General features: G+C 48.0%; 1 protein-coding gene across 1 annotated transcript; it reads right to left on the bottom strand.

Moving 5' to 3' along the window:
• Positions 1-15,069: 15,069 nt before the first annotated feature.
• LOC142012573 (scavenger receptor cysteine-rich type 1 protein M130-like) lies at positions 15,070-69,582 on the bottom strand. Its single transcript, XM_074993093.1, has 19 exons — positions 69,470-69,582; positions 69,171-69,386; positions 68,616-68,688; positions 51,542-51,581; positions 47,258-47,572; positions 46,683-46,997; positions 43,782-44,099; positions 35,467-35,595; positions 31,750-32,068; positions 28,319-28,332; positions 26,966-27,007; positions 26,565-26,879; positions 26,171-26,206; positions 25,662-25,799; positions 24,419-24,490; positions 19,823-19,906; positions 18,931-19,020; positions 17,406-17,558; positions 15,070-15,194 (listed from the first exon to the last, which is right to left on the bottom strand). Exons 1-19 carry the CDS (start codon positions 69,580-69,582, stop codon positions 15,070-15,072), a joined length of 2,907 nt encoding a protein of 968 aa, XP_074849194.1.
• Between the last annotated feature and the right edge of the window lie 2,141 nt (positions 69,583-71,723).

Raw genomic sequence — 71,723 nt, 5'->3', positions numbered from 1 at the left:
AATTAGGTAAGGTGATGCAGTCAAAGGTAGATGATTACTGGAACTGACGGCATCACCTCAAGGAAGGAAGTCTTACCAGGATAGGACTATTTAGGCTTAGTCTACACTTCAAAAATTAGATCAGTGCAGCTACATCTCTCAGGGATATGAAAAATTCACACTCCTGTTCATCACAGCTTTGCTGACCTGTAGATGCAGCTAGGATGACATAAGAATGCTTCTATGAGCAGAAGTACCACTGCTTGGGAAATTAGATTGCCTAAATTGATGGAAAACCCCCTTCCATCACTGTAGGAAACATCTATACCATTATTACCTTCCCCAGAGTGGGTGAAAAAATTGTACCTTCCACTAACAGAAGTTCCTCCAATAACGGATGTTACCTCACCTACTTTTGTCTCAGAAGATTTGTTGCGTGTTCAGAGTTGAATTAATTTGTATGAAGTAACCTGGGCAAAGCTCTCTGGTCTCCAGACTCTCTATCCTGGCCCTTGGTGACCTTGCAGTGTAGGCGGAGGAAAGGTAATATATAGCTGCTGCAACTATAAGTGCTCCAGAAAAGCCCATGCTGGGCTAGAACAGACAGGTAGAATTAGGCAGGGGATAAGATTCACAAATCTAACCCTTACTTAATAACTAATAACCTTCTTCTGGACCACACACTCCACTCCCACCCCCAACCTTGCCCCATGATCCTGGGGTTTAATCTCTTACTGCCTCAGTCAGTCTTGTAAGTTGCAGCATTTGTGCTCCCTTCTTCTTTTTGCATTTGTTGTCTGTCCCATGTACTCAATTGTTTTATGGGCACTGTGGTACCTCCCTCAAGTAAGGGGTCCAACATTTAGTTATGGATGGGCCTATGGTCACCCTTTCCAGAAGCCAAATAAACCTGTCTCTTCAAGAAAGAAATTATACTGGGCTGGCTGTATCCAAGGACCAGGATGGCTGGTTACTTACCTGTACAGGTCACTCCACCATAGAAAGGATGAGAGCATGTTGACTCTGTATTCATGCTTTCAAATCTGCAATCCGAGATCGCTGATTTCTTGCCCTGACATTCATCTCCTGCCATCAAGTATGGTCTGGCATCATCTCCAAAATAAGTAGCATTATGCTTAGCAATTGCTAATCCACATCTCAAATGTAGGCAAATTTCTGTAGCACGAGAGGCATTAAAACACAGCTTCATCCACTGCCCATTATGTTCAATCTCCACTCTCCCAACACATGGGTTGTTACGACCGAACAGCCTCAGAGTTGATTCTCCACCTTCAAATAGAATCAGGATACAGTTATATCAAGAGCACAGAGTAACATCTCCAACATTATTATGAATGAACCTGGCCAAATAGTATTCAAAGAATATTAGACATATATCAGGGGCTTATTGATTTGTGAATCTTTTTTAAGCAAGTCCAATTATTTTTCTAAAATATTCTGTTTGCTGTTCTAAAGTTCCTCCAATAACAGATGTGACCTCACCTACTTGTGTCTCAGAAAGACCTCAGAAGATTTGTTACATGAGATGGAGGTGATAAAATTGTTAACGATGCACAAAAGGCAGAAATGTTCAATACATAGCTTTGTTTAATATTGGAAAGAAGAGATGTCCTAGTCATGTCACATAGTGAGATCCTTGCTCATGAAACACCTTCCAATCCATTAATAACTAAAAAGATGTTAAACTATCTGCTGGTGACAAACATAAAATCAGCAGGGCCAGGTAACTTGCCAAATCTCCTAAAAGAGCTGGCTGTGAAGATTGCTTATCTGTTGAAGTAGGGGTTAATTGTGGAAGAACTTTGTACTTGAGAGTTTAGGGGTCTTAGAGCAACACACTCCTCCATATCTGATGAGCCAAGGACATGCCTTAGGAAAAACCAGCACTCCAGGTAAGTGGTGATGATACTGTAGCAGAACATATGTAGATAAGGATAAAGGGAAGGGAACAAACATATGATTCAGTGCACCCTTATGTAACAAACACACGTTAGCAAAATAAGGAAAAGAACAAGAACGAATAGCTCAATAACTAACAAATAAGGAAACACCTTAAATGGTAATGAGCGACCTGACAGAACTGCGTAGCAAGGCAGGAAAAAACCTGTATATAAGGCAAAACAGAAAATATGGCAACTTGGACTTCACCAATGGGCCATGGTGCCAGTGCCCCAGAAGACTAGAGAACTCCCACTTGGCCACCCTTGACCAGGCTCTCCAGCTGCTGAAGAGATGGAAGAGCCCTTTTCCTGTCATGTTTTGCTTTTTAGTTAACAGGTTTTGTTAAAACATGTCAGGGAATAAACTGCTTGTGTTTGACAGACATCTGTGCAGCATGTTTCGTGCTCAGAGAACCCAGTGTCAAACCTGAATTACTCTTGCCTGCAACAGTTGATGTTCAATTTTAATAAAATTTGGGATACTGGGAAATTCCAGATGGCTGGAAGATTGTTAACATAGTCCTAATATTCAGTTAGGGTACTGGGGATGACCTGATTAACAATAGGATAGTTATCTAGCATCCCCCCATTGTACGTTAACTGAAAAGCAAACGTGGTAGTCAATAAAGAAAGAATGAAAAGAAAGAAGGGTAACTATAGATTGAAACACTCTCATATGGCACACTCTTATCCGGCAACAACCCTCGTCCAGCAGGACCACAGATGTTGCTGGACCAGCGAGTGCCTGGACAAGAGAGCTCCAGCTGCTTGGCTGCAGAAGACCTCTGCTAGTGACACAGAGCTCAGCTTGCAGCCTGTTCTGGGGAGCCCTGGGGGCAGTCCCGGGCAGGGAAGCAGGTTTGGGAGCCCAGACCAGCTCAAGGAGACCTGCCAGGAGCCTGCAGTGCAGAGTGCCTGGGGCACAGACCCCACTGGAAGACCCATGGCAATGGGGAGCCCAGATGGGGAGCTCTGAAGCCCCACAGCCAGGAAGCTGGCTGGGACATGGCAGCAAGGAACTTGGCCAGGGCAGGGGAGCTGAGCAGACCCACAGCAGGGAGTTGTGGTGGGGCTGTGGCAGGTGGAACTGGATGGGGTAGTGTGCAGAGTTCTGTGCTTCTGGCAGGGTTATGGGGTCTCTGGCCATAGGGAATTGGGGGGATATTGAGCTGGGGGGATATCGGACATGGTTTAGCTCTGCCCTTGAGGGCTTCAGCCCCGCAGTGGTGGGAGTGGTGGCCTGTTGGTGATCAGGGCTTCAACCTTGGCATGGGGGGCACTGGCAATCAGGGTTGCACTGGCTGCAACAGGGGAAATTCAGGGCAATTTGTCCATTTTTAAAAGGAGTCGGGACACCTACAAGAGGCCTGGCATAAGGGACTGTCCCTTAAAAGGGGCAGAGGTCACCCCAGCTAAGATAGATTTATGTGGGGTTTTGGTCCCTTTTGGGGGGTTGGTTTCCTGGGTTCTGAGCCCTCCCAGAGATGACCTGATTCTATGGCTTTATTGCTCGGCAGGGGGGCGGTTACCCCAATTCTATTCCTGGGCTGTGGGGCGACCAGAGGATCTGGCCCATCAGGACATGCTAGTGGGGAGGTCCAGAGCCCAGGAAGGTGCTCTCAGTGGCTCGATGTGCCCACTGGGACACAATCTCAAGTTGATTTCTGTGATTCTACCTGTCACACGAGGTGGGGAGAACATGGAAACTGCTGCTGAAGGCCAGTCCCCACAACAGGCTGCAGTATTGGTGGGCTCATGCTCCTGAAATGAGCCCCCAGTTGTCAGGGAGCTGGGGTACATGGGAAGGGATGGGAAACATGTTCTTCCCGTTCACTGGGGGAGTGGTGCCTAAGCCAGGCTGTGGCTGCAAGGCAGGAACCCGGAGGTCTGAAGAGCAGAGCTGGCATGGGGAACAAGTAGGGAGATACCATAAATCCCTTCCCTCTTCACATGGTCCCTGCAGTGCAGGACATGATCCCAACATGGCACACAGACACTGGATGACTATGACTACCCTGGGATGCATAGCAGATCCCAGGGATAAGTCTTAGCTCTGGGTTCATTCTTTCCAGGCCAAAGGGCTGGAAACTTGCCTGTTAAAATGAATGCTGAGGTTGCCTTTTTCATTTCTGGGTCTTCCCAAGTTAAGTATGGTGGGTTGGAGGTCCCCATAGCTGGGGGCTTCACAAAAGTCAAAGGACGGCCCTGCTAGCCAGTTGTTTTTACTTGATTTCATGGGCATTAGATGTCTAAGTACTTTGGTGACTCCCACCGTTCACGGTTCCTTTCTTTAGTGCCTACTTCTCCCACTCTCCTCATGTGGGATTCCGACCACAGCACTGCGTGCAGGCATTGGAGGATTTGTTAGAGAGGAGTTTGAATTAACTCTTGGACTGATGAGCGTTTATTTCTTGATGGCCGTGTTGTGTCCTTCCCCTCATTGAACCCCTCATTTATTTAAGACCAGATTGTGCAACACAAGCAAGCCCTTGCTCACGGCAACATCGCACTGACCGCTGCTCTGCTAAGGCTGCTCCTGTACAAAGGGCTCACCAATGTCAGGAAAACACAGGTAACAATTTTCAGATAAGCATTTATTAAGTCAAGACAGAGCTAATCCCCACTCTGACACTCCAAGCGCGGAAGGTGGAGGCCTGAAAGATACCTTAAAAACACCTTGCCTCTCTTGCTGCCTTTCCCAACCTTTTCCAGACAGGGACCCATTCTGACAATTCAGGAAGACTTAGTGACCCGAGGCAATTCAAAACCTGTGTGGGGAAGGGGAGAGAGGAAGGGACGGAAGGCAGAGCCAAAACTAGCTGATTTTGTGCCTGGGGCAAGAATATAAGATTGTGCCCCTCATGTTTATATATTCATAGCAGTTATTTCATAGAAAAGGGGAAATATATTCATAAAATAACACTACATTTACTACAGTTAATCAGAGTTGTGGTGGGGGAAAGGAACTCATCTCCTAACTGCTCCCTCCGGTTTGGGCTGCAGGGGACGAGGGAATTTGGGGATTATATCAGACAGCCTAAAAAGTCCCATAAAAAAACTAAAATAAAAGAAAAACAAAACCTGATTGAGTCTAACTACACATTTCCCTTTTACTTACATATCTGCACGCCCAGGCTGTGTTGTGGCCTGAATATTTACTGGAGCAATTTAGCCTGCTCAGGATTAAACGTGGTCTGTCTACTCTGGCCACACAAAGAAAAATTCCATCAGCAGGCAACTGCTTCAATTCAAAAGATCTCCCATTGGCTCACCGGGCTGCTTGCCAATGAGAACCCACTCTCTCTGGGTTTAACCCTTTATAGGCATTTTTTCATGACAAGTCCTAATGAAAATGGCCGTGAAATCCTGTCCTGTTTTCTAGAATTTTTTTCATAAAATTATTTTCATAAATTTTTGAAGTTTTTGTGGATGAAAATTTAAGCCTATTGCTTGAGCGACAGAAAATTACCACTTCCACTTTCCATTTTTCTGTTTTCAGTTTTCCCAGCCATCTTAAAGGCTGGCGGTTTTTTCAAACTTTTAAACATGCTCGTGGCTTGTTAGATTATGAACTTTTAACTAGACCAGCAGTGGACATTAAAAAAGTGGTGGCCTGCCAGGGTTAGTGCCTGGTGGGCCTCCACTGCTTTATTTACCTGTGCCGCCGCAGAAGTTGGGTGATCACAGCTCTCGTTGACAGCAGATCACCGTTTGCGGCCAACAGGAATAGAAGAGACCTGTGTGGACTGCCGCTCCAGCTAATTTTGTCTGAATTTCTCTGGCAGTTAAGTCTCACATTAGCTGAGCTAGAAAATTTCTTGCTACAGAGTCCCTACCTTCTAGTCCCCCAGGCACAGAGAGGTTGCAGAGCTATCTGTGATCTGTACATACCAGGTGTGACACCACGGTTTGTCTCTAGCAAAATGTTTGAGGTTTCTAAAAATTGATTCACATCTTCAGCTTCACTGGTTTATACTTCAGCTCCCAAACTGCAGCCTCTGAGGCTGCAGGAACTTACAGACATATATTGCTACTACACTGTTCAATATCCTAACACACGGGTCATACAAATGACACTGAACTTGGCCCAACACATTTGACACACACAGCACAGTAACACTATTTCATATTGTATGGACTGTGCTCATGGAATTATTTACAAGTTCCATGCGTAGGCACAGAGCTGGACTGGGGAATAAAGCTTGAGTTCACGCAACAGAATAACCTCCCCCTCTTAAAATGTCTCTGGCTTTGGTTGGTTGGTTTGCTTTGCTCATTGTGAACTTTTAAGCACTGAAGTTATTTGTGTTACTAAAATCAACTCTGGCCTCACAGTGCTACAAGAACGGGATAACTTTATAAACTAGTCACAGTCTATGACTAAGTCAGATCTTCGATTATTGCCCATACATAACTTCTCTCTCTCTAAGGGTCATGTACAGGAAATCATTGAGGACACAAATTTACTTTAACTCTTGCCCTTTGTATCTTTGACGCCTGGAATAAATGGAACTTCGAGTGGAACTGAAACTGATTTCCTAGTTCTAATCTTCTCAGCTAAGTAAGGGAAATAAAAATAACGCAGGCACTTACCCATAGGGACTTGAAGAGAGAACAGAAGCAGCCAAAACAGCTGAGTGGAGAGTTGATCCTTCACGGCCATCCCCACACGACTCCTCCTGATACAGCACTGACTGCACCTGAACACCCTGCCTGGGCTTCTCTGCATCTGACAAGTGACAACAAAGCAGTGGCAGGAAAATATATAGATTCAGACGCTGGCATCAGCTGCCAGAAAGACCCAATAGAAACAACACGCACCTTTTTAGCCATTATCAGAGAGTTTATCTCAGACTTTAGGCAGCTAAAACATCCAATACAATTCTAAAACTCCAGTTGTGACCATATATGAGTGACGAGTCCGCATCTGATGTCACGTTCGCTTCAGTCTCAGATCATCATGTAACCAACCTCCTTGCCATAGAACAGAACCGTATGAAAAATGATTTTGCCATATTAGGAGAATAAATGCAGAGCCTCAGATGCTGCTCATTTTATAAACTAGTTAAGAAACTTTAATGGGAAAAAGCCCTCTGAAATTTTAAACCCCAAAGAGATGTGCAGGTCCCATTTCAGCCATTCCACTAATGCCACAGACCAGGAACATTACCAACACTATCAGAAACACAGAGAACAAGACCTGCTCCTTCATTATTGCTGTCTGAGGGAGTTTTCCCCTCAGCTGGTCATGCTCCCAAGGCATGCAGGTCTCTAGGACTTCAAACAATGTGAGTGGTGTGGGAAGTCTATGCCCAAGTGTGACCCACATGCAGTTTACTCTAAGTGCCTAGCGGGGAGTCATCTGCAGGATAAGTACTCAGTTGGAAGAGGAGTGAAGCCGTGTGACAGGGTGTCTATCAGGCTCCTAGGTGTTTCTGCACTTCTCGGCGGTTTCATGGATACCTCAGAGGCTCATGGTGGCCCCTTAGCTTCCTGAAACCTTCTAAAGGCAAGGGTCTCTGATTACCAAGCCCTTCTCATCACAGGCAAGTCCTCAGTGAAGGTGGAGCAGAGCCCCATTACAGGGTTGCAGCTGCCCCTGTTTACCCAGCGGGTCAACCCTGCAGGGGAAGGGTTGGGGGGAAGTGCAGTTTCACCCACTACCCTGGACTCTGGCCCAGGGTCCCTGCGAGAGAGGTGGTTAGTGGGGTTCTTACCCCTGCCCTAACATAGCAGCCTCTCCCTGTGCCACTTCTTTCTGCTTTGCTCTTCTCTGCTCTGCTCTTCCTTATGCCCCTCCCAACTCCTCACCCCTACTGCCTGGGTGGGGGAAGCCTTTTATAGAGAGTCCAGAGGCTCACCCCAGCAGCAGGTGCCTGATTAGCCTAATACTGCAGGATGATCCTTAACGAGCCCCAGCTGCAAGCCGAGTTAGGGACTAGCAAGGCATTGACCCATTTCGCCCGTGTGCCTGCCTTCTATTAGGTTCTTGCAGCCTGCAGGCTGTGGTCTGCCACACATCCTCCCCACAACCCTGCTCAACACCAGGGGGCTGGGGAACCCGGGATGCTCAGCAATGCATGTGGGATAACCCATCCGCATTCCCATGTCAGCTTCCAGCCCAGTGCTGGACACTGAACTGAAACAGTTACAGGGATATGAACCATGAGGTTACCCTGGCGTTCTTCTCCTTATTCCACTGCAGCCACTGAAGCAGAGCATGAGCTGTCACCAAGATGAACCCGCACGCGAGCAGGTAACAGTGTGGTGTCACCATGGCTCACTTTACGGCAAGGCCCTCCCTCTCTACTAGTGCATATTCACGCTCGCTGGAGAGCAGTGTCCTGCTAAGGTATAGCACTGGGTGCTCGTCTTCCCCAGCCATTTGTGACAGAATTGCACCTCGCCCTACGTACAATGCGTCGGTTTGCAAGATAAACTCTCTAGTGAAATCCAGGCCTGCTAACGCTTGGTTGCTGCAGAGATCAGTCTGTTAGTCCTCAAACGCTCTCTCTGCTGCCTTGGATCATTTCACTGGGTCAGGCTCCTGAGCTTTCACCAAGTCTGTTAGGGGGCTGGGGCGTGTTGCACCTAATATGCAAGGTGGGGAATGAACCTTCCAAACTACAGCACAACTCCTAGGAAGCCTTGAACTTGCTTCTTCCAACTTGGCCGAGGATATTGTTGAATGGCCTCTAATTTATTTCACTGGGGCTTCACCACCCCTTTTTCCATCACGTACCCTTGGTACTTGGCCTCTGTGAACCCCATAGCACATTTGGCTGGATTTTCCATGAGGCCCACCTGCCTAAAGCTATCCAGCACAGCCTCTGTCCTCTCCAGATGGGTGTCTCAGTCTGGGGTGTGTATAACTGTGTCATCCAGGCACACAGCAGTATACTTGCTGTGGGGCTGCAGCAGCTTCTCCGTGAGGCACTAAAAGGTTCCTGGAGGCCAAATGGGAGAAGAATGTATTGGAACAGCCCTTCCGGAGTACAGAACGCTGTTTTCTCCTAGGCTTCTTTGGCCAGAAGGATTTGCCTATAACCTTTGGTCAAGTATTGAGCGCTGCCCAGGTGGTCCACCAACTCGCTGATGCCTGGAATGGGGTATGCATCAAACTGGGAGATCTCGTGCAGGCTGAGAGATCTACCATTGACATGATCTTCTCCCTGAGGCAGCTGCAGCAGAAATGCGGGCAGCAGAGGAAACCACTCTATGTTGCTTTCATCAACCTGACCAAGGCTTTCGACTCGGTCAGTAGGGATGGACTGTTTAAATTGCTCCACAGGATAGGCTGTCCACCACGGTTACTCAAGATGATCCAGTCTTGCCATGAAGACACAAGAGGAACCATCCAATATAATGGCACATCATCAGATGCCTTCAGCATCAGGAGTGGTGTCAAACAAGGATGTGTCCTTGCTCCGCCATTGTTCAGAATCTTCTTCGCACTCCTCCTGAAGCATGCCTTTGGATCCTCAACAGAGGGCATCTTTTTTCACACAAGATCTGACGGGAAACTGTTTAATCTTGCAAGGCTGAAGGCTAAGTCTAAGGTGAGGGAAGTGCTCATTAGAGACATGCTGTTGGCAGACGACGCTGCTGTAGTGACACACATAGAAGGCCAGCTTCAAAAACTACTGGATCAGTTCTCCAAAGCATGTAAGGACTTACCATCAGCCTAGAAAAAACAAACATACTTGGTCAGGACGTTGCTGAACCTCCATTGATCAGCATTGACAATTACACGCTAGAGGTCATCCACGAGTTTTCTTACCTCAGGTTCACCATCACCAACACCTTGTCGCTGGATTCTGAGCTAAACAGGAGGATTGGAAAAGCAGCCACAACTCTGTTCAGACTTACCAAGAGAGTATGGAACAACAACAAGCTGTACACTCACATCAAAATGCAAGTCTGCAGAGCCTGCATCCTCAGCACCCTCCTCTATGGCAGCGAGTCTTGGATCTTGTACGCCCGCCAGGAAAAGAGACTGAATGTCTTCCACTTGCTCTGCCTCAGGCTCATTCTTGGGATATCAACAACGCAATCCTTGAGCAAGCTGGAATTTCAACCATGCACACCCTCCTCAGGCAACAGCAGCTCCAATGGCTTGGCCACGTCCACAGGATGAATGATGGAAGGATCCCAAAAGACATCCTGGAAGGTGAGCTAGCCTCTGGCAAAAGACCTCCTGGACACCCCCAATTGCGCTACAAAGACGTCCGTAAGAGGGATCTCAAGGAGGCAGACATCGACCCAGATAGTTGGAAGGAGCTGGCAGACAAGCGCAGCAGCTGGAAGCAAGAACTACACAAGGGCCTTCAGAAGGGCGAGATGAAGATCAGACAGCTGTCAGAGGAGAAGCGAGCCTGTAGAAAGGACAGCAAGGACCTGCCAGACACACACTACATATGCAGCAGATGCAGCAAGGACTGTCACTCGCGTATGGGCCTCCACAGTCACAGTCAACACTGCAAATGAGGATCTTAAATAGAGTTACGAAGGGGGCGATCCATAGTCTACGCAGACTGAAGGAGGCCTTGATACCCCTTTACCCCCTTTGCTTTCGGGTGCCTCTCCTCTTGGTGAGGTGCGGTCTGAGTGCCCCTACTTGCCATTGTGGAGTAGAGTCTCCCTTTTCCCCGTCTTCCCTCCCTAGTCTCAGTTACGCGGGGTTGGCTCCCCTTTGCCTGTCTCACTCTCCAGGCCACAGTGGCATCCCACACTGGAACTGCCTCAGCACTACTCTGACTACCTGCTGCCCGTGGCCCCCACCTGGGCATCCTACAGGCCCCTTTTCACCCTCTCCTGCCCCTGGTGCCCATTACACAGTGTTGCTGGCCTCTCCGCCCTTCACTCTCTGCTTCTCCTCAGCCCCTGTGTGCACTGGGGCTGCTGCTTTCAGCCTGTCTGGCCCCAACTTCCCACTGGACAGGTTGGCCACTTCTTTCCCCTCTGAACGCTCTGCTTCCCCTCTTGCCCATGATGCAGCGCAGCCGCCCCTTAGTCCCCACTGATCTTCTGCTTCCCGTAGGGGGTTTCACACAGGACAGCTGCCCTGTCCTCTCCTCAGAGTGCCGCCGGCCGGGAGAGGGACAAAGGGCGGTTGTACTGCAGGAGGATGACTGTGGGGTAATGAACGCGAAGGTGGGGGTAAAGGACAGCTATGCTGCATAATGGGGAGTGGAAGCAGCCGAGGGGAAGAGGCAGGATTGGCCGAACTGCCCAACGGGCACTAGAGGAAGAAATGTTGTTGGGGAGCCACTTCCTGCCGTTTCCCGCTCCGATTCCCTGTTTGGGATTCTCCAGGCCTCTGCCACCCAGCTTCAGGGTTGGAAGCCCCCCGTGCCCGTTATGCAGCACACGCGCCCTGTCGCCCCGTCCTGGCTCTTCTCCAACTTGTGTTCCTAAGGCAGCACAGCCCCCGCCACCCCGACCCTTTCCTGCTGTGCATGGGTGTTACAGACCAAAGCTGCTCTTTCCTCTCCTGACCATCTGCTCCCCCTAATGTTCTTACAGAACGGAGCTGCCCCTCCAGAGTGGTGCCCGTTAGGCCTCATAGCAAGCCCTTTCCCCCCATCGCCCTCTTGAGCCCGGGGAACTCTTCAGTCACCTCCTTGACCTCCTAGATTCCCAGGGGGCGTTATGCAGCGTGGCCAGTCCTTTCCCTCCCCTTTCACACCACCGTAGCCGCTGTGTCCCTTGAGAAGTAAAAGGGTCTTTGTCTCCTCACATCCAGCCCTCTGTGCACCACTATAGCCACCCCAGCCCCCACTTCCAGCCTCCGTTTCGTCTCACATCCCTCCTGCAGTGGAATCGCACATTTCCCCTCCTCAAAGTCGGCCACTCCCATTTCCAATGAGGCAGAGTAGCCGCCCCGTTCCTCCTCTTGACCCTATCCTGCCACTAGTGCCAGTTATGCGCTGTAAGCGTCTTCCTCCCCCTTCACTCTCTACTTCCCCTCAGGCCATTTCTGCAAAATAGCAGCCCCTTTCCGTGGGTCGTTTTCTCTGGCCCCTCGTAGCCCTTATCACGCAGGGCTGCTTCTTTCTCCTCTTTCTCCTCTTCTTCCTCTCTAGCCCCTTATGCAGCATGGCCGCAGCTTTCCACATTATCCCCCTCTCTTACCCCTCGTGCCCAATAGGGTCTTTAATACCCCTTTCCCTCCTTTGCTTTCAGCTCTCTCTCCCCTTGGAAAGGAGCAGTCTAAGCGCCCCTAGTCGCCGTTGTGCAGTACAGCCTCCCTTTTCCCTGTCTTCCCTCCCGAGTGTCAGTTATGCAGGGTGGGGTCTCAGGACTGGACACACTACTCCATTTGAGGCCTCATCAGCTCAGCCTACAACAGAAGAATTATGTCTCATGTGTTGCTGATGATGCTCTTTTATTGCATCCCAAAATGATGTTTGCTTTTTTTGCAACAGTGTCACACTGTTGACTCATGTTTAGCTTGTGGTCCGCTATGACCCCCACATCCCTTTCTGCAGTGCTCCTTCCTAGACAGCTGCTTCCCATTTTGTATGCATGAAACCGATTGCTCTTTCCTAAACGGAGTACTTTGTGTTTTACCTTATTGAACCTCATCCTATGTATCTCATACTATTTCTCCAGTTTGTGCAGATCATTTTGAATTATAATCCTATCATACAAAGCACTTGCAACCCCTCCTGGTTTGGTATCCTCTGCAGCCTTGAGGATTGTAATCTCAGGCTATGTCTACACTGCAGGGTGTTTTTTAACTTTACTTATTTCAACTTTCTAATGTCTAAGTACGAAATGCTGGAAAATTGTGTTCATGCAAAAGGAGCCTTCACGTGAGCACTAACAAAGCACAGCTATTCACACGCATTCCTCTTCGACCTTGAAAGGGAGGGGGAACCAGCAGAAGTCATTCGTGGAACTGGAATAATTATTTCATGGGGAAAAGCTCTCATCTCAAATTATCCTGCTGGGCTGTGTGAGTGCTTTGGGGGTTGTTTCAGAAAAAAAGACTCTTTAAAAAAATAAAAAAGCACTGGAGACAAGCCTTCTCTGCCATGATCAATATAGTTGATGAAGATATTGAACAGAACTGGTCCCAAAACTGATCTATGTGGAACTTCACTTGTTATGCCCTTCCAGCATGATTATGAACCATTGATAACTATTCTCGGAGACCATTTATTCAACTTTATTCACCTTATAGTCGTCCCATATACATTGTGTTTCCCTAGCTTATTGATGAGAAGTTAATGTACTACTGTATCTCATACTTTATTAAAGTCTAGGTATGCACATTTACTGTTTCTCCCTTCTCCACAAGGCTTGTTATCCTATCAATGAAAGCTATCACGTTAGTTTGACAAGATTTGCTCTTGACAAGGACAATTTCCCCACCTTTGGTATTCACAGGAGTGGCACCCATCTCACTGAATTTACTTCTTCCACTGGTCCGATGAAAGGCAAGTGACTAAATATACATACACGCACCCTGGATTCTTATTTTTGCTCCAGATCTGATAATGTGGGTTTTACCCACGGAAGCTCATTACTCAATAAACACAATTGTTAGTCTTAACGTTGCTACAGGTCTGCTTGTTTTACTTGCCACCTTCTTTCTTATCTTCCGGATGTGTGCAGATGGGTTCTTTAATTATTTGCTTCATTATTTTTCCTGGCACAGGAAAGTTGACTAGTCTGTAGTTTCCTGGGTTCTCCCTATTTCACTTTTTATAGATTGGAATTATATTTGCTCATACTGGAAAAAAATTTAGACAAATGTGTGTAAACTCCAAGAGATTATTGTTCTTATGGAGTTTATAGCTGGGATTTTGAATCCTAGATTAACTCAGCTTTGTTCTTGGAGGCACTCAAGGAATATGTATGGGGACCAGACAGGTGGAGGCGCCACTTAGAGTAATTTCCTTCTAAATTAAAGGACTGCAGTAGAGGAGTGGATAGAACTCTCCACCTGTCCAATATTACCAGTGAGATACTTGGTATCTTTAGCTTAATAACATCACTGGAGCACACAGGGGGGTTTCATCGACTCCTGAGTAACCTGGGAAGTAAAGGGGGTCAAGTTACCTCTCTAGAAAACTATACCCATAGCAGTTGGCCAGTGAGATTATAAAAGATGAACAAATTAGTCCTTGCAGCTGTGAAAATCTGATTTCTAAAGGTTATAGAAAGCAGATTTGTTTCCATCAGACTTTGGTTCACCAAGCTGGGCTTCCTGGTCCAATTCACTGCTGTTCACTTTCCCACAACAGGAAGCGAAGAGCACAGGTACCGCTCTGGTGGGACTCCAGAACAGGGTTTCTCAGAACTGCTCCTGCCCCAGAATGGCCAGTAGAAGCTCTTACTGCATTCCATGGCACCCTGCACCCAATGCTGAGACCTGAGGCTTGGAAATAAACCACTTATTCCTATTCATTGTTTCCTATCTTTTACCTGGAGTACCTGGTGCTCAAGATCATCTAATAACTTTTAATTTAATGTAATGCCAAGCCTTTTGCTATCACCCTGACTTCCTTTACAAACTCCTTGCCCCAACGTTAAACGTTTTTAGCAACACAGAACTCATCACATTTCACACTGAAGCTCTGGCTCCTGGGTGCTGGGCACTCATTATTTTATTTCTGTGGGTGTTTGAGCCCTGGGGCATCCAAGGAATTGGTTCCTATTGACCACACAGCTGACAATATTTGTTCTCTGTTCAGCAGCCCTTAGCCCAACCCGCAATACTGAGAAATGGCACTTTGCAGTTATTATATTTTGGGAGTTCAGTCTCCATCTCCCCAGGGAGCCTCCTTATGTACCTTGTAAGAAAGCATCCTTCCTTGAATAGACTTTACAAAGGAATTAATATCAAAAAAACAAAACTTCACGATGAAGAAACATTCAAAATAAGAAAGCAGAATAAGCTTCAGGCAGTCTGGTCAATGAGAAATTACAGGGAAAATCACAGGCCCTGTCTCAGTCTCTCTCATGTTTCTTGCAATTACATGAAAGCCCACTAGAAAAGCTGAGAGAACCAGATCCATGGCAGGGACTGTCCTGGTGCCCTCTTGCCCAGGGAGCATTTTGAAGAAAAAAAGTTTAATCATGCAGCATTTACATCCTCACGGGGTATGTGATGATATTCTTACACTGATGTCTCAGGGACACCAGCTTCAACGTCATCATAACCCGGGTCTTCAGGAGGTAGGGGTGTGGCGTCTCTCTCTGTCCTGGAGGCCCCTTCAATTCTTAAGGAGTGCAGACTCCAATCTGAAAATATCAAAGGAAGCACAATACAGCCAAAGTATCTGTTTTAAACCCATGTGCACTTACTTAACTTGGGAGCAGTCTATAATATGGGCTGTGAATTTTCCCTGTTCCTCTCATTGGAACCCTGATATTTTAGTCGATGATGCCAGTCTGTTCCACAAAGAAAACATCTGGGATCAGACTTTCTCCAAGCTGTGACCTGTCTGGTGCAGGGGCATCATGAAGATGTTGATCACCTGTATTGACTCCGTGGGTGTTCCAGGGCTAGAAAACTTAGCAGGTGCTCAGCACCCTCTGGCAATCGTTTCCTCCTCACCCCAGCGCCTCTCAACCACCCGTGACCCTGCTGATCAGCTCATCCCTACTTGCCGCAATCAGCTGCTTTGTGGCATTTGGATGCTCTGGGGGTGGGGGGAAGGAGCACAAATGGGGCACGCTCAGGAGGATGGGTGAAGAGGCAGGGTGGGGTGGAATGGGGGTGGGTGGAGGCAAGGCAGGGGCAAGGGCTTGGGAGAAGGAGTGGGATGGGGCACAACTGGGGGAATCAGGCACCCCCCGGCGAAAGGGGAAGTTGGTGGCTTTGATACCACTGACTTTGTGATGCCTCCCTAAAGCTTCAGCATGGGCAGCTGTAAGTCCTGATGGCTGCCACAGTCCCGAAAGGGGCACGTGCCAAGTGAGGTCTGCCAGGGAGGAGCAGTGCAGGTCTCCTACCCCAGGGGACGTGCAAGGGAAGGGCAAGGCACCCAAAAGTGGATGATGTCACAGAGCTTGTCCTGACGCAATACACATGTGCACATTATTCTCAGCAGGTGTCAGACGATGTCCATTTCGTCCCCACCCACTTTCCTCTGAGGTGCAAAGTGGGAGCTCAGTCCTCAGCCCCAGACTGGAAGATGCTCTGGTACAACTCGAATGGAGACATTCCGTACTGAAGAGAACGATTTCAAACCTGCTACCAGGCCCCTAACTAATCCCACCACAGGGACCTTCTCTTCCCATTACCACCCAAGGAACCGACACCTTGTTTGGGGGAAGACACACAAGCCCTGATCCTGCAAACACTGAAGTCAGCATGAGGGTGCAGTGTGTGGGGTCTATAGCGATACCCAAAATTGGCTTAGTTCTCCCCAAAGCCATGCAGTAGCAGCTGCTGCTCTCCAGCTGACTAGCTCTGAAGGCAGAATGAGCAGAGTGGCAGCTTCTGTCTGGGTAGGCCATTGAGGCATCTGAGGGCAGCCTCCTGACCATGTCCCTCCCTCTGGGATGTGCTACCCAGAGCAAGTGGATGGTCCGAGTCTCCCTTCACTAGGCTCCTGGGCCCAGCCTGCCATGGTTGCTGCTCCCTGCAGGGTCGGCCAGCTCTGGAGCTGGGTGCCCCTGCCGGAGTAGCTCTTACTCTTTGTGATTAGCCAGAACTGGTTCATGTGGGTCAGTAGGAAACAGACTTCTCAGCACCACCAACTCACAGTGTTCAGAAATCAGGAGACAGCGCTCAAATATCATGAGATTAGCTTCAAAGTCTTGAGATTTAAAATAAATCATTTTGGTTTCTGTTTGTCTTCTGGTTCCTGAGCCTTGACATTAAAGTTGGTTCATGATTTGAAGCTTCTTTCTGCAGCTTCCTTTTGTAAACAGAGAGCTGAGCTTCCATGTCAGTATCTGTATCTTGGAGCTGCATCTTTTCCCAGATATCAGCTATGTCTACACTAGAAATCTGAGCTGATCTATGTTAGATCCCTTTCTGAGCCAGCAGTAATTATTGTGATTGATCATGTCTGCACTGTCCTCCTTTTGCCTGTGGTGCACACTCTCACCAGGAGCTCTTCCGCTCACTTAAGCAAGGTGGTGTTGGAGCCTGAGAGCCTGGGCCCTCGGTTCCCCTCCCCAGCTCCCTGCTTCCATCCACTGAGCGCATGGCTGCCCATTGCCCAAAACCAGCCCAGCTGGGAGAGGGAAGGCAGCCAAGTGAAGCCTGTCTGGAAATCAGCCTGGGCAAGACCAGGCTTTAGCTGGAAACCCCCTCCCCTCCACTCCCACCCACACCATTTTCTTGTCAATTTCACAGCTCTAGCAGGGAGCCATGAATTTGAGCAGGACACCCAAGAGCTGATGAAAGTAAGACACTATTTGTACAGAAACGCGGTGCCTAACTCGGTAGTGAAACAAGCGATCATGACGCAAGAATTGTAGCAGCTTTTCCCCACTCACCTCTCTGTGAATCCCTCTTCTTCTCATTCACCCCAGCGACCCCAGTAACTTCCTGGGTATTCTGACCTGAACTCCAGTTATCCTCAGGGTCAGAAATGTCTCTAACATCGTCATAACCATCGGCTGGGACATCTCCATCCTGAGCAGGAGCCTCTGGAACAGAAACAGGAATCAATGGTGATAAGAAGAGACTGTCCACTGACTAGAGACATCATTTACCCATTACACACCTTGTAGGAAGAGCCCTGAAGTACTGACACTTCCAGGGTGATAAGAAATCAAAAGTCCCCCCTTTTCTTCCTGCCATCTCAGTGCCAGAGGAATTTTACACAGATCACATTTATCTAACATATTAAGGACCTGATGTATCTAAATTGCTGGAAGGAGCCTAAGAAACTCATGGATATGTGGGAGATCTGTAAGGAGGCAGTAAGGATGGGGATTTACTGTCTAGGCTAAAGGAAGATTTCCCCACTCCATTTTGTTATTGTACTAATTACATAGTTAGTAACAGATAAATGGAGAACTGGGCAAATTTTTTCTTTCATCCACTTCCTAAATTTTTTACTATTGTTAAAATCTAGTTTGATCCATTTCCCTGAACTAGTCTGGCCCATGTAGTACCCTTGAGCTGCACCATCAGCCTGGGGCAACAGATGGGTCTGTGAGTGAAATCTGTACATTTCTTCACCTGTCACAGTATGTGGGAAGCTCACGGCTACATCAGTAGACTCGACACAGGCAAGGATGGTTGAGAGGGACCATTACTGACAAGCAGAAGGCTGTGCTGAGAGAGATTACCCCCTAACGTTGCGAGTCATGTCAGTGCATGTGAAAGTGAGTGCCAGGAACAGAGACTGGAGTTGTTCAGCACTGGCTGGAGCTGAGCAAGCTTCTTCTAGAGTCACACTGTTTAGCTAATATGACTATTCCGATCTGCAGTACCACAAGCTTTACAGCTTCTTGCTTCCCTGAGTGTATCTCTGCACTGACTGTCTGCATGCATAGCCATGCTGTATAGGAAAACAGTTTGTCAAACAGCTGCTTGCAGAAGGCTTGATCCTGTAATAAGCCTGGCACCCTGAGCTCCTGCTGACTGCAGCAGGACCAAGGATGCTTAGTAATTTGCAAGAGCAAACCCACAGTGCACAATTTTTCCATCTACAAAGACAATTACAGGTTGAACCCCTCTAGTCCAGTAACATCCTTAATCCTTTTAGTTGGGCAAACAATGGGTGTGGCCAAACTTCCTATGAGCCTATAAAGTACGTTTACAGCCACCAGTCCTGGCTCTCAGTGTTCTGTGCTGTTATTTAGCTGTAATTTACCTCCACATGTCTTCTAACAGCCCAGGAAGCAGTGGAAGTGTTAGTAATGCAGCTAAACAATATTAACCTCCTGTGGTCCAGCAACTTCTCTCATTTGGCACTAGTCAGGTCCCAAGGCCGCCAGACTACAGAGGTTCAACCTGTCTTATTTTTTTCCTGGGCTAATGCTCCTCCCAGGAGGCAGATTCTTTCCTAACCTTTGTCATCTGAAGTCAGGGGGGCATCACTCAACACAGGCTCCTCCACATCTTCATAACCCAACTGAGAACCAGCTGGGGAAGCTCCCTCTGGAACAGCAAAAAACACACTCAGCTTTCCTGGAATACACCCAGTTTCCCAGCAGGTTTCGAGCTCCCCATTAACTGCCTGTTGCATTGGAGCTCAGGCTGTTTTTCTGGGCTTTTGTAGAAGCCATCACAGGTTAATCAAGGAGAAGAGGGAAAATCCTGGAAATACTGTGATCTAGGGATTGTGCCACCTTTACTTTCACATGAATATCTAGGGGCTCAGCCCTTCCCCGCTGAATCCAACAGCAAGGATTTTTTGTGCCTTTCGGTGGGATAAGGTTCTGTGCTGGTCCTGATCTGCAGCTGGACACTCCAGAAGACAGAAGCAGTCACACCAGAACTAACCTTTGTGAATACCGTTGAACTCTATAAACTTTGTTTCAACTCTTAGTTTACAGGGGTTAGATTGTGATTATGGCTTGTGTTCACACCAAGGAAACAGCTGGGTAAATCACAGGCACAGATTAGGGGTGTATTTAATGGAAAGCACCAAATGTGAAATTCAGATTTTTCCATGCCAAATGAATATTCCTGGGCTCCGTTATTTGCACCTTCTCCCCTGGGGGAGGACAATATGAACTCACACAGGAAGGAACAGGTACTGCTCACAAGTTTCCATCACAGGGTTTACTGGAAATCTTTGAAAGCAGTTAAATCTGATCCTATCAGAATGAATCTACTCAGTGCTGGCCCAAGAAACAGAGTGCAGGAAAGGGATGGAGGGGAAATCCTTTACACGACATGCCTAGGAATTAATTTCTCCATCCAGCTTTGGTTCCTTGTCTTTTTATGACCCCTTTACCTTGTTCCGATCTGGGATTGGTTTCCCCGTCGCTGTCCCCATTATAATACTGCTGTTTTGTCACTGAATCCACCGCAGTAGAGTCTGGAGAGACAACAAACAAGTGAGAGCTGTTAACCTGACCACTTGCTGATGATCCTAGAGTAGGATTTCCAGTGTCAGTATATTCCAGGCATGGTCAAAGAGGGGCTTTTTTACAGTTGAAGTGCAGCTAGCAGAGAAACTATAGTCCAGTGCACTTTGTGACTAGAATTCCTATTAACAGAAAGTCTTTTAAAAAACCATGCAAATCACTGGAAGAATTTCAAAACCAATTTTTGCTCCGTCTGACTGGTGCTGGTCATACAAGAGTCAGAGCCATAGAAAATTTCTCACACGTGTATTTTATCAGAAAGCTGCATCATTTAACAGTCAAACTTTTTGCTGTGTGGACATTGGGTGCTAACAGACTATTCCTCATTTCAATAGGTTTTGATATAAGTGTTTCCTGGATGACAAGGATGTTTTCAGATTGTGGGTAACACTGGTACAAGAAAAAAAATCCAAGTGTTAAGTCATTATGGGAGGAAGATTTTGCATTCACTGTTAACATGCAAACCCAGGGATGCCTTATCTGCAGTGCATCACTTGCACACGACCAAGTGAGCAACCTGAAATGACATTACATAAAAATTCATTATGGTTTTTTTTCTTAAACACCTTTCTGAATTAGAATTACAGGGAAAAAACACCTCAGTCACATGAAAATCAGGCCTAAATGGTCAAGAGACACTATTGTCAGTGTTCAGTGAAGAAACTGACACAGCGACCAAAGCTAGTTTTGTTAGGGCTTGGAACACTGCATATGCTCACTCATGTGAACCACTGTGCAGTGCAAATGGTTGGTTTGTACTTTTGCATAGCTCAGTTTTAAGTAAAATAAAATCCTTGTTTTAACTCTTGTGACTTGGTCCTATGTTCCTATGGGAACATCTGGAAGAGGGGCGGGAGGCCCAGTGAAACCATTAAATCTGCCAGGCAAAAGTTCAGCAGTTCCAACAGGGGAATCGGGTGATGGTATTATTTATTACCCATGGCAGAAAGCAAACTCTTGGCCCAAAGGCAACATCTCTAAGAGTTGGTGGAAACTGGGGGGGAAGTAAACTACAAGGTATGGTAGCTGGGATGCTGGAAACAAATCTGTCATATTAATCTTTTGAAACCTTGGCAACCCCAAGAAGCACGTGTAGCTGTCCAGAGGCCCTGGTCCAGAGAGACAGCCTGCTCCAGCTGATGACGATATCCCTTGATTTAACACTAAACCAAAAGAATGAGGTATCTCAGATGATCAACCAGTACCAGGTTGTGTTCTTACTAGAGCAGGATGGACAACTGAGCCGTATCACCACATTTTCAGAAATCCGTGGGCCAAGGTAACACTAAGGCCATACAAGCTCCCAGCAGCAATGAGAGAAGAAATCAAGGCCAATCTGAAGAGAATATTGGAACTGGGAATCATTAAGGAGACCCACAATGATGGTCCAGCCTGATTGTGTTGGTGCCTAAACTTGATGGCACCCCTAGGCTTTACAAACGACTAATGATTTCCACTGGCTGAACGAGGTACCTAAATTTGATACATACCCCATCTTCTGCATTGCTGAGTGAGTTGACTGCCTGTTCAATGTCCATTTTCTAACCCTCGATTTAACAAATGGATCCTGGCAAATCCCCTCGGTCAGTGAGGCAAAATTAAAAACTGTGTTTTCTTGTGCTTGGGCCAGTATAGTCTTCTCCATTTCAGACTGCATGGGGCACCTTCCACCTTCCAGCTTCTCATGGATAAGCTCCTGTGCCCCCGTACCAGCTACGGGAGATCACTTGGAAAAGGTGGAAGTGGAACTGGATACCCTAATGTGGGCCATCCTTAGAGCCAAGCTGGCTGCATGTGCTATGGGGCTAGCTGAAGCTAAATACCTCGACCACGCCATAGGAAGGAACACGGAAAATCCTCGACTGAACAAGCCTGAGGCTTTTGAAAATTGGCCCTGGTTCAATTGGAAAAAAGGAAATCCAAACATTCCTGGTATGGTACGACACTACCAATGACTTATCTCCCACTTTGCCCCCAGAGCATATCTCCCAGCATATCTGATAAAAGCCTGGAATCGTGGCATGGCTAAGTGGACTGATGCAGTGGAGAAAGCATTCACAGATCTGTGACTAGCCCTCTGCAGTAATCCTGTGCCTATTCCTCCAGTTTTAACAAAGAATTAATTCTCAGACAGACATATCCAAGGTGGGATTGGTAGCTGTCCTATCATAGATGGCCAGGGACAAAGAACACCTGGTCCTCTACCTTCACACAAAACTCCTGCTGAGAGAACAGAAATATGTAGCAGTCAAAGGGGAATGCCTCCCCATTAAGTGGGCCATGGAAATGCTGTGTTACTACCTCCTGGGCCAATAATTTATCCTTGTGAACAACTATGCACTCCTTCAGTGGATACAGAGCACCAAAGAGAAGAATACAAGGGTAACCAGGTGGTCCCTGTCCCTGCAACTTTTCCATTTCCTCATACAACACCAACCCAAAAGCTGTCATAGCAACGCAGATGGTCTGTGGTGGGTACCTTTCCCAACCCAATGGTGTTGAGCCGTATGGTAAGGGGATATCTGATAGAGTCAGGCCAGAAGGCTACAGGAGAGTGGCAGAAGGAAAGTGCATTAGCTCCAGATTAAATAGGTTTCTTCTCCTGTGATCAAATAAAAAGGGCTCATCCAGAACAATCAGAGGTTTTCCAGGACTAATTAAGACAGGCTAATCAAGACACCTGGAGCCAATTAAGAACTTCCTGGTACTGTTTAAAAACACCTTTCCACTAGCTCACTGAGTGCAAAGAGCAGGGGACAGAAGTCTCTGTGGAAGGTCTGGGAGGGACAAATGCCGTCATGTACCAGGACAAAAAGCCTGCAGTAAAGGAGGTGCCGGGAAGGGCTGCGGAGAATTGCAGCTGTCATGCAGCTGATACTGGGAATATTATAGACAGGTGCTGTCAGGGTTCCTGGGATGTAACGCACAGATGAGGGGAGGCCTGGGTTCCCCCCGACGCCCATTCCCTAACCTCCTATATGCCATGACAGAGAGAAAGTTGATTCAGAGAGTGGGACACACCACAGGGGAAGGACTAATTTGGAAAAGTGCAGGGAAAGGCAAGGGCAAGTTTGTGATCCCCGGGAAGGTGTCTAAACTGAAGACTGCCATGAGCCTGAGAGACAAACGCTCCGCCTGAAAGCACAGGAGCCACAAAGGTGGAGAAAGCTTTGTCACACTATACAATGCAGCTCAAAAGACAAGCTTGTGGGAACTTAACTCTGGGATACAGCCCCAGAGCAAAGTTACTGGGACCTTTTAACCCTGCAGGACCAGACAGTGCAGAAGCCAGAGCACAGATGACAAACCCCTGACTGGCCATGAGGAGATGTCTATCTGTTTTAACAGAAGAGGAGAGTAAAATGCTTGCTCTGTGTACTCTGTTGATTTGTTGCTAAATATTACAATGTCCTGAGTCCACCAAGAATAGGTGTTAGCGCTGAGCACTCAGAAGGGTAAAGGTGGGTTTCTTATGCTCTGAGTACCACGAGGATGGGTAGTGGTGGAAGACCCATATTATACCCCAAGTTCTTACGAGGCAGGGTAGGCACAGAAACATAAGTTGTATGGATAACACCACTTCTTAAAACAAAATACTCCCCCTCCTCCACCTTGATGATCGATTGGGCCACACCCCTGCCCGGACCACAACGTGTAGCCAATGGGAAATGCTCAGAGAGCTGTGCAAACTCCCAGACTGAGAGCAGCATGCTCCCAGCTGATCAACATTGCATCAAAATGGTACAAAGGGCCATGGCTCAAGTTACCCCCATCTCCTGGGCTGATCTCTGATCCCAGCAGCTGTGGTGGGTGAGGAGCACAAAACATCCCCTGCTCCAGCAGTTTTCAAATGACGCCATAGCCTGGTACCAAGAGCAGTCACTTCCCGCCCCACCTTAGTTCCACTCCAAGGCCGCAGGATGTTCAGCTGGGACTGCTTCTTGTGTGACTAGGGCCGAGGTGGGGATGGGGGCTCACACAAAGGCAGATTTCCATTTTGTGCGGTCCTGGGTCAGAGAAAATGAGGGCCCCTCCCGACTTCTTATACCTGCCATCCCCTGCCCACCTCCTGGTGCCCCTGCTGGGAAACAGGGTCAGGATGGAGGGCTGCCATGGTTTCCTGACTGGAGTGTCGAGCTGGCACTCTCAGTGAGCCTCACCCACATTCCACAACCCTGTACCACGGTACGAGTGGCTGACAAAATGGGTGAGGGCATGGGCGCACTCTTTTTTCTGGGACCCCCTCAATTGGCCAGGGCCCCTGGGCACACAGCTTGTTGGCCAACTGGGTAATCCATTACTGCATTTACATGACTCCACGAACTGGTTTCTCCATAGACCCAGACTCCACAGCAGTCAATAGTTCAGGGGGCAGGTGGCTGAGGAAATCTAGGTGTAGATCATGGTTATACGATGGAAATAAAACTATTTCCAAAAATAAGAGCCCCACAGACCTGCATGACCCAACTTCTGTTTCTCTCTCATCAGGTTATAATCAATGTCCTCATACACGGGATCTGAGGATATTGTGGCACCTGGAAGAAAAAAAAAAAGAAGAGAGTTTACCCAGGGTGATAGAAGTGACAGCTGGGAATCCCATTTAGATCATCCAGCCCATCAACCTGAGGCTAGTACAGGACTAAGTTAAAAAAATAGCATGTTTCCAGTGATTTGTCCAGCCTAAATTTGAATTGGCAGGTGACGGAGACCATGGCTACTTCACAGTCCCAAGTGTCTGTTCATAGTTACTCTAAAATATACCAGTATACACTAATCTCATTACTCCTTTTACTCTCCCTGGTATTATCTGAAATAATTTCTCTCCCAAACGGGCGTTTACAGCTCTTAGCACAATAGCACTTACAGATATATACTTAGCGCTTGTATGCATAATACCCACAGTCCCAAGCCAGTAACTAGCCACAGTTTTTGCAATTGTTTAAAAAGCAAGTGAAACTAACAAATCCTGGAATTGTCTTTGATTTTTGGCGATTATCACCCAAACTCTTTCCCAGCATTTCTTCTTCAAATCCTCCCTTCTCCTGAATCTCTCTCTTCAGTGTCCTCCTTCACACCCCCTTTCTTGTACTTTCCCAAATGTGATCTGTCTTTCGGGCCAATATTTACAGTCCCTCTAATCCTCTATATATTATTTCTGTGTCACCACTGCCCTCACATGCAACATGTTACTATCATCTGAAAGTGTTAATGTTCTTCTGCTCATTTCTACAGCCAGATCATCAATGATACTAGAGGTTGAACATCTCTAATCTTGTACCCCCGGGACCTGACCAGTATCAGATGAGATAATTTGCTAGACCCCGGGAGGACAATATTGTCTACATCTAGCAGCATTACCAACACTTTCACTGCTTACTGGGCTGTTGGAAGACATCTCGGGGTAAATTACAGCTAAATAACAGCACAGAACACTGAGAGCCAAGACCCGGGGCTGGAAACAAACTTTATGGGACTGTGCGAAAACTGACCACGCCCATGATAAGTGGTCCACCCGGCTAATTAAAATCATGCCGGATTATGGATGTTGCCAGATGAGAAAAGTCTGCATTAGAGAGGTTCAGCCTGTGTTATATAAGACTGCATTAAGCATGGATCTGAGGTCCCCGTACAGTTCTGCCCATACTCCTCTCCTCAGCTACAGCTACCACAGAAGCATTTCACAAAGTGACCCCCCGCAGGACGCACCTCTGCGCTGGGCCCTGGCCCTTTGCACCTGCATGCCCAGAATGATTATGACCACGCAAAGCAGGACCCCCAGGATAATGCAGATGATGACAGGCACCGTTACTCTCCCACTCTCGCTTGGACGGTGGCTGGGAAGATCTGGAAGGAAATGGGTAATAGGGAGACGTTATCCTGTCAAAGTCAGGGGAACCCAGAGGAGCTCCCCAGTCTCTTACTGAACCACGAGGAAGCAAAGTAACCAGCTGGGATGTGGGGGTGGGGGTAGGGCCTGCGCATCGCCCACAGGCTGCTGTTTAAATCATGGCCCTGCAGGTGTTCTCAGCTCGAGCCAAAGGGCAACAACTGACCTGCTCAGCACCCCCTGCGACTCCCACTGGAGAGTCACTCACCCCTTAGATTTCACACTCTGTGTAATGCAGCTCATTCGCTCAGGCTGGGGGGTTCCAGCTCATCGCTCTGTGACCCTGGCTCCAGGGCAATTTAACCCTCCATTTGGCAGAGAATGTTACCTGTTTTAGCCAGCGCAGCTGTCGTCAACGTCACACCTGCAAGGGGAAAAGGCAGGAGAGTTGGAGTGTGGGCGAGGAGATGAGCCATTAACGTGATTGTTCATTTTAGTCCCCGTGTGCCTCTGCACATCACCTTCATTTCACCCATTATCCCATTATCCCTTCCTCAGAGCAGCACAGGCTCAATGGCCTCGCCTGTGCTGGGTAAAGGAAGCAACGTGATCCGATGTCACAGCACGTCCAAATCAAAAACGGTTCCATCCCATCCCATCCACTGTCTACCTCCATGAAAGAAAAAGGAGGCCTGGTCTATAGGTGAGCTCTGTCAGGTGCTCTGGCAACTGCTCTCCCTTAAAACTTATATAGTGAAGTAGAAACATCTCCTGTCACTCACCCGAGCAATTCACAGCAGCATCCTCCTGATGACCACAGATGCTCGCACCCCAGGGCATGGCAGGACAGTCCCAGAGAGACAACTCTGTCCCTTTGCAGTTCACTTTCTCCACCCAGATGGGACCAGTCCCTGCACCGAATGAAGCCTTGCCTGGAGCAGACATGGCAGCACCACAGTCCAGTTGTTTACACACCACGTGAGCATCCACCATGTCCCAGGAGTCATCACAAACTGTTCCCCACGAGCCATGGTACCAAACCTCCACTCTGCCCGAGCACCTGTCCTCTCCTCCCACGAGGCGCAGCTTCTCCTGGTCTGGAAATGCAGAAACCTCACATGTTAGTGAGACAGCTGGGAAAGTCCTTAGGGACTGAGGAGGAGACACAAAGAGACAGAGATACCTGTGCAGCTTGTAGAGTTTGGGCATTCAGCAAAAGATATCCCTTTCTTTCCTATGGAGATAAAATGGGGAGGTGAATTGACGAGACAGCATATGTACATAAAGACAGAGCAGGGTTTGTAGGTATTTCAAACCTGTCGTACCAACACTATAAATTGGCCAAAAGCTAAAATCTGAGCACTTCGAATAATTATGTCCCTGCAAATTAATGAGCGTGTGCAGATGTGGACGTGAGTATCGGCAGCTCATTTTTGCGGACACAAATGCGGATGTGGATACAAATTTTGGATCTAGAACCCTGCAAACGTGTGGATATCTGCTTTGCATCCACAGATGTCGATGCAGATATCCAAGGATCATTTTTGCAGATGATGATGCAGATCTCAATTTTGTATTCCTGCAGTTCACTGTGACCAGTTGGCTATTTTCATGATCCTCTGGATTCTGGAGACTGTGATCAGTTCCCTGCTGACATGCATTTGTCTTTATGTAGTTGGCAGGATAGTATATCTAGGGGTTTCTATGGCACAGCTCTCTATGTCAGTATAGACACAGGGGGCAAGGGAGCTTAGTGCAGGTAATCCATATCCCCCACCCAGCAGTGCCGACAGCCGCCGCGGAGCATGGTGGGAGGGGCGCCTGGCTCTGTACTCAGGAAGGGGCAGGGCCAAATGCAGTCAGCCCTCAGCACCGCCCAGACCAAACCTAATGCTACTGACATGATTAATGATGTCGCTCAGGAGTGTGGATTTTTCACATCCTGAGCAAATTCAATGGGATGACATCATTTTTTAGTGTGGACCAGCCTGGAGTCTCCACTCAGGCAACATTCCTGAATCCCTGCATGGAGACTGGACTGTAAGAGACACAGGAACTGAAACACACCCTGGTTGTTGGGAGAACCAGTTAAAGAGGAATTTTAATATCCAGAAGGGGCTGCATAGGAGCTCCAGGTCTGTGTGTTCCCATGCTCTTAGGCAGTGTATTGGTGCTGGTGATGGTCCTAGACCAGGACTTAGACCTGTTTTCGTCGAAGACCCGTGTCTCTGCCCTCAATCTCTTGTGACACCTTGGGCGAGTTACTTCAGCCCCACGTGCATCTGCTTCTCCTCCCACGTGCCCCGTCTGTCATCGCTGTAAACTCATGTAGCCGGCCATGGCTCACCACCACTGATCCCTCTGCTGGTCCGTCTGGGAATTCCTTCTTCAGTCTTAGCGCACCCTCTGCTGGCTGCGACTTTCTTGCCTGTTACTGACCTCCATTTAAAGTCTCCACCACCTTGTGTCAGGCTCCGTGTTCCTCCCGGACTGCAGTACCCCGTACGCTGGGTACTGCCCTTCCGGTGGCAGCCACACCCGGTCTTCTCCCTCCCTGGGGGAACCCAGTTACCTTGTTTCAGTGACCCCCTGTCATTCATTATCTGGCCTCTCCCCACAGAGACAAACTGCACTCTGGATTGGTAACTCATTATTGGCAGTCGGTGGGGCGGGGAGAGGTTGGACCTCCTGCCTATTCTTCCCCTGACTTCTCCTCTGCTGCCCTTGCACTTTCATGGGCCCCTGTGGCTGAGCCTCACTCTGGGGTTTGTTCAGGCCAGAGCCTCCCTGGCTCGCACTGCCTTTCCAGCAAATCTCCGTCCACGGTATCCCTGCAAGTAGGCAACTCCGTCCCTCTCCTGCTGAATAGTAACAGAGAGGGAGCCGTGCTAGTCTATACACTATCAAAACAAAAAGCAGTCAAGTAGCCCTTTAAAGACTAGCAAAATAGTTTATTAGGTGAGCTTTCGTGGGACAGACCCACTTCTTCAGACCATAGCCAGACCAGAACAGGCTCAACATTTAAGACACAGAGAACCAAAAACAGTAAGCAAGGAGGACAAATCAGAAAAAGATAATCAAGGTGAGCAAATCAGAGAGTGGAGGGGTGGGGGGGAAGATCAAGAATTAGATTGAGCCAAGTATGCAGACGAGCCCCTATAGTGACTCAGAAAGTTCACATCACGATTTAAACCATGTGTTAACGTTCCGAATTTGAATATAAATGTCAGCTCGTCCACTTCCCTTTCTACAAAGGAGTGATAATGTCTCTTCAGTAACACACATAACTTGAGGTCATTGACAGAATGCCCCATTTCATTAAAATGTTGACTAACTGGTTTGTGGATCTGGAGTGTTTTGATGTCTGTTTTGTGCCCGTTGACCCTTTGTCTAAGGGAGTTAGAAGTCTGTCCAATATACAAAGCATCTGGGCATTGTTGGCACATGATGGCATATATGATGTTAGTAGAGGAGCATGAGAAAGTGCCCGTGATTCTGTGAGTAACCTGGTTAGGTCCAGTGATGGTATTTCCAGAGAAGATATTTGGACAAAGCTGGCAGCGGGCTTTGTTGCAGGGAAAGGTTCCAGGACTGGTGTTCCTGGGGTATAGACTGTGGCTGTTAGTGAGGATCCTCATGAGGTTGGGAGGTTGTCTGTAGGAGAGAACAGGCATGTCACCCAGGGCCTTCTGGAGTGTAGCATCCTGATTAAGAATAGGATGTAGGTCTTTAATAATTCATTGCAGTGGCCTGAGTTGGGGGCTGTAAGTGATGACCAGTGGTGTTGTGTTCTTGGCTTTTTTGGGCTGATCTTGGAGTAGCTGGTTTCTGGGTATGCGTCTGGCCCTGTCGATTTGTTTCTTTACTTCTCCTGGTGGGTAATTCAGGTTTATGAATATTTGGTAAAGTTCTTGTAGTTTTTGGTCTCTGTCAGTTGGATCAGAGCAAATGTGATTATACCTAAGAGCTTGACTGTAAACAATGGATCTAGTCATGTGTGCAGGATGGAAACTAGAAGGGTGTAGATAAGTATAGCGATCAGTAGGTTTTCAGTACAGTGTGGTACTGATCAGGCCATCCTTGATTAGTACAGTAGTGTCCAGGAAATGTATCTCTTGCATGTTGTAATCGAGGCATAAGTTGATGGTGGGGTGTAGATTGTTAAAGTCTCTGTGGAATTCTTCTAGAGCCTCTGTACCATGGGTCCAAATCATAAAGATGTCATCAATGTATCTTAAGTAGAGGAGTGGTAATAGGGGACGAGAGCTGAGGAATCGTTCCAGGTCAGCCATAAATATATAAGCATATTGTGGGGCCATGCGGGTGCCCATAGCAGTTCCACTAATCTGGAGGTATAAATTGTCCCCAAAACGGAAATGACTGTGCGTGAGAACAAAGTAACAGAGGTCAGACACCAGATTGGCTATGGTGGCATCAGGGATGGTGTTCCTGATTGCTTGTAATCCGTCTTTATGTGGAATATTAGTGTACAGAGCCTCTACGTGCATTGTGGCAAGGATGGCGTTATCAGGAACTTTTCCGATGTTTTGTAATTTCCTCAGGAAGTCGGTGGTATCTCGCTGGTGTGAGAGTGAGCTCTGTCTGTCCAGGAGCTCTTCCTATAGGGCCCTGATTGGCTCCCTTCAGCCTTTTTCTGATTGTCTCCTGGCCCCAACTTTCTCTCAGAACTGTTTTAATGCTTTATCGCCCGGGGTACGGGAGGACCACCCGGTTACAACTCTTTATAGCAATGTCTCTCTCAAGTCTGTGTTTATACGGGGCCTTTGGAGACTTTAGGTGTTACAGTAATATAAATAATACTTCAGATATGGATCTATTGAACTTGACAGCCCAGACCTCTGATTATTATCCCCAGGAAATTGTTTAACCATAAAGACACAACACTGATGTTCTTCACTGGATGACTCTCAATGGATCTCCCCAGGAGACTGATCCAATACCCGTGGAAGCCAACAAGTCAAAAAAGGGGGTCAAGTGGTTAAAACATTGGCTTAAACACAATTGATTTGCAGCCAGTTCCTCATCATAATCCAGGCTCCTTGGGACAGTTTTATGTCTGTTCCCCACCTATAACATGGGAACAATAGTGCTTTGTGGAAAGCAGTGTTCGTGCGTGGGTGATACTTGTGTTTACCACAGGAGAGAGCAGGGTTCTGATCCCCATTTTGGCAGCTCTTGAAGTGGAGTAGGAAGCACTGCTTATTGAAAATGGCTATGCAAGGCTTTGTTAACAGTGTTTACGTACCTACATGAGGAGGTTTCTGAGCAAACATAGCTTTTTAATCTGGTTGGTCCTGCATTACGCAGGGGGCTGGACTCTGTGTCCTGCTCAGGTCTCTTCCAGCCCTCGGATTCTAAGACTACATTCCACTGTCTGTAACCGCGGACACTGAAAATAAGTTTGTACCATTGCTGTGCTAAAAGAATTGAACTCTGCATGTCACAAAAGAGAGTGACAATGTACAACACCACCACTGCCTCAAAACCTCTCAGTGAGTTAGATTTCTCTTTTGAGTATTTATTTAGCACAAATCATTTACAACTAGAGGCCTGGCTGCAGCTCCACTTGCAAGCAGCCACTGGGCTGGAAGAAAGTTCTAGACAGAAACTTGTAATACACATCCCAAGTGTATGGGCTGGGCCCTGTGCTGACTAGGGGCGGGGGAGGGCTGGCACAGTGTGGGGGGCTCCTTTGGGGGCTGAGGCGGGCCCTGCGCTATCTGAGGAAGGGTGGGGCTGGCATGGCTTGGGGGATTCTGTCGGGGGAATGGGCAGGTCCCTGCCCCGCCCAGGGGAGGCGTGAGGCTAGCACAGTGGAGGGGAGTGTTGGGGGACTAGGCCAGGCCCAGCACTGTCCAGAGGGAGGGGCTGGGGCTGGCACAGTGCGGGGAGGAGGGGAACACAATAGAACATTGTCCAGACAGACACAGCAAAAATAATATATACGATTTACCTTCACAAGATATGTGGGTTTCTTCTCTGGCACTACATGACTCCTGACTCCATGGGGCTGACTGGCATTGCCACAGAGAGCTGTGATGCTTCCCGCATCGAATCCCATCCACCCACTGGGGGCCAGAGCCTGTTCCGTATGGAGAATCACTTAAAAGAGTTCCACTCTCTCCACAGTCCAAGTGTTTGCAGATAAGTGCTCTGGTGACTGCATCCATAGGACTGTTACAAACGCTGCCCCACATCCCATTGTAGAAAACTTCCAGACGCCCTGTACATGCACTGCCATTCACCAGTCTCAGATCCATCAGCCCTAGAATGAAACACGGAAGTTGGCGAACTGGTTGTGATGTTTTCTGATTCTGAAACTCAGTGTGGTTTGAAGATTGAATCTCTGAGATCGCTAGCAAGCCTGCACCTTCTGCTGTAGAAACAATATTCATTTCATGAGTCAGAGAGACCCTTCTGGAGACCAATGACAGAAATATTAGCAAGGAACTGTTATTTAAAAGGAACTATGCATCTACAGTTATATATAGAGGCACCCAGGGTTCAGAACTTAATCCATGTCCTAAAGGCAAGGAAACAATGCAATATTTTAGGAACTCTTTGGTGCTGTTAAAGTCTTATAAGGGAATTTACTCACCCTGTCATTTGTTGGGAGCCCAGTACAGCAGCACACAGACAACCCAGGAAGTTTTTGGAGAAGGGTGGGGACAACTTTCTGGTACAAGTGCTGAAGGAACCAACCGGGGCCGTGCACAACTTGATCTGCTGCTTACAAAGAGGGAAGAACTACTAGGGGAAATAGAAGTGGGCAGCAACCTGGGCTGAAGCAATCATGAGATGGTGGATTTCAGGATCCTGACGAAAGGAAGAAAGGTGAGCTGTAAAATGCAGACCCTTGATTGCAGAAGAGTGGACTAACATGGGCAGGGTCCCCTGGGAAGCTAATAAGAAGAGAAAGAAGTCCAGGAGAACGGACGGTATGTTAAATAGGTCTTATTCAAGGGAGAGGAACAAACCATCCTGTTGCTCAGTAAGAGAAGCAAATATGGTGGGCAACAAGCTTGGCTTCCCAGGGAAATCCTTGGTGAGTTTAAACTCAAAAAAGGATGCATATAAGAAGTGGAAACATGAACAGATGACTAAGGAGGAGTATAAATATGCAGTAGTCCCTCAAGTTATGTGAGGGTTGCGTTTCCACACATCCTCATGTAACTTGAATTTCATGTAAGTTGGGGGGCAGCTTTTTTCCCTGTGTGGAATGCATGTTCTGCAGCTGGGGAAGCAGCAGAAGCACCTGAAGCTCTTTTTGAACGGTTATTCTTGGGATCACAGAGGCATTTGGGGAGGATTAAGCCTGGTGGTGGGCTGGGGCCATGGGAAGGGGCAGGAGTTTTAAGCGTGGGGTGGGTTAGGGCTGGGGGGAGTGGTCAGTGGGGTGGTGAGTCGGGGCCAACACAGCCCTTAGGGGGGTTGAGCTGGAGCTGTGCAGTATGGGGGTGAGCCAGGAATGTGCAGGGGGGTGAGCCGAAGATGTGGGGGTGGGGGTGAGCCATAGTGGTGGTGGTGGCGTGGACCCAGAGCTGGGTATGGTGAGGCGGGGGAGCCAGTGCCAGGCGTGGAGGTGGGTGGGAAGGAGCTGGGCATAGGGGAGGGTGAGCCGGGGCTGGGCGCAGAGTGGAGGGAGCCAGAGGCAGGCAAGGTGGGGGAGCCGGAACCGGAGCCAGAGCCAGATGTGGGGTGGGTGAGCCAGATCCAGAGCCAGATGCGGTGTGGGGGTGAGCCGGAGCTGGATATGGGCGGGGGGTGGGTGAGCTAGAGCCACGTGAGGAGGTGGGTGAGCCAGAGCTGCCCATGGGGGAGTTTGAATTGGGGCCACACGGGCTGGGGGTGGGTTGAGCCAGGGCTGGTGGGGAGCCAGATTTTGAGTTGCACTTAGCTCACATTCGTGTGAGTTAAGCACAACTCAAAACAGTGCATTTTGAGGGGTTATTGTATTGCTCAAGAATACAGGGGAGTAATCAGGCAGACAAATGCACAATTGGAGCTGCAACTAGCAAGGGATGTGAAGGGTAACAAGAAAGGTTCCTTCAGGCATGTTAACAATAAGAGGGTGGTCAGGGATGGAGTGGGGCCGTTACTGGATGACAGAGATAACCTGGTGACAGATGACGTGGGAAAAGCTGAAATACTCAGTGCTTTTTTTGCCTCTTTTTTCTCAGACAAGGTCAGCTCTCAGGCCACTGCATGAATCAATGCAATACGGGAAGGACGTGGGCAGCCCTTGCTGGGAAAAGACCAGGTTAAGAGCTATTTAGGAAAGCTAGACATACACAAATCCATGGGTCCAAATTTAATGCAACCAAGGGTACTGAGGGGATTGGCAAATGTCATTGCAGAGCCTTTGGCCGTCATTTTTTAAAACTCGTGGACATGGGGAGGTCAACGCACGTGATATACCCTTAGTTTAGCAAAGCTTTCGATACAGTCTCCCACAATATTCTTGCCCATGAGTTCCAGAAGTAGCGATTGGATACATTTGATTGGACTGTAGTGTGGATAGAAAGCTGGCTAGACAATCTGGTCCAATGGGTAGTGATCAATGGCTCAAGATCTGGCAGTCAATTTCAGGTGGAGATCCCCAAGGATCGCTTCTAGGTCCAGTAATTTGCAACATCTTTATTAATGACCTGAATGAGGGAGCGGATTGCACCCTCAGCAAACCTGTGGATGACACTAAGCTAGGGGGACAGGTAGGTATGTTGGAGGATTGGGCCAAAAGTAATCTGATGAAGTTCAACAAGGAAAAGTGCAGAGTCCTGCACTTGGGATGGAAGAATCCCAAGCATTGTTACAGGCTGGGGATGACTGGCTAAGTGGCAGTGTAGTAGAAAAGGACCTGGGGATTACAGTGGATGAGAGGATGGATGTGAGCCAAGAAAGCTAATGGTATATTGGGGTGCATTAGGCAGAGCGTTTCCAGAGGACCTAGAGAAGTTATTACTCTCTTCTAGTTCGCACTGGTGAGGCCACATCTGCAGTATTGCATCCACTTCTGTGCCCCCCGTATAGCAAGGATGTGGATGCATTGGAGAGGGTCCAGTGGAGGGCATTGAAAATGATTAGGGGGCTGAAGCACATGACCTACAAGGAGAGGCTGAGGGGTGTGGCCTTATTTAGTTTGCAGAAGAGAGAAGTGAGGGGGGATTTGATAGCAGCCTTCATCTCCCTGAAGAGGGACTCTAAAGAGGATGGAGAGAGGCTGTTCTCAGTTGTGACTGATGGCAGAAGAAGGAGCAATGGTATAAACTGACAGAGGGGAGGTGTGGGTTACATATAAGGAAAAATTGTTTCACCAGGAGGCCGGTGAAACACTGGAATGCATTCCTGAAGGAGGTGGGGGAATCTCCATCCCAAGAGGTTTTCCCAGGTGGGCAATGTCCTGGCTGGGATGATTTAGTTAGGGTTGATCCTGCTTCAGGCAGGGGGCTGGACTCTACAACATCCCTTCCAACCTCAGGATTCTATGATTAGCTATTGTCAATGTAGATTTCTTAAAAGTGACCATTGCAGGTAGGTCGGTTGGGAAGAAAGACAGAGAAAGAGAGAGAAACTTTCTGTTATACACTTCACTCTCCTCTAGTACCACCATATTTCTGCAAATCCCCTGGTACCCAAGCTCATGAGATCATTCACAGAGCAGACCTGAGCAGAGAACTCCCGCATCCTCTTTGTGTCTGCAATTGTGCTGGCCCCAGCCCCTGGAAGGACACTCCCAGAGCTCGGATTCATTCCCAGTGCACTTCACATCGTCCAGCCAGATCTGCCCAGATCCTTGTCCATAATGAGCAGAGACAGTGGCATTGATGGCGTGTCCACATCCCAGCTGTTTGCAAACCACATCGGAGTCTGGCAGGTCCCAGGCGTCATCACAGACTGTCCCCCAAATTCCGTTGTAATAAATCTCCACTCTCCCGGCACAGCGACCCGCTCCATTCACCAGTCTGATCTGCCGGCTCCCTACAAGGATAAATCCCAACAGGTAATAGGCAATATAATGATAATTGAATAGCTTCCACACAAATCACTGATGCTACTGTCAAGGCGGAAATATTGAAATGCTTTTCAAAGTCTGTCTTTAAATAACAAACATAAAGAGATGAAGTCAGCAGGGTTAGAAAGAAATTAAGGCATAGTAGAGATCTTAAAAGGGCATGCCAGGATAATACTTAGTTCTGAGCATCTGACTTACCTAAGAGAAAGAAATAGCTGACAGTTTGTGGATTTCTAGAGTCACTTGTGCCTTAAAAGCTCAAACCTTTTCACATATACATTTATTCTGGAGCTGTTATTCTGAAATAAACTATTCCGGAATCACTTCCCCGCGACAGGGCCATTTCTACACATGCCACTTATTCTGGAATCAGCAGGCTAATGAACAGCCCAGGAGATGCTAATGAGGTATGGATGTAAATTTGTGGCAACTCATTAGCATATGCTCACATGATTCAGAGTCCAGAAGAAGCTCTTCCAGACTCCAAAAGAGCCGCGTAGAAGCGAGGCCCCCAGGGTTCTCTTGAAAGGAAATGTACATCTGCAGCTTATTAGCATCTTCTGGACTGTTCCTTAGCATGCCGATTCCGCAACAAGTGGCATGGGTAGAAACAGCCCAGGGGAGCCTCATAATAAGCAAAAATTATTCAGAAATTGTGTCCCCACGCACAATAGAGCCTAGTTTGGATTAGAGCCCTTGGAAACACACTGGGGAGGGCACCAGGGTGGGTACTTCCCCTGGCTGTTAGTTCAGTAAAACTGCTCTGAATGGCCATCTCACAATCACTCCTCCCCCTCTGCCCCAGGCTGCACAAGGAGCCCCTGCTTTCCTCTATGTGCCATCCCCCACCTGTCCCTTCCTCTGCTCTCCCCACAACACACACAACAAACAAGAACACTTTCTGGAAAACAATGGATTATTTCCTGGGGGAACATACAAAAGGCGAGGGAAGGGAATGGGAACCTAGAGTACAGGAAGGAAGAGACGGCTCAGAGATGGGGCTGGAAGTGGAGAGGCTGCAGCGGCCCAGGGCATCCTGACGTCCTGTCTTTGGAGAGTTCAGCAGACCCTGTGGAGCCTGGGAGGGGAAGGCTGGGGGGAGGGGGAGGACATGGCCAGTGGCCCACTCCGTGCAGTACACCAGGCACTGCCTTGCTGCAGCCATGGTGTCCTGCTGGCACATTAGGGGATCCCAGACAGCCCTGTGGTGCTCCTGGTCTGCTTGACATTCCATCCTCTCCTCCTTCATGCCCTCTGTGATGGTCCACAGGCAGGCCGTCTGCTCACAGAGATGGTCATCCTAAGAACTTTTCCTCCTGCCAATCCCACACTGATGGGTAGATGACGTTGGGGTGGGGGGAAACATGCCAGACTTGCAGCTGGCCCAACTGCAAAGAAAAGTTAGGAGGGCTGTCATCACGGGAGACTCCATGTATGATGCCCAGCCCCAATCCCTGAGCCAGCACCAAGGGTCATGCCACAGATGCTGGTGATGTGCTTCAAATGTGGCCATATGTTGCCCAGACAGTGGCCACTGTCTATCAGCGATTCGGATGTCCCAGGAGAGCATTGTGACATCCTTGCCCCAGAGATGAGCAGGTTCAGGAACATGCCAGCCAGGCCATGGACCTGAAGGTGGGAGGAAGGATGGGATGGTTTGCTCTCTGCCCCAGTCCCACACACCCTGGGTCCAGACTCATTGTGCCCCGCACAGGGAGGACTCCTATCTGTGCCCTTTGGAGGGGAGTATTGGAGGATGTGTGTGAGCCGCAGATGCCTCTTGCTGGGGAGAGGGTCACTGGGTTCCCCTTCTCTGCCTCCCCCACTGTAGCTTCCCCTGCACAACATCTATCTCCCACCGCAGCACCATGCTACACTGGGAGCAACTGCTGCTTGAGCGCAAGCCCAGTCCTGGGCCATAAGTGGCACTGCTGTGTGGGTCATTGACCCCAGACATCTGAGTGGAGGCTTGTCTTGGAAAGGTGTCCTACCACAGAGGCTGGAATTAGGCAGACCACTGCAGAAACATTGTGAGAGGGACGGTGAGGTCACCATGTGGGAGCATCCTGGAGCTGATTGCTCTGATCTGATAGGCCACATGTCGACAGATGGCCAGGCTGTTCTGCAACCCCCAGGCTGTGTGGGCCGCACCCTCTCCCAAGCCATCATCTTCCCCCTAGGTGTTAGGGAAAGCTGTCTAACTCACCTGAAATGTTCTCACTGGGATCCGGGGGGGACATCCTGGGAGTTGGGGACCAGCTCTGGAGTCAGCAGGACATCCTGGCTGGCAGGCATAGTGGTGTAGCTGTCCTCCTCCTGCTCCTCCTCTTCCTCCCCATTGCTGTCCTCGGACACCCTTACGGTGATGGGCATGTCCTGGGCGAACTCCACAACTGTGGGGGGACAGTGCCATGGGCCGTCCACCTCCTCCCAGGATGGCATCCAGCAGCTCATAATAGTGTCTGGACTCCTCCCAGGCCTCGTAGTTGTCCTGGCACAGCACCGTAATTCTGAGGCAGTTCTGCTCCAGGGTCCAGGTTTGCCTCTCCTCTGTCAGTCCCGTGGTGATCCGGCTGTCGGTCTCAGCACTCCAGCACCTGCTGGGGAGATCCTGGAGAGTGCTCGACTCTCACCACAGCTCTGTGAGGACCAAGATCTCCACATGGGTCCAGGGTGGTGCTCGCCTGTGTCCCAGTGCACTGGCTGCCATGGGAGCAGCTTTCGCCTGGCTCACGGTTCCCTCTGGCTGCCCTGCAGCTCAGGGCTCCAGGACAGGCCGTGTGCCTCCAGCTCTTCTGCCTGTGGCTGGCTCTTTAAAGGCTCCGCAGAGGGGGATGAGCAGTAGAGTTGGACACAGCTGAGCCAAGAGTGCTCAAGTCTGCAGCTGAGGCAGGCCTGTGAAGGCCAATTACTTCAGAATAACAGACTCTGCCCATGCACACTGGCACTATTTTGAAATAACTAAGGAATTAACAACTCACACATTTGCTTGAGCATTCATAGTTATGTTTGTAAGTGCTGAAGAACTGGAGGTGCTAGAAGATTAGAGGAAAGCAAATATGACACTAATTTATTTTAACAAATATGTAAAAAGACTAGTGCTCCTGTTTAGTGCCGTCCTGTAATTGATATGCCCATCCTGAATCCAATGGAAGCATAAGCCACTAGCAGCTCAGATTTACAGGTATGTCAGGCTAAGTACCTTCTAATGCTTTCTGATACCTGTCACATCAATAAGAATACATTCGACATAATAACATCTCCTTTCAGCAAACTAGTTGGTAAAGTTTCTCACAAAATCAGGCATTCAGCATCCACCCAGATGTGATTTTGGCTACGGTGTGATCAGCTTCAGAATACTAAATGTAATGATAAAAGGGCAGTGTTGTGTTTACTGAAAGCCACACATTAGATACAACTGTGAGAGACAGTGACTATTGAAAAGTGGGGTGTCATAACAAAAATATAAGGCTCTATTATATACCATTAACTTTTAAGTATAAGTTCCCACTGATGTTAAAGGGGAATTGTTCTTACATCCTGATGACACAATATCAAAATGAGATTCAGTTTTGGAAAATGCAAGTGAGTATGTCTGGGAAAAATAATGTGAAGCCCTCATAATCATTGAGATCAGCTGAGAAGGAGCGAAAGCAAAAGAGACCAATTGACAAAATGGGAAAATAAAATAGATCTGAGTCTGCAATACAAAACGGCTGCAAGAAAGAGCCGTCTATTCTGGGCTGCCTGATCAGGGACATCTTGTGGGAGAACTGGGGGAGGAGAGTGTTTCCCAGTGTGGTTCTGCAGAGATATAACTGAATTTGTGACAGAAAAATTTTCCATTTGAAAATGAAGATTTGACAAACTTGCAACAGTGCTATTGATTCGGTTCAAATTTGAGATTGAAATGATCAAAATGTATCATTTTGACAAAGATAATGATTTAATTTCTATTTTATCATATTTATATTTTTGTGATACATTATCTCATATTACATTTACAATAAACATAAGAGTCAAGGCAGTGCAGTCAAAAGAAAATGTTTCAATTTTTCTGAAACGTGATTTTGGAATTTTTGCTTCTGGGAAATTTCAAATTTCTCTTTCAATTTGGAGAGTGAAAAATCAAAATTTCCCAGTTTCCTGGAGAATGGGAATTCTGGTTTCTGATCCACTCCGTTTCTGAGGAGTAGTAAGTCCCTGAACTACCACATTCAGTCATGGGCAAATCAGGCCACATCCTATTCCCTTGACACTATGAGGGGAAAATAGGAAACATTTTCATGTGTCCTTAGTAATCAATTCAATCGAATCGATGACAGCAAACATCACTCTTTGATAACCTCAAATGCAAGGATATGGTATCACTACAGGGCAGAGGTAAGGCTGATTGTGCGCCTTACCTGTCTTATTTCTGGGGATCTATTACCTCTCAGGACTGTGCTTGCATCACTGGGCTGTGGAACATCCTGTTGTGGATCTCTCTCCAATTGACATTGTTTCACTTTAATTAAATATAATTGGGACTGAGAAAGAATCATTCTATTGTCTAAAGCACTCACCTGAGAGCAGGAGATGTTTGTTCAGAGCCCTGCTCCTCATTCGGGAAAGAAGGGTCTTGAACCAGGTTTGTACATCCTAGGTGAGTGTACTAGCCATTGGGATAAAAGTGGCTTTTCTATTCCTTCCTCCCACTGCTCCCTTTTGCTATTCTGCATGGAGTTACATACTCTCGGAGCATGTTTATCAGCTCAGATTCTGCACATGAGTCAGGGCATGTCTATACTTCCCTCAGGTTTGACACGCCACAATCCATCCTCCACAGTTTGATTCTGTCCCTTCTGTGAAGACACTGCAAAATCGATCTCTCTGGGCTTGGCCATCGACCCTGCTACTCCACACTATCCCATGGAGTAAGGGCCATCAGTGAGAGACCAAAACTCCTGATCTACACCAGGAATAAAGTTAATCCTGATGCATTGATTCTAGTTATGCTAATGGTAGGGCTAAAATTGTGCATCTGGGATCAACTGTGTTCCCTAGGGTAGACCAGGGCTCCGGTGTCAGAATGCCTTCATGGAACATAGCCAGAGATTGGTGCATCCTGCAACCTAAGTCTTTGGCTATGTCTATAATAGGAAATAAAGTTGAGCTTATTAAAGTCGACTTTATACAACTAGATCTTATGAATTCGAAGTAGTCCGTACTTGCTGACAAAGTCAACATCGTGTGTCCCCACTACGTTGTCTATGTTCAACTGCTCCAGCGGTGCATTGTGGGCATGTATCCCCCACTTCCTGTAGCACCATTCCATTTTGGGTTGTTTTTGCCAGCGTGTGAAAGGGAAAAATGCACCGCATGTGGTTGTGGATGTGTGAAGTCATCATCGCAGAGTGCATTGCCCTCATTCCCCTCTGCCAATGAAAACAAACATCCATTTTTCTGAAGCCTGCTTCTCAGCCAGGACACTGTGATGGCTGCCACCATTGGAGCTGGCTATTTGTGTGCCAATCTGCCTGGAGCACAAGAGACTGACAAAGCGGAGGAAGTAGCAGAGGATAGTAAAGGTAACGAAAGTGAAACCCTAAAGAGCGTTGTCAATCCCACATTTTAGAGCATCTGTGCTTCAGCTGCCTGTGCCATGCTAACAGGTGCCTGAGTTTTCCCTGCTGAAAGAACTCATGAAAAACCTGGAAAGTAGCCAAAAGGATTGGTAAAAGTGCTCAGGCCACAATAATGCTTGAACATTTCAGGAAACCTGTAAGTTTACCTGCTTACAGTGAAGCCCATCAGAAGTAGATGTCTGGCAAAATTAAGGAAGTAGTGGACAATAGAAAAATTGGGAAGTGAACCCTTGAAAGTGTTGTCGGTCCTACCCACGTATGAGGGTATCTGTGCTCCAGCCGACTGTGCTGTGTTAACAGGCACTCATTTTTAACCCTGGTGAAAGAACACCTTTCACACGGCAGGGAAGACCTCGTCAGGGAGCTGTTTTGCCCCAGAAAATATGCAGCAGACAGGAGACTGTTCGGCTCCCCTGAGCCATAGACTTTGGGAAGGGACACGTGCTGTAGCATTGTGCCTGGGAGGGGGCAGGAGGGTGGGGGGCGTGGGGACAGCCACACCGGTGCTGCTGAGGCCGGCCCCCGAAAGCTGAGCTGGAACCAGTTAACATGGTGCTGTCTTGCCCTCGGGAGACAGGGGACCAGCCCACATAGATGCCGCTGGGGCTGGTCCCCCATGCGCGGCTGGCAGGGCTAGCTGAGGCACCTGCTAACACAGTGCAGTCAACCGAATAGAGACACCTTCCCCCATTGTGTGTTGCCTTACAGGAGCCAGCCAGCCCCCAAAAATCTTTGCCATGGGGGGAGCCTTCCCACCAGGAACAGCCCTGAAAATCATTACCATGGGGGCGCCTTTCCCCCATGCAGGCCAGGACATGCTGCTGTCTGGAAAGCATGTTCTGCACTGCACTGCTGGCACATGGTGGGGTGGGCGTGGGCTGGCCGTGTGGTGTGGTTGGGCAGGGGCTAGACCCCGGTGTGCCTGGTGTCTGTGGGAGTGGGGGGCTGCCCCGTAGAAATTTGACCCATAGAAAAGAAGTTTCGTGGCCTCTCCTATAAGCATTACCCCCACAGCGTAGTTGCTACATGGTATATTGGGGCAGGGGCTGGCCCACCAGCCACATGACACCAGTGGCAGGGGGGCAGGTTAGCCACATGGTGAGGTGGGGGCTAACCTGTGGGGGAGGGAGACTGTCACACACAAATGTGAAGTGCAGGAAAAAAATAACTTGGCCTCTCCTGCTATATCCTCTGCAGAGAAGAAACCTTCACCCCGCGCAGGACATGCCACAGCCCTGTCTCATGTGCCGCTGTCTGGTCCTCACGGCCAAGCCGCCATGTGGTGTGGTGGGGCAGGGGCTAGCCCGCTAGCCGAACTGAGTCCCTGGCTCCCCTGACGGTTCCATGTTTAGGCTGCGTAAAGAGGCTAGTTGCGATTGACACGCTGATCATAAAACTATGAACTCAGAATGCCAGAGTTTGTTTCATACTTCCTGCACACCTGGAGAGAAGCGGGGGTGGAGCGATGACCAGAAAGGACACCTCGAGGGGCATTGGGGGATAGTTTAGAGGCTACCAGAAGTGATTTTAATAACACTGAAGTGCCACCTGTATAGTTCAACTTTGCAAATTTCACCTCTCGAGTCACTGAGGGGGGAAGTCAGCATTTCAAAAGTTGACATTAGAGCCCCTTAAAACTGACGGTAGAGCACCCACATGTAGACACATAGTTTATAAAATTGAACTTAGACTCTTAAATTTGCCTTAATCTCCTCGGCCGTGTCTACACTCGCAAGTTCTTTTGAAAAAAACCTGGGCCTTTTCTGAATTAACTCGCCAAGTGTCTACATGCAAAACACGCTCTTCCGATCTGAAAGTGAAAGACTGCAGCACTTTTTCTGGCAGCCCTGCCTCTCTCCCGGATGAGGAGGAGCGCCTTTTCCTGAAAGATTCTTAAAAAAAAAAATGTGTAGACACTCCGTGGGCCCTTCTTCCGAAAAAGGTCTCCTAGTGGCACCAGATTTTTTGATCCCTGGCCCATTCTTTCCGAAGAGCAGGGACTGTGTAGATTTGCATTTGCTAGTGCAACCTTATTATGGGCTTTATAATACAGACTTAGAAGCTATGATCATATGCAATCTCTTTCACAAGCCCCCTGCCTCATTCAGTGCACAGGCTGGAAGCACAAGGAGGCAGCATTGATGCGTTGCACTGACACAATCCCTCATGTACTTATAATGTAGTTGCTGCATATAACAAACATACTTTTACTGACGATGGTCAATAATACGAATCTCAGATCCCTCTCTATGTAAGAGATCTGCACAAGAAGGTCGGTTGTGGGTCATGTTCCTACTGAACAAGCACAGGATGTTTGTCCGATTTTCACAGTAACTCACCTGAGCAAACAACACCGACATCCTCAGCAATTCCGGCCTGGGCTGTCTCAGACACTGAGTTGTTGCAGAGAGTCAGACGAGTCTCATTCCCGACACACTGGACCCTTCTCAGCCCCACAGGGCCTGTTCCCCGCTCAGACTTCGCGGGGTTATAAGCTTTCTCAGCGACTCCGCACTGGAGCTCCCTGCACACCACGCTGGCATCAGTCATGTCCCACTGCTCATCCAGCACTCGGCTCCACACACCACCGAGGGAAATCTCCACTCTGCCGTCGCACCGGCTCTCTCCGTTCCGCAGCCTGAGTGACTCCGAGCGACCTGGGCTCCGGAGAGAGGGAAATACGCTGTGCATATTAGCAATTATACACACTTTATAGCAGCGCCACAAATAAAATTATCCATATTCAAGACAATGCATCAGTACAGGCATCTGCATCTGTCACGAGGAGGGAGTTATCATGTGTGGCCCTAATGCGTGTGACACAGAGCTCCCCTGGGAAAGTCTTCCCAGTCTTTTGAAACTTCTTCCTCAGGTCTGACAAACTCACTACACTGAACACAAGTTCTGTAAGGAATTTATCCATAAGGGGTAATGGAAGTACAGAAAGCACACAACTTCCCACTATTCAGAACCACTGTGAGATACATGTTTTGGTAATATTTAATGGACCATAGAAATATACTAAAAGAAAAATTTACAGCAGGGGTGGGGTAACTTTTTTGGGATGGGGGCCACCAGCCCACAGAAAAATCAGGTGGGGAGACGTCACATAAAAGTGAGAAGCAAAATAAAAAAAACTTCTCTGATGTACCCACTGACTGAGACACCTCTCTCGCCTTATGCTCCAGCCCCATAGGCGGCGGGGTGGAGAAGAGGAGACTGTGGTTTTGGGCTTTCCCCAGGCCAGATTAACTCTTCTGGGTGCCTGAAGTAGAACAAAAAATGGGAGATTTGAGCTTCAATGTGTGGGAGGGGGATCGACAGGGAGCAGGTACAGAGCCTGGGTAGGAGGGAGGGTGCAGGACCAGGCTGGGGTAGGTATTTGGGATCTGGCTGGGAGAGAGGTTGCAGGAACAGGCTAATCATAGAATGCTAGGTCTGGAAGAGACCTCAGGAGGTCATTGAATCCAGCCCCCTGACCAAAGCAGGATCAACCCTAACTAAATCATCCCAGCCAGAACTTTGTCAAACCAAAAGACCAAAGCAAAGCATCAGTTTATTTTCCTTACAACGGCCTTATCATCTTTGAGTGCTCCCTTAGCATCTCAATTGTCCAGTGGCCCCACTGGTGGTTTAGCAAGCTTCCTTCTTGTGATGGTCTCCAAGATATTTTCCTATTACTTTTTGAGATTTTGGCTGGCTGTTCTTCTTACTATTTCCTCCTCTGGGATTTAACTTCCACTTTAAAACAATGCCTTTTCATGTCTCAATTCTTCTTTTACCTGTTTGTTAAGCCACGGTGGCACTTTTTGGTACTTATGGGCCAAGTCTACATTGCCCCTCCCTTTTGGAAGAGGCATGTAAATGCAGCAGATCAAAAATGCTCATGAGGTGCTGTTATGAATATTCAACACCTCATTTACGTAATCATGGCCACTCACTGTGTCAAAAGTGCTGCTTTCAAAATGCAAAATAGCCATGTAGATGGGGTTCCTTTGAAAGAAAACTCCACTGTTGAAAGCACCCTTTTTCATGAAAAAAAAAATAGTTCTTATGTCCTCCTCAGTCTTCCCTCTTCAGGTTCCTCTACACTTGCAGTCCTCTTTCCAAATAGGCATGCAAATGAGGGAAATCGAAAATGAAAATGAGCTTCAGATTTACTTATCTGGCACCTCATTTGCATATTCCTCTTTTGAAAGAAGAAAAGCAGTGTAGACACTGATCTTTCGAATGTAAACCCCATCTTTGAAAGAATCCTTCTTCCCATTAAAAAAAGGAATGGTTTTCCAACCAGTTATGCGCTAACATTGTCGTAGCTCCATCTAGGTTGTATTTCCCTGTTTATTTAGAAGTCGTTCACACAAGACAGTTTCAAAAGCCTCACTAAAGTTGAAACTTACCACACCTACTGCTTTCCCTCATCCTCAAGGCCTGTTACCCTATCAAAGAAAATTATCAGGTTGGTTTGATGCAATTTGTTCTTGACATATTCTTGTTGACTGGTACTTACTGCTTTATTACATTCTAGGTGTTTGCAACTGATTGCTTAATTATTTGCTTTGTTCTTTCTGGGTATATTCGTTAAGATAAGTGGTCTGTATTTCCCTGGGTTTATAAACTGGGATTATAAATTTGCTCTTTTCCAGTATGCTGGAATCTCTTCCATCTTCCATGACTTTACAAAGATAATAATTAATGGCTCAGATATCTCCTCAGTTGTCTCCTTGAATGTTCTAGGTTCCAATTTATCGTGCCCTGCTGACTTGAAGCCATCCACTTGTCTAAGTGACGTTAAATTTGTTCTTTCCCTATGTTAGCCTCTGATTCTACCTCATTTCATTGACATTCATTATATCAGGCATCCAGTTGCTACCAAATTTCTTGATGAAAACTGAAACAAAAAAGTCATTAAGCACTGATGCTATTTCTATATTTTCTGTTATCGTTTTTTCCGCTCATTGAGTAATGGGCTTCTGCTAAACCCAGGATTGTGAGTTCAATCCTCGAGGAGACCATTTCGGGATTGGGGCAAATAGATGTCAGGGATGGTGCTTGGTCCTGCCAAGAGGGTGGGGGACTGAACTAGATGACCTCCCAAGGTCCCTTCCAGTTCTAGGAGATGTGTATCTCCAATTTACTATTATTTTAACGTATAATCCTGGATCCTAGATCCTTCTTCCTCTCCCTGTATCACAAACTGAAGGACAGGTGTCATTAATCAGCATTTCTTTTGCACTTACCTGAGCAAATCACACTGGCATGATTCCCGTGTGGGCATGGAGAGGCCCCCAGGGCAGTCATAGGGCAATCTCTCAAAAACGATTCAGTCCCTTTACAGTGAAATGTGTCTGTCCAAACAGAGCCCTTTCCACTCCCAAAATACCCTCCTCCAGGGGTTGATACAGCTGCTCCACAGTCAAGCTGATGGCAAAGAACGTTGGCATCAGAGAGATCCCAGCCTGAGTCACACAGGGTTCCCCAGTCACCGAAAAGCTGGATCTCCACCCTCCCTGAGCACTCTCTGCTGCCGTTCACCAGCCGGAAGACAGTGTGACCTGGACAGAAGAGAGAAGGATTTACAGAGCGAGCTCTGGAACTATTCCTGTACCAAATACATAACAATGGCAAGCTGGGGTCCAGGGGTGAGTGGAGGGGAAACCAGTCCCTTCCTTATTATCTTTAATTACACAGGTTTTACCAGAATTTGATGCCAGCCTATTGTCCCAGCTCCCTACAGAGTGAGATTGTTGTATTCGTGCACCTAATCTAGACTACACACCACCGGGATTTTAAAGACAGCAGATTCAACTCTGACCTGAGCATATGATGCTGGCGTCATTTGCATGCGAGCATGTCTGATTCCCATGAGATATCGTGGGACAGAACGCCAGGTGTGACTCATTCCCCACACACTGGAATTCCTCCGTCCGGACCAGCCCACGGCCTTCTCCAAAGTGAGCTCCACTTGGAATAGACAGTGCTGTCCCACACTCTAGTTCTTCACAGATGATACTGGCAGCTTTAAGATCAAAGTGTGCGTCGCATTGTGTAGCCCATGTTTCACCATGTCTTATTTCCACACGTCCTGAGCACAGGTTGTCTCCTCCAGACAGCCGGGGCTGTGAATAGCCTGGAGACACAATCAATCCATCAATGAACGTTACACGAGCTCTCCTCTATGTTTTTAAAAAGCCTGGGAGGTTTTTCAAACTTTCTCATAACAACGTTTATATAAGCCATGAACATAAGAACATAGGAAGGGTCATACATGGTCTCATCAAAGGTCTACCTAGCTCAATATCCTGTGTTCCAAATATTGCCAGGTGCCTGGGTGGGAATGAACCAAACAGATAATTATCGATTGACCCATCTCCTGTCACCCAGTCCCAGATTCTGGCAAACAAGAGGGCAGGGATGCCGTGCGAGCCCATCCTAGCTAATAGCCATTGATGGACTTATCCTCCATGAACTTACCTAGTTCTTTTTTAAACCCTTTTCTTAACTTGGCCTTCATAAGCTCCTCTGGCAGGGAGTTGCACAGGTTAACTGTGTGTTGTATGAAGAAATACTTCCTTTTGTTTCTTTTCAACTTGCTGCCTTTTAATTGCATGGGGTGACCGCCAGATCTCATGTCATGGGAATAAGTAAATAACACTTCCTTATGTACTTTTTCCAACCCAGTCATGATTTAGGACACCTCATTCATATCCCCCTAAGTCTCTTTTTGAGGCAAAAAGCCCCAGTCTTATTAATCGCTCCTTATATGACAGCAGTTCCATATCGCTAATCATTCTTGTTGCCTATTTCTGAGCCTTTTTCAAGTTCATTATATCTTTTTTGAGATGGGGCAACCATAGTTCAACACATTATTCAAGATGTGGGCATGTCATGGATTTCTAAAGAGTCAGTAAGTCAGTCTTCGGCTGCGTCTATATTGCCAAGTTATCTCAAAATAACAAATTATTTCAAAATAACTTTGGCAGAGTCCAAATGATGCACATGCTATTTGGAAATAAATTCAAAATAACAGGCGTGTTATTTTGATTCCAGTAAACCTCATTTCATGAGGAAAAGCGCCTATTTTCAAAATAAGCTATAATGGGCTTCAATGGCACTATTCCGAAATAGTGCTATGGACCTGGAAGTGTTATTTCAAAATAGCTAAATGCTAAGTTGAAATTCATTGTGTGTAGCAGGATTTGGTGGTGATGGGGGACTTCAACTATCCGGCTATATGTTGGGGACCTAACACAGCAACACACAGACTATCCAGTAAGTTCTTGGACTGCACTGGAGACAACTTTTTATTTCAGAAGGGTGAAAAAGCTACCGGGGGGAAGCTGTCCTATATTTCATTTTAACAAATAGGGAGGAACTGATTGAGAATTTGAAAGTGGAAGGCAGCTTTTGGGTGAAAGTGAGCATGAAATCACAGAGATCACAATTTTAAGGAAGGGTAGAAGGGAGAACAGCAGAATTGAGACAATGGATTTCAGGAAGGTGGATTTTGGTAAACTCAGAAAGCTGGTAGGTAGGGTCCCTTGGGAAGCAAAACTGAGGGGAAAAACAACTGAGGGGAGTTGGCAGTTTTTCAAAGGGACATTATTAAGGGCCCAAAAGCAAGCTATCCCGCTGCGTAGGAAAGATAGAAGATATGGCAAAAGACGACATTGGCTTAATGAGGAGATCTTGAATGATCTCAAAATAAAAAAGGAATCATTAAAAAATGGAAACTAGGACAAATTACAAAGGATGAATATCGGCAAACAACACAGGAAGGCAGGGGCAAGATTAGAAAGGCAAAGGCACAAAATGAGCTCAAATTAGCTACGGGCATAAAGAGAAACAAGAAGGCTTTTTATAGATACATTAAGAGGAAGAGAAAGACCAAGGATAGGGTAGGCCCATTGGTCAGTGAGAAGAGAGAAACAGTAACGGGTTACTTGGAAAAGGCAGAGATGCTTAATGACTTCTTTGTTTCGGTCTTCACCGAGAAGTCTGAAGAAGGAATGCCTAACATAGTGAATGCTAGTGGGAAAGAGTAGGTTCAGAAGGTACAATAAAAAAAAGAACAAGTTAAAAATCACTTAGAAAAGTTAGATGTCTCCAAGTCACCAGGGCCTGATGAAATGCATCCTAGACTACTCAAGAAGCTGATAGAGGAGGTATCTCAGCCATTAGCTATCATTTTTGGAAAATCATGGGGGACAGGAAAGATTCCAGAAGACTGGAAAAAGGCAAATATAGTGCCCATCTATAAAAAGGGGAACAAGAACAACACAGGAAACTACAGACCAGTCAGTTTAACTTCTGTGCCAGGAACGATAATGGAACAAGTAATTAAGGAAATCCTTTCCAAACACTTGGAAGGTGGTAAGGTGACAGGGAACAGCCAGCATGATTTTGTGAAGAACAAATCACGTCAAACCAATCTGATAGCTTTCTTTGATAGAATAATGAGCCTTGTGGATAAGGGAGAAGTGGTAGATGTGGCATACGTAGACTTTAGTAAAGCATTTGATACGGTCTCGCATGTTATTCTTACCAATAAATGAGGCAAATACAACTTAGACGGGGCTCCTATAAGGTGGGCACAAAACTGGCTGGATAACCTTACTCAGAGAGTAAATATTAATGATTCTCAATCCTAATGGAAAGGTATAACAAGTGGGGTTCTGCAGGAGTCTGTTCTGTTCAATATCTTTATCAATGATTTAGATATTGGCATAGAAATTATGCTTATGAAGTTTGCAAATGATACCAAGCTAGGAAGGACTGCAACAGCTTTGGAGGATAGGGTCAAAATTCAAAATGATCTGGACAAATTGGAGAAGTTGTCTGAGGTTAAACAAGATGAAGTTTAATAAAGACAAATGCAAAGTGTTCCACTTTGGAAGGAACCATCTGTTTCACACATTCAGAATGGAAGGTGACTCTCTAGGAAGGAGTATGGCAGAAAGGTATATAGGAGTTATCATGGACCACAAGTTAAATGTGAGTCAACAGTGTGATGCTGTTGCAAAAAAAAGCAGACATAATTCTGGGATGCATTAACAGGTGTGTTGTGAACAAGACACGAGAAGTCATTCTTCCGCTGTACTCTGCACTGCTTAGGCCTCAGTGGGAGTATTGTGTCCAGTTCTGGGCACAGTATTTCAAGAAAGATGTGGAGAAATTGGAAAGGGTCCAGAAAAGAGCAACAAGAATGATGAAAGGTCTAGAGAACATGACCTATGAAGAAAGGCTGAAAGAATTGGGCTAGTTTAGTTTGGAAAAAAGAAGATTGAGGGGGCACATGATAGCGGTTTTCAGGTATCTAAAAGGGTGTCATAAGGCGGAGGGAGAAAACTTGTTCTTTTTGGCCTCTGAGGATAGAACAAGAAGCAAAGGGCTTAAACTACAGCAAGGGAGGTTTATATTGGACATGAGGAAAAAGTTCCTAACTGTCAGGGTGGTCAAACACTGGAATAAGTTGCCTCGGGAGGTTGTGGGATCTCCATCTCTGGAGATATTTCAGAACAGGTTCGATAAATGTCTATCAGGGATGGTCTAGGGGACTGGACTAGATGACCTCTCAAGGTCCCTTCCAGTCCTAGCATTCTTTGATTCTGTGTTTCTATGTCCACACTACAGCATGCTTGCAAAAGGTGATTATCCTGAAGAGATCCTCTGGAAGACCGTCTTTTCAAAGAGCGCATCCACATACAAAAAGTGGATCGTTCCTTCAATCTGCTCGTTCAAAAGACCAGCCCTTTCTTTCGAAAAAGAGCATCCACACAGCCACAGGCGCTCTTTCCAAAAAATGGGCCAGGAAAAGCCACTGTGATAGACCCCAGCCCGCAGCCAGCTACAGCACCGAAATGGAGGAGAAATATGTTGGCAGCTGGACATGTGCTTTCATGTTTCCCAAAGACGAAGGCCCAGGAAGGATCAGCTATAGGTCCCTGAGCCAGAACCTGGGACATGTGGGAGGGGACCAGGCTCCCCCCCGACCACCCCACACATCAGCCTACCCTAGAGGGCAGGAAAAGACAGGCCAACACAAGGGCTGGCAGGCGAGGAGTGAGCCTCCTCCATGGAGAATTGTATTTGGACATACCAATGACGAGAAGGGCCTCGTGATGCTGTGATCCAAACTCCTGCAAGTACAGGAGACAGAGCAAGGAACACAGTGGGCCTCTGTGGCTACTTTTAAACCACTACTCAGTGCAGGGACCCACCAGGACAAGCCTGGGTTTTTGGTTACACCGCGCACAGGATCACATGGCTGCCAAACCCTTCTGGGAAACTCAGCCAGCTGCTCTTTTTAAGGGCCCTTCCCCAACACCCTCGTCCTGCTCATGCTGAGGCCTGCAGATCTGCCACAAGCCCTACAGAGCAGTGCATAGACCAAATGGCTATTGCACAGCCTGATGGACCCACACCAACTCCTACTGCTAGCCATCGTGAACGCACAGTCACCCTGTTGGCCATTTGGCCACCCTTGACCTCTGCCTGGGGGTGAGCCCCCTGCCAGGGCTGTGGAACCCCTTGACACAGAACCCCACCAGCACTCCCCAGGGGTGCCCCAGTGACTCTGGAGCCACCTCAGTAGCTCCGACTGGTGGGAGCGGATGGTGTTAGGGAAGTGAGCTCTGGCTCACTCTAGGAGGGGGCCATTTTTCTGGTGCTTGTCCAGGCCCCTGCGAGTCTTGTGAGGACTTTGAGGGGAGCCTTGTGGCTTCTGAGGTGGCTGGCTGCTGGCCATACTGTTGTGTCTTTAATCGGGGTGGCTGCAAGGGCGTGCTTCTCTCAGCTCATGGCTCTGCTGCTTACGTGCTCTCAGCTTCCAGCCAGGGGGTTCCTGGGTCTGTGCAGCTTTAAAGACAGCTGGACACAGGGAGCATACAGCCCCACTGCCACCGGCCAGAGTGTCTCCGTGACCCAGGTGGCTGGTGCCATGGAGGATGTGTCTTTCAACAGAGCAGCTTGTGGAGTGTCTACACGTATCTTCTTTTGAAAGATTCTGGGATTGAAGGAGCGCTTTCTAACGCAGCACCGTGTTCTTTCGATTTACTGTCCAGAGAGCATTTTGCGTGTAGACTCTCCGCATGCTCTTTTGAAAGTGCCCCTGGTTTTCGACTTATCTTTGGGAAGACTGTGTTAATGTAGATGCAGCTTGTCTAGTTGTGTTATTTCTAAATAAGATATTTCTAAACGAAATACCTTATTTTGAAACTGGGCTGTTGTGGAAATGTAGATTTACTATACTGTAGTTATCAATAACCCCTCTTGAGCCCTTTTAAAAAATTGGCATCACAATAACTGTCTTCCAGTCATTTGGTACAAAAAGATGATTTAAATAATAGGTTAGAAACTACATTTAATAGTTCTACAATTTCAAATTTGAGTTCCTTCAGAATTCTTGAGTGAATGCCATCTGGCCCTGTTGACTTACTGCTATTTAATTTATCACTTTGTTTCAACACCCCCACTAATGACACCTCAGTCTGGTACATTTGCTGAGATTTTTAATCTAAAATGACTGGCTCGGTTTTGGGAATCTCCCTCACATCCTCAGCCACGAGGACTGATGGAAAGAATCCATCTTATTTCTATTCAATGGCCTTATTGCCCTTGAGTGCTCCTTTAGCATCTCTGTCATCCAGCAGCCCCACTGGCTGTTGAGCAGACTTGCTGATTTTGATGTACTTTAAAAAAGTAATGATTATTTTTTGAGACTTTGGCTAGTTGTTCTTCACATTCTTTTCTGGCCTTCCTAATTTAATTTTGTATCTCTATACCATTATAAAATGAGAGGCATCACTCCCTCCATCTATGTGTCCATCCCACTGTAGTCAGTGTGAACATTCCCCACCCCTCCCAGCTGCAGCCCTCACAGCCCCTCTCCTTTTCTCTCTTCCCACTTCACCTCTATGTTCCCGCTCCCCAGTCTGAAGCCCCTCCCACTGCCCAGCCCCCCACATGACTGCAGCCCTCCCTGGCTCACCACCAGCCTGTCTCCTTGCCTGTCCCACTGTGCTCAGTGTGAACATTCCCCTGAACTCCAGTGCCTGTGGTGGTGGGAATGGGGTGACTGGTCCCTGGGGCAGGTAGGGGGCAGAGACAGCCACCCAGGGAGGAGGGGGTGCAGGGATGGCCACCCCAGAGGGGCAGGTGGGGGTACCCCATTGACCAGTGTGGTGGGAACACAGGGTGAGGGTAGTACACACCCCCTACAGCTCTTACCAAGCTTCTGTGCGGGAGGAGGGGGTCTGGTGTGCAGTCCCCAGAGAAGCCCTATTCCCTGCTTTACCCTAGGCTCCTCCCCGGGCAGGGTGGCTGCCCAGGTACCATGTCTTAGCCGGGCTCATCCCTTGCACCAGCTGGGAGCAGGGACCACAAGTTCCAGCTGCAGTGGGCCACTAGCAGAGCAGAAGGCCAGTGGCAACTGGTCTGCAGCCAGGGCAAGGTCTGGCCAGGGTGCAGCCACTAGGAGCCAGCATAAAACCTGGCCGCGTGTGCTCTCTTCTTCCACCTCCCTGAGCCTTTGCCCACGCAGCCACCACAGGTAAGTCATGCCTGGCCCTCACGCTTACTGCCAGTTACCAACCTGCCTCCAGAGAGGTGCCTCCACTGCCAGGGCACTGTCGGGAACAGACTGGTGACTTACCACACCAGGAGCTCACTGGCTGTCCCTGTCGCCTGACTAAGGGCCTCCCGGCGATGCCTCCACACAGGCACCAGCCGCCCCTGCTTACCTTACCGCACCAGTTGCCCCTGCTCCCTCGCCACACAGGGGCGGGGGCCCTGCTAGTGTATATAAAAATGACTGCATTCGCACACGGTACCTGTAATCAAATACCTGTTCTTGAAGTATGGAGTGCTGTTCCACTATCGAGAAACAAACGCCGCCGTCAATATCTTTGAACTCGTTGGGAAGGGTGTGAGAGAGACGTGTGCTTTTATGAAGACTGGCTTGTCTGCAGGTTGTGTTGTTTGCTACAGAATTACTACGGCCACATCTGCTTTTCTGGAGTTCAATGTAACGTGGCTGGTAGGGACACGTTAAACTGAACTTACAGGGAGCCTGCACCAGCTCCAGTACTCCGACCCATTGCCCACCCCTTAGTTGAGACAGCGCGAAAGCCTGAATTAAGGTACATCGACTCCAGCTATATAATAGCATAGCTGGCATTGCGTACCTTATTCCGACCTTCTGCTGTAGTGCAGACCTGGTCTTAGGGTGCAGGCACACTCCAAGAAGAGGTGTGTTCTTCATTCAGTTAGCAAACTCGGCTTCAATAGCAGTGAAGAGAGAGCAGTTCACTTTTGAGCTGAGGGTGAATTCATACTACAAATAGTGCATCAGCACACCTGTCCTGATGCAGCTGTAGTATTTTGATGAAGATGTTCTGAGCCAAAGGGAAACAGCTCTCCTGTCAGCTCAGTCACCTCATTCCTGTGAGGGGTGGTAGCTACACCGTGAGGAGAAGCTCTCCTCCCAGCATAGCACAGTCTATAGGAAGGGTTAAGGTTGATATGATTAGATCTCCCAGGGGCGTGGATTTTGCACACCTCTGAGGATGTAGTTATATCTGTTGTGTATACTTGGCCCCCGATTTGCAGTGCAAATCAAGCCTAGGGCAGCCTGGGTTGAGGGTTAAATCCCCTCAGTAGTTTGTTTTCATAAGAAACAAGAGAGTGGCTTTAGAAAACACGTTCACTAAGAGTCGGTAGACAATATGGTCACGTGGCTGGACTTTTATATTGGGTCTGCAAAACATTTTATATGCCCAGTGTGGCTATTGGCCCCAAATATTGTGCTATGAGGGTTGTGTGAGGTGCCTAAGGAAAACAGATGATGCCCTGAATCTATATAGGCTACTGGTGAGTCTGTATCATTTATGGAGGTAAAGTGATAGATTTCCAGCAGCTGTATGAGAAATGTTGCAGTGCTGAGGTTCACAATGGGAGGTGGGGCTCCACCCCAGCCAGGACAATAGACTGAGCAAAGGCCCAGACAGCCAACACTCATTTTGTCATGGTGGGGTTTTCCTACTGGGACTTCAGTGAATGCAAACTAAGCACAGTGACGCACCCGGTCAGGTGATAAGTCAAGGCCTAAGGAGAAGAATGGAATTTTTCCTCTGCATGTGAAACCTGTAAAATGGGCCCTGGCCGGTACTTTCTTTGTTCTTCAGTGCTCATGAGTTAAGCCTGTGTGGACTGGGGGCCCATCCCTCAGAGGGATGATGTGGATTTAGCAGTGTCCCGCTTGGATCTTTTGTCTTATGGTCTCCTAGGATCTATGTCCCAGCATGTGGATCCCAGTGGGACAGATCTACAATACTCCAATGACTGAATCTGTATAACCTGAAATGAACTTTCAGACGCTTTCAAGAATCAGCAAATAAAATCGCTGGCCAACATCCATAATTACGACTGATGTATGTGAAGTATTGCTTTAATAATTCTTCTCTCTAACCCTGTTCTTTCTTTTTTATTAATAAACCCTTAGATAGAAGATCTAAGGAGCTGGCTTTTGCAGGGTGATTTGAGTAAGATGCAAGTGTATATTGACCGGGGTCTGGGGCTGGGTCCTTTGGGGTCTGGAAGAATCTGTGCGGTGTTTGGTGAAATAGGCTTAAGAGCCTCTCACCTGAATTTGGGAGTCATTGGTCTGGGCTGGTATCCCAGCTGAGAAGTCTATGGGTTTGCTTGTGTGGTTTCTGGCTGTTCAGTGGGGCTGGCAGAGGTGCTGTTGAGGCTGGTTGGATTTGCCTTAGCGTGAAGGAACTCCCAGCCTCGGGCTGCAAGTGGCCCGGATTTTGAGCAAAGGTAGCCTGGAATGACTTCCCTAGCTGTGTCCTGAAACCCTGTCCTATTACAAATACAAGTGACTCTGTCAAGATAAAATAGCTTATGAAATACCAATTATTTCCCGAGCACAGACTTCAAAATTAATTCAAAACCTATGAAAGGAAATTATAAAATGTGGTGTTGAGACAACTGCAGGGAAGTTGATAAAGGGGACTCTAAAGATATCAGGCTTGGAATGACAGGGGGTTGCTCACTACAGCATGAGAGTAATAATTTCAGGCTTTGGTCAAATTTATCTATTTCTACGTTCGTTTGCAGGAAGGGAACATCTCTGGATTCAATCTTTTTCTGTCAGGGAAAGTAGGAAGATGGCTGTTTCTTACCTGAGCAAGTCACTGCAGAAGGATGAGAGCACGTTGGATTTACATTCAGATCCCGGATGTCAAGTTTACATTCCCAGACTGTCCGCTCATCACCACGACAAATATCTTCTATAACCATGTACAGCGTGGAATGTTCTCCAAAATGGGCAGCACTATGGACACTAACTGCGGTACCACATCCCACCTGTTTGCAAGCTACTGCAGCGTGTTTCATAGGTAAGATAGTAGAACACACTGTGAAGCTGTGTTCACCCAAGTTCACCATCACTCTCCCGGCACAGGGATTGCTTCCATTGACCAGCTTCAGCTCAGAAGTGAAACCTTCAAATAGAATCAGGACAGAGTTACCAGAAAGAGCAAATGAGCCACATCCCCATTATTGCTATTAATGGAGCTGATGAAATAGCATTTGACAAATGTTTTAAGCAAATGTCATTAGGTTATAGCTTTGGGATCGTTTGCAAATCTGTTCTGTGAATCTTGACCGCATTCAATGGTCTAAAACTGGGGTTGTCAAACCCTGGCACACATTCTGCTCTCAGCAGGTTAGCAGATGTAGAGTGGCATGTGGCAGGGAATTTGGTCCCACCCCTGCTCTGCCATGCAGCATGGGAGGGGGCGGGAGCACAGGACCAGAGCTGGAGCCTTGCTGTGGTGCAGGGCTGAGGCCATGGTGTGGAGCTGGAGCTCTGCCACAGAGTCCCCCACTATGGTGCAGGGCCAGAGCATGGCACCCCTGACAGAGAGCAGGGCCCTTGAAAGAGCACAGGGCTAGAGCCAGGGACCCCTGCTGCAGCATTGAGCTAGAGAATCCCTTTCCCCCTCCCAAGCCCCCTCCATGGGGCTGGGGCTGGGACTGGGGGCTGGGGCCAGGGCCAGGACAGAAGCTGTGGGGCTGGAGCTGGAGGCCTGCTGTGGCCACCCCTGCCATGGAGTTCCCCACTATAGGGCTGATGCTGGAGACCCTGCTGCAGCATGAATCTGGGGTCAGAGCCCCCCTCCCAGGAGACACCTCCACAGGGTAGGGTCTGGACACCCCCTGCTTCCGAGACCTCTCTTCTGTGCAGTGCTGTGGCCAGAGACCCCACCGGAGCTCCCTCCACAGCATAGGGTTGGGGCCAGTCCCCCACCAGAGCATGGGCACTGGGAGGTTTGTGTTCAAAGGAAAATTAATGGTTTTTTGTTGTTGATATTTTGATATAGGTTATTTACAAAGAAATGAAACATTTGAGGTTTTGTATACAGGCGTTCATGGTCAAAGACGCCCTAAAGAGTACATTAAAATACTCCATTCTCCGCCCTTTCCCCCAAGAATAGATTTACATTTCCACTAACAAAACTGAATTAAGTTAACTTCTTTGTTCTGAAACCCTAATTATACTTGTGTATTTTTACAGCAGTATTCATAAGAATTGTAGAGCAAACTGACAGGTGTGTCACTGATGGGCTTTATATAAGTATTAATGAAGCTGTTGTTAGTAGGACTGTTAAGCTGCGTCTACACGTGCACGCTACTTCGAAGTAGCGGCAGTAACTTCGAAATAGCGCCCGTCACGTCTACACGCGTCGGGCGCTATTTCGAAGTTGAAATCGACGTTAGGCGGCGAGACGTCGAAGTCGCTAACCCCATGAGGGGATGGGAATAGCGCCCTACTTCGACGTTCAACATCGAAGTAGGGACGTGTAGACCATCCGCGTCCCGCAACATCGAAATAGCGGGGTCCTCCATGGCGGCCATCAGCTGGGGGGTTGAGAGATACTCTCTCTCCAGCCCTTGCGGGGCTCTGTGGTCACCGTGGGCAGCAGCCCTTAGCCCAGGGCTTCTGGCTGCTGCTGCTGCAGCTGGGGGTCCGTGCTGCATATACAGGGTCTGCAACTAGTTGTTGGCTCTGTGTATCTTGCACTGTTTAATGAAAGTGTGTCTGGGAGGGGCCCTTTAAGGGAGCGACTTGCTGTTGAGTCCGCCCCGTGACCCTGTCTGCAGCTGTGCCTGGCTCCCTTATTTCGATGTGTGCTACTTTGGCGTGTAGACGTTCCCTCGCTGTGCCTATTTCGATGTTGGGCTGAGCAACGTTGAAGTTGAACATCGACGTTGCCAGCCCTGGAGGACGTGTAGACGTTATTCATCGAAATAGCCTATTTCGATGTCGCAACATCGAAATAAACTATTTCGAAGTTGGGTGCACGTGTAGACGTAGCCCTCGTGACCTTAAAACGTATCACCAGCACTCGGACTGTACCTAGAGGTCTAAAGGTCAAATTTCAGCACTCTCCTTCGGAAAGGTTGCTGGCCCCTGCTTTAAACCAGTACCTGACAAAAACGGGTAAAAAAGACTGACTAGGAGCCATATAGAAACTCAACAACGTTATTGGGATTTGCTAGCTGCAAACCCTGGACTTCCTTTATGTTCTTCCAGGGACAAACATAGACCAACAAAGGTTGGGCAAAGGGGAGACCCGGTCCGTGTTCCGCACTGGCCCAAAGAACAAGCCATTCTCACCAGGGGTGGGAGACCCCACCACCATATCGGAGAAGGCAGCTCGCTCACATCCCCAGTGAGGTTGTCTGTGTTCACCAATGCAGATAACTGCCTGAGTAGCACAATTTAGCTGATACAAAGAAAGGGAACCAGATTTCCAGAAGGGGAGGGTGGAAGGGGTCTGCTGCCAAAAAGACCCAATTTGGTCCTATTCAGGGACACTCTTAACATGGGCATCCCCAGCAGAGTCATACTGTTCTCCCCTCCCGCTCTGCCATCCCCCCACCACCTAGACTCATCTGTAAGCACTTGCCTTAAAGAGCCAGTTTATTTTCAGAAACAGGCAGAACAATGAAGGCTATGTCTACACTACAAGACAAATTTGAATATATTAATATAATTCTGGGTTTAATAAATTTGAATTTGAGTATCCTCACCTTCCCACAGATTCCCCACAAAGTCAACTGATTGCTGCCAGAGTCAATCACCAAACATTGACTATTGCAGTAGTGCATTGTGGGAACCTATGCCACAGTTCCCTCAGCCCCATAGCATTCTGGGTATTTTTGCTGGTGGAGTATGGAAAAAACTGCCCCACAAGTGGTTGTGGGCGTGTGAGGTCATCTTCCCATATTGCATTGCCCTCCTTCACCTCCCCTGGAAAGCAAACAACCATTGTTCCAGAAAGAAAAGTTGGGCATAAGCACAGATCACCAAATTAACTGAAATCTCTTGCTTCTATAAATGAATGGCTTTTTATAACTGAATGATCAAAGGTTTTACGAAAACCTGCAGGTGTTTGAATCCTCTCGATTGTCCCTCCAGCCACTGTCCCCCTTCCCTTGATCCCCGAAAATAATAAAGGAACAATGCAAAGCTTGAAGAAAGATTGGAGAAAAGATTTTGTGAGGCAGGGTTTTTGGCTTCCCAGCTCACAGAGTTACACAGAGATGCCCAGCATGGGGGCTGGGGCTTGCCAAATGTACACACACATGAATGCGTCTGTGTCCTGGGGTCACCCAGGAGTCTGTGTCATTTCAACTGCCCTCCAACCACTTTTGCCTGTCTTCAGGAGGCCAAAGTTTGAGGAATGAGAAGTTCAGGATAAGAAAGAACTGAAATATCAAAGATTTTACAAAAAGCAGCAGGTGTCTGCAATGGGCTTAAACTGCATCAAGGTGTCTGTGTCTGTGTCTTCTCAACTGGCCCTCCAGCCACTTTTCCCTGCGTTAAGGGGGCCAAAATTTGAAGAAAGAGAAAGACAGAAAAGGTTAGGGGAAAAGATTTTGGGCTTCCCACTTCACTACACCGAGTTGCCCAATGCAGAGGATGGGGCTAGCCAAATTTCAACAAGCGGTGGTGCTCTGGTTGGGGGGGGGCAGCCCTGATTGACTGTTAAGGGGCCTGACCCCATCATCCTATTGAATCAGAGGATGAAGGGCCAGTTGACAAGGTCCCTTCAGTGGTGCTCAGGCAGGGGGGACAACCCCCACTGACTGTTCGGGGGCCAGCCCCCTCATCACCATTGAGGGCTGTGGGGTCCATGGCTGCAAAGGCAGTTGGCTTGGTCCCCCCACAGTAGCAAGCCCCCAAAATTATTTTGGGGCAGAGGGTGGCAGGGGGGTTGGTCCATGGCTTGAAGACCAGTTGAGATAGTCCCCCCAACGGCAGCAAGCCTCTAAAACTCTTTCCCACCCTTGGAGCCCTTACCACACACAAGCCAGGACATGGTGCTGCCTGGCAGCATGGCCCACACTGAACAGCAGGCACATCCTTTTATTGGATTGGGGGATACCCACATGATGTGGTTAGATGCAGGAAAGACTTCTAAATTCAAACCTGATGCTACACCCAGCTACTTTCAATGATGTTAAGATACCAATCTTAGTTCGACCTTAAAAGAAATAAAATCGAGCTAATGGTATTTATAGTAACGTTGTAAAATTGAGATAACTGCCTTGAATTTGACTTTGTCGTGTAGTGTAGACATATCCAAAGTCAGACGTTGGGATGATTTTACTGCATTTGAAGGATATGGCAAGTGTGTGTCAGGTGGGGAACTCCCAGAGTCTTTATGGGAGGGTTCCCACATCCCAGCCATGCACCTCTGCACAAAGAGCAGCCCTCCCTTCTGGCAGGAGCTGGGGCAGGGGTCAGACTTAGCACCAGAAACTAGCACCATACCGAGCAACAGAACAAGTCTTTTATTTACAGAGGAAAAGCCAAGAGTAGACCCAGGCCAGGAGCAACCCAGATTCTCTTGCCTCTGACGACTTATGAAAACAATCCTAGAATCATAGAATCACAGGGCTGGAAGGTACCTCAGGAGGTCATCTAGTGCAGCCCCCTTCTTCCAGCAGGATCAACCCCATCTAAATCTTCCCAGCCAGGACCTTGTCAAGCTGGGACTTAAAAAACTCGAGGGGTGGAGATTCCACCACCTCTCTGGGCAACGCATTCCAGTGCTTCACCACCCTCCTGGTGAAATAGTTTTTCCCAACATCCAACCAACACCTCTCCCTCTGCAACTTCAGACCATTACTCCTTGTTCTGTCATCTGTCACTAGTGAAAACAGCTTCTCTCCATCCTCTTTAAAGTCCCCTTCAGGAAGGGGAAGGCTGCTATCAAATTGCCCCCTCACTCTTGTCTTCTGCAAACTAAATAAGATCAGAGCCCTCCGCCTCTCCTCATAGGTCATGTGCTCCAGTCCCCTCATCATTTTCATTTCCCTCCACAGGACCCACTCCAATGCATCCACATCCTTTCTGTACCCCAGAACTGGATGCAATACTCCAGATGTGGCCAGTGCCAAATAGAGGAGAACAATAGCTTCTCTAGATCTGCTGGAAATGCTTCTCCTAATACACCCCAATATGCCATTAGCCTTCTTGGCTACAAGGGCACACTTTTGACTCTCTCCCTCCAGATAGTCCCTGGCTAGACGCATAGATGCTTTGCCCCACACCAATGTAATAATCTCCCTCCACTCCCCAAATACCACCAATTGCGACTGTCCGGCCTGTCCATGTACTCTGGTGCTGCCATGCGTGGTGAACTCCAAATGGTAGGTCTTGCTGTGTGATGTGGGCTTTCCTGTCAACTCCAGACTCTGTCTGTAAGAATCTGCTTTATCAAGAAACAGTTCAGCAACTGGCTCTCTTCCAATCAGCTCCTTGCTCAGACTTTGCACCCTGATGTCTCTCTGCCCAGCTCAGCACTGTTTCTGTCCAGCTCCTCATTTGTTCACTCTCCAAATCCTCCTGGGCTTTTTCCCTGTCCTCCAAGTGGCAAACAATCTAAGGGGATCCCTCGTTCATTCAGCGTTCTTGTTTTAAAATGGTATTCTTCCCAACTAACCAATCAGATTTGCAAAGGGTAGCAGAGAGGAGGGAAGTGGGGAAAAGGAGAAGGGCCTGTACCTCACCCCCCACTCTCTTTTTGACTTGTTACAAGAATTAGGTAAGGTGATGGAATCAAATGTATATGATTACTGGAACTGACGGCATCACCTCAAGGAAGGAAGTCTTACCAGGATAGGACTATTGAGGCTTAGTCTACACTTCTAAAATTAGATCAGTGCAGATACATCTCTCAGGGCTATGAAAAATTCACACTCCCATTCACCACAGCTTTGCTGACCTGTAGATGCAGCTAGGTTGACAAAAGAATGCTTCTATGAGCAGAAGTACCACTGCTTGGGAAATCAGATTGCCTAAATTGATGGAAAACCCCCTTCCATCACTGTAGGAAACATCTATACCATTATTATCTTCCCCAGAGCTGGTGACAAATTTGTACCTTCCATGAACAGAAGTTCCTCCAATAACAGATGTTACCTCACCTACTTGTGTCTCAGAAAGACATCAGAAGATTTGTTCAAATATGTGTGTTCAGGGTTGAATTCATTTGTATGAACTAACCTACGCAAAGCTCTGGTCTCCAGACTATCTATCCTGGCCATTGGTGACCTTGCAGTGTAGGAGTAGGAAAGGTAATATATAGCTGCTGCAATTATAAGTGCTACAGAAAAGCCCATGCTGGGCGAGAAGGGACAGGTAGAATTAGGCAGGGGAGAAAAGTCACAAATCTAACCCTTACCTAATAATGAATAACCTCCTTCTGGTCACATACTCCACTCCTAACCTTGCCCCATGATCCTGTGGTTTAATCTCTTACTGCCTCAGTCAGTCTTGTAAGTTGCAGCATTTGTGCTCCCTTCTTGTTTTTGCATTTGTTGTCTGTCCCATGTACTCAGTTGTTTTATGGGCTCCGTGGTACCTCCCTCAAGTAAGGGGTCCAACATTTAGTTATGGATGGGCCTATGGTCACCCTTTCCAGAAGCCAAATAAACCTGTCTCTTCAAGAAAGAAATTATACTGGGCTGGCTCTATCCAAGGAGCAGGATGTCTGGTCACTTACCTGTGCAGGTCACTCCACCATAGAAAGGATGAGAGCATGTTGACTCTGTCTTCATGCTTTCAAATCTGCAATCCGAGATCGCCAATTTCTTGCCCTGACATTCATCTCCTACCATCAAGTATGGTCTGGCATCATCTCCAAAATAAGTGCCACTATGCATATCAATTGCAAATCCACATCTCAAATGTTGGCAAATTTCTGTAGCACAAGAGGCACTAAAACATAGCTTCATCCACTGCCCATTATGTTCAGACTCCACTCTCCCGATACATGGGTTGTTACCACCAAACAGCCTCAGAGTCGATGCTCCACCTTCAGATAGAAGCAGGATACAGTTACCATCAAGAACACAGAGTGACATCTCCAACATTATTATGAATGAACTTGGTCAAATAGTATTTAATGAATATTAGACATATATCAGGGGCTTATTGATTTGTGAATCTTTTTTAGCAATTCCCATTAGTTTTCTAATATATTCTATGTTTGTTATTCTAAAGGTCCTCTAATAACAGATGTGACCTCACCTACTTGTGTCTCTGAAGACCTCAGAAGATTTCAGTTACACAAGATGGAGGTGGTCAAATTGTTAATGATGCACAAAAGGCAGAAATATTCAATACATAGGTTTGTTTAATATGGGAAAGAAGAGATGTCCTAGTCATGGCACATAGTGAGATCCTTGCTCATGAAACACCTTCCAATCCATTAATAACTAAAAAGATGTTAAACTATCTCCTGATGACAAACATGAAATCAGCAGGGCCAGATAACTTGCCAAGTCTCCTTAAAGAGCTGGCTGTGAAGATTGCTCATCTGTTGAAGTAGGGGTTACTTGTGGAAGAACTTTGTACTTGAGAGTTTAGGGGTCTTAGGGCAACACATTCCTCCATATCTGATGAGCGAAGGACATGCCTTAGGAAAAACCAGCACTCCAGGTAACTGGTGATGCTACTGTAGCACAACATACAGAGATAAGGATAAAGGGAAGGGAACAAACATGTAGTGATTCAGTGCACCCAGACATAACAAACACACCTAAGGAAAATAAGCAACACAACAAGTACTGATAGCTCAGTAACTAACAAATAAGGAAATACCTTAAATGGTAATGAGTGACCTGACAGAACTGCATAGCAAGGCAGGAAAAAAACTGTATAAAAGGCAGGACAGAAAGTACAGCAGTTTGGACTTCACCAATGGGCCACAGTGCCAGTGCCCCAGAAGACTAGAGAACTCCCACCTGGCCACCGTTGACCAGGCTCCCCAGCTGCTGAAGGGATGGAAGAGCCCTTTTCCTGTCATGTTTTGCTTTTTAGTTAACAGGTTTTGTTAAAACGTGTCAGGGAATAAACTGCTTGTGTTTGACAGACATCTATGCAGCATGTTTTGTGCTCAGAGAACCCAGTGTCAAACCTGAATTACTCTTGCCTGCAACAGTTGATGTTCAATTTTAATAAAATTTGGGATACTGGGAAATTCCAGGAGGCTGGAAGACTGCTAACATTGTCCTAATATTCAGTTAGGGTACTGGGGATGACCTGATTACAATAGGATAGTTAGCTGGCATCCCCCCCTCCCCCAGTGTAAGTTAATTGAAAAGCAAACGTGGTAGTCAATAAAGAAAGAATGAAAAGAAAGAAAGGTAACTATAGACTGAAACGCTGTCGTGTGGCACAATCTTATCCAGCAACAGCCCTCGTCCAGCAGGACCACAGATGTTGCTGAACCAGCGAGTGCCTGGACAAGAGAGCTCCAGCTGCTTGGCTGCAGAAGACCCCTGCCAGTGGCATGGAGCTCTGCTTGCAGCCTGTTCTGGGGAGCCCTGGGGGCAGTCCCGGGCAGGGACGCAGGTTCGGGAGCCCAGACCAGGTCAGGGTGCCCTGCCAGGAGCCTGCAGTGCGGAGTGCCTGGGGCACAGACCCCACTGCAAGACCCATGGCAGCAGGGTCCCATAAAAAACCTAAAGTAAAAAAAAAAAAAAAAAGAAAACCTGATTGAGTCTAACTACACATTTCCCTTTTACTTACATATCTGCACGCCCAGGTTGTGTTGTGGCCTGAATATTTACTGGAGCAATTTAGCCTGCTCAGGGTTAAACTTGGTCTCTCTCCTCCGGCCGCACAAAGAGAAATCTCATCAGCAGGCAACTGCTTCAATTCAAAAGATCTCCCATTGGCTCACCAGGCTGCTTGCCAATGAGAACCCACTCTCTCTGGGTTTAACCCTCTACAGGCATTTATTCATGACAAGTCCTAACGAAAATGGCTCTGAAATCCTGTCCGGATTTTTAGAAGTTGTTTTTATTTTCATAAAATTATTTTCATAACTTTTGAAGTTTTTGTGGATGAAAATTTAAGCCTATTGCTTCAGCAACACAAAATTACCACTTTCCATTTTTCTGTTTTCAGTTTTCTCAGCCATCCTAATGGCTGGTGGTTTTTTCAAACTTTTAAACATGCTCATGGTTTGTTAGATTTTTAACTAGACCAGCAGTGGACATTAAAAAAGTGGTGGCCTGCCAGGGTTAGTGCCTGGTCGGCCTCCACTGCTTTATTTACCTGTGCCTCCACAGAAGATGGGTGATCTCAGCTCTCGTTGGCAGCGGATCACCGTTTGTGGCCAACAGGAATAGCAGGGACCTGTGTGGACTGCAGCTTCAGCTAATTTTGTTTGAATTTCTCTGGCAGTTAAATTTCACATTAGCTGCGCTAGAAAATTCCTTGCTACAGAGTCCCTACCTTCTAGTCCCCCAGGCACAGAGAGGTTGCAGAGCTATCTACGATCTGTACATACCAGGTGTGACACCACGGTTTGTCTCTAGCAAAATGTTTGAGGTTTCTAAAAATTGATTCACATCTTCAGCTTCACTGGTTTAAACCTCAGCTCCCAAACTGCAGCCTCTGAGGCTGCAGGAATTTACAGACGTATATTGCTACTAGACTGTTCAATATCCTAACACACGGGTCATACAAATGACACTGAACTTGGCCCAACACATTTGACACACACAGCACAGTAACACTATTTTATATTGTATGGACTGTGCTCATGGAATTATTTACAAGTTCCATGAGTAGGCACAGAGCTGGACTGGGGAATAAAGCTCGAGTGCACAGAACAGAATAACCTCCCCCTCTTAAAATGTCTCTGGCTTTGATTGATTGGTTTGCTTTGCTTTGCTTATTGTGAATTTTTAAGCACTGAAGCTATTTGTGTTACTAAAATCAACTCTGGGCTCACAGTGCTACAAGAACGGGATAACTTTGTAAACTAGTCAGAGTCTATGACTAAGTCAGATCTTTGATTATTGCCCATACATAACTTCTCTCTCTCTCAGGGTCATGTACAGGAAATCATTGAAGATACAAATTTACTTTAACTCTTGCTCTTTGTATCATGGACGCCCAGAGTAAATTGAACTTCTAGTGGAACTGAAACTGATTTCCTAGTTCTAATCTGCCCAGCTAAGTGAGGGAAATAAAAATAACGCAGGCACTTACCCATAGGGACTTGAAGAGAGAACAGAAGCAGCCAAAACAGCTGAGTGGAGAGTTGATCCTTCATGGCCATCCCCACACGACTTCCCCTGACACAGCACTGACTGCACCTGAACACGCTGCCTGGGCTTCTCTGCATCTGACAAGTGACAACAAAGCAGTGGCAGGAAAATATATAGATTCAGACGCTGGCATCAGCTGCCAGAAAGACCCAATAGAAACAACACGCACCTTTTTAGCCATTATCAGAGAGTTTATCTCAAACTTTAGGCGGCTAAAACATCCAATACAATTCTAAAACTCCAGTTGTGACCATATATGAGTGACGAGTCCGCATCTGATGTCACGTTCGCTTCAGTCTCAGATCATCATGTAACCAACCTCCTTGCCATAGAACAGAAACGTATGAAAAATGATTTTGCCATATTAGGAGAATAAATGCAGAGCCTCAGATGCTGCTCATTTTATAAACTAGTTTAGAAACTTTGACAGGGAAAAGCCCTCTGAAATTATAAACCCCAAAGAGATGTGCAGGTCCCATTTCAGTCATTCCACTAATGCCACAGACCAGGAACGTTACCAATACGATCAGAAACACAGAGAACAAGCCCTGCTCCTTCATTATTGCTGTCTGAGGGAGTTTTCCCCTCAGTTGGTCTGCTCCCAGGGCATGCAGGTCTCTTGGACTTCAAACAATGTGAGTGGTGTGGGAAGTCTATGCCCAAGGGTGACCCACGTGCAGTTTACCCAAAGTGCCTAGTGGGGAGTCATCTGCAGGATAAGTACTCAGTCGGAAGGGGAGTGAAGCCATGTGACGGGGTCTCTATCAGGCCCCTAGGTGTTTCTGCACTTCTCGGCGGTTTCGTGGATACCTCAGAGGCTCATGGTGGCCCCTTAGCTTCCTGAATCCTTCTAAAGGCAAGGGTCTCTGATTACCAAGCCCTTCTCATCACAGGCAAGTCCTCAGTGAAGGTGGAGCAGAGCCCCATTACAGGGTTGCAGCTGCCCCTGTTTACCCAGCGGGTCAACCCTGCAGGGGAAGGGTGGGGGGAAGTGCAGTCTCACCCGCTACCCTGGACTCTGGCCCAGGGTCCCTGCGAGAGAGGTGGTTAGTGGGGTTCTTACTCCTGCCCTAACATAGCAGCCTCTCCCTGGGCCACTTCCTTCTGCTCTGCTCTGCTCTGCTCTGTTCTGCTCTTCCTAATGCCCCTCCCAACTCCTCACCCCTACTGCCTGCGGGGGGGAAGCCTTTTATAGAGAGTCCAGAGGCTCACCCCAGCAGCAGCTGCCTGATTAGCCTAATACTGCAGGATGATCCTTAACGAGCCCCAGCTGCGAGCCGAGTTAGGGACTAGGAAGGCATTGACCCATTTCCCCCGTGTGCCTGCCTTCTATTAGGTTCTTGCAGCCTGCAGGCTGTGGTCTGCCACACATCCTCCCCACAACCCTGCTCAACACCAGGGGGCTGGGGAACCCGTGATGCTCAGCAATGCATGTGGGATAACCCATCCGCATTCCCGTGTCAGCTTCCAGCCCAGTGCTGGACACTGAACTGAAACAGTTACAGGGATATGAACCATGAGGTTACCCTGGCGTTCTTCTCCTTATTCCACTGCAGCCACTGAAGCAGAGCATGAGCTGTCACCAAGATGAACCCGCACCTGAGCAGGTAACAGCGTGGTGTTACCATGGCTCACGTTACGGCAAGGCCCTCCCTCTCTACTAGTGCATATTTACACTCGCTGGAGAGCAGTGTCCTGCTAAGGTATAGCACTGGGTGCTCGTCTTCCCCAGCCATTTGTGACAGAATTGCACCTTGCCCTACGTCCAAAGTGTCGATTTGCAAGATAAACTCTCGAGTGAAATCCAGGGCTGCTAATGCTGGGTTGCTGCAGAGATCAGTCCGTAAGTCCTCAAATGCTCTCTCTGCTGCCGTGCATCATTTCACTGGGTTGGGCCCCTGAGCTTTCACCAAGTCTGTTCGGGGGCTGGGGTGTGTTGCAAGGTGGGGGATGAACCTTCCATACTTCTCCACAACTCCCAGGAAGCCTCGAACTTGCTTCTTCCAACTCAGCTGAGGAGATTGTTGAATGGCCTCTAATTTATTTCAGTGGGGCTTCACTACCCCTTTGCCACCACGCACCCGAGGTACTTGGCCTCTGTGAACCCCACAGCACATTTGGCTGGATTTTCTGCGAGGCCCACCTGCCTCAAGCTATCCAGCACAGCCTCTGTCCTCTCCAGATGGGTGTCCCAGTCTGGGGTGTGGGTAACTGTATCATCCAGGCACACTGCAGTATACTTGCTGTGGGCCTGCGGCAGCATCTCCAAGAGGCACTGAAAGGTTCTTGGAGGCCAACTGGGAGAAGAATGTATTGGAACAGCCCTTCCAGAGTACAGAACGCTGTTTTCCCCTTGGCTTCTTTGGCCAGCAGGATTTGCCAATAGCCTTTGGTCAGGTATTGAGTGCTGCCCAGGTGGTCCACCAACTCGCTGATGCATGGAATGGGGTATGCATCAAACTGGGAGATCTCGTGCAGCCCCCTGAAAGTCATTACGAAAAGCAGTGGTGCCATCAGGTTTCGGCACCAGTACTATTGGGCTGGACTAGTGGCAGTGGGATTCTTCAGTCATGTCCATCTTCAGCATCTTGTGCACCTCTGCCCTGAGCTCCTCCCTTTTAGCTACTGGGACCCAGTAGCACCTCATTGTCTCCAGGGTTGGTGATAACTTGGTGGGTGGCTTCTGACGCTCAGCAGGGTTCTTCTGAAAACACGTCCAGATCCGTTCTCTCATCTCTGGAAGGTTTCAGCTCAGAGCCTACCTTTATGGGCACTGCAGGTTCAGTCAGGGAATCAGGTTCACCCCTTTGGGTAACCACACAAGCTTCCCTCTCCTGCCAGAGTTTCAGGAGGTTAACGTGATATACCTGTTCTTGCTTCTGGCGTCCAGGCAGACATATTTTATAATTCACTTTCCCAACAAGTTCATAGACCTCAGAGGGCCCTGGCCAGTGGGCCAGTAGTTTAATTTCCTTGGTGGGCACAAGCACTGTGACACGATCCCCAGGCTGGAATCAACGAAGGTTGGCCTGGTGATTGTAGCAGGCCCACTGGGCCTCCTGGGCCTCTTCCAGGTGTTTTCACGCTATTGGGATGACCTGGGCTAGCCAGTCCATCATCTGCTTTACATACTCGGTGATGCTTCTTCCCCCTTTCACCTCTTCCTCCCAGCGCTATATCTCAGATGCCTCGCGGGTGATGCCCGTACAGTAACTAGCTCAAGGGAGGAAAGCCCCATGGATGACTGGGGCATTCTCAGATAGCGAACAGGAGACAGGGCAATAACATCTTTCCATGCCAGCCCACAACCTTCACAATCATGAGCTTAAGGGTGCGAATGAACTTCTCAATGCTGCCATCTGTCTGGGGATGAGAGACTGGGGTCTGCAAAGTCTACACGTAGAGCAGGGTGCAGAGGTTCTTCAGTAATCACAACATGAATTGTGTGCCTTGGTCAGTCAGGATTTCCTTCGGAAGGCCCATTCAGGCAAATATTTCTCCCAATGCATTGGCTATGCCCTTAAAGGCTGTATTCTGGAAGGGAATGGCTTCAGGGTATTGTGTGTCATAGTCAAAGACCACCAGGATATACTGGGTTGTCTTTTCTCGTGGTCCCACCAGATCCACTGCAACCCATTCAAATGGGACCTGACAGATTGGCAGCAGCACTAGGGGAGCCCTCAGATGGGGGTGAGGGATATCTAATTGACCCTCCAGGCAGGAAGCACAGTATTGGTGGAGGTCCTCATGTACCCCCAGCCACAGAACTGGTGTTGGATCCGGGCCTGGGTCTTTTCTACCCTTAGGTGCACTCCCAACAGGTGGCTATGGGCCAAGTCCAAAATGGCCTGCTGGTGTTTTTGAGGTGCCGGGAGATGGTGCATTTCCTGTCCTTGTATCTGTACGACATGGTCCAGAAGGTCCTTCTTAAGGATAAAGCAGGGGCTGGCCCCCATGGTTTGCCCTCTGTGGGAACCCCATTAATCTCAGCTGCCTTCTTCCCAACATTCCCATACCGTGGGTCCTCCACTTGGTCCTGCCCAAACATCTCTCTCCCCAGGCTGGCCAATTCAAGCCATGGGGTGGTTCCGTCTGGCCCCTGCATTGGCAGTAAGAGACTGGGGTTGGCCCTAGCCTCGGCCTCTCCGACAGCCTCTGAGTCTTCTCCTGCTGATTGTTCAGGGTCCCCTCCACCCTGAATGTCACCACCCTCCCTCTGTGCACTCCAGGGGTGTCGGTTTATGCAGGCAACCCTTCAAGCCTGCATCAGGATTTGGGTGCCCAAAGTTTTGGCTGCCACCTCTGTCTTTTAGACTTTTTACCCTTTCCAGCGCTAGGAAATAAATATTGAGCCACCTTTGAAAATACCAGAATATGTTGCCCCTCATCACCTACTTCGCTTGGGTTGGGGGACTCCCCTAGTTCCTGCTGCTCGGGGGAAAGCAGGGTGCTGAACCCTGGGAAGTCCCATCCCATGAGCACCAGGTAGGGGAGGTGTGGGACCACCCCAGCTTGCATCTTGGTGCTGGTCCCCTGAATCGCCACTCTCACCCTTGCATGGGGTAAAAGTTTATTGTCCCGTGCACACAAGTATCGCCTGTGCATTTTGCTAGCATCAGCTGATTAGGTTTCAC

The sequence above is a fragment of the Carettochelys insculpta genome, chromosome 1, assembly GCF_033958435.1.
Source record: "Carettochelys insculpta isolate YL-2023 chromosome 1, ASM3395843v1, whole genome shotgun sequence".
Lineage (NCBI taxonomy): Eukaryota > Metazoa > Chordata > Testudines > Carettochelyidae > Carettochelys > Carettochelys insculpta.
Note: the sequence above shows the minus strand (reverse complement) of the source record. Positions and strands in the feature narration are given on the sequence as shown.

What these genes read in the sequence shown, in the direction of transcription:
- LOC142012573 (XM_074993093.1), bottom strand. Translation starts at nt 69,582, where the DNA reads ATGACTTTCAGGGGGCTGCACGAGATCTCCCAGTTTGATGCATACCCC. An exon ending in TGTCGGTGTTGTTTGCTCAG is followed by an intron (nt 35,596 to 43,781) that starts GTGAGTTACTGT and finishes ATTATGGACAAG; the next exon opens with GATCTGGGCAGATCTGGCTG. An exon ending in GAAGAGGGATTCACAGAGAG is followed by an intron (nt 15,195 to 17,405) that starts GTGAGTGGGGAA and finishes TGATATTTTCAG; the next exon opens with ATTGGAGTCTGCACTCCTTA.